The sequence below is a fragment of the Silene latifolia genome, chromosome X, assembly GCF_048544455.1.
Source record: "Silene latifolia isolate original U9 population chromosome X, ASM4854445v1, whole genome shotgun sequence".
NCBI classification, from domain to species: Eukaryota; Viridiplantae; Streptophyta; class Magnoliopsida; order Caryophyllales; family Caryophyllaceae; genus Silene; species Silene latifolia.
This window is the reverse complement of record NC_133537.1, coordinates 231,191,221-231,263,309: the sequence shown is the minus strand read 5'-3', so window position 1 is coordinate 231,263,309 and position 72,089 is coordinate 231,191,221. Positions and strand designations below refer to the sequence as shown.

General features: G+C 37.7%; 1 protein-coding gene across 1 annotated transcript; it reads left to right on the top strand.

Moving 5' to 3' along the window:
- The first annotated feature begins 22,783 nt into the window (after positions 1-22,783).
- On the top strand, positions 22,784-23,215 carry LOC141619542 (uncharacterized). Its single transcript, XM_074436554.1, has one exon. The coding sequence runs from the start codon at positions 22,784-22,786 to the stop codon at positions 23,213-23,215; it is 432 nt and encodes a 143-aa protein (XP_074292655.1).
- The last annotated feature ends 48,874 nt before the right edge of the window (positions 23,216-72,089 follow it).

Below are 72,089 nucleotides of genomic sequence, written 5' to 3'. Positions count from 1 at the left end.
TTCATTTCATTGAACTCAAATCGATTTCTTTTTGTGCCCATTCCCTTTGATGACAAAAATGTGGTAGAACATGGATGATGGATGGATGGATGCATGGTTTCAAGGGTCACCTTGGAATAAACGGTAGCCAAGGAGTTATCACACCACAAGGTACTCTTGACTAGGCCTTAAACCATGGGTCAAAGGATACTAGCATGACACGTCCTAGGGTGGTTTACAAGTATTCTAACAAGCAAAGTCTTAAGAAGAAAAAGCATCTACTATGGCCTATGTACACTTGTCAAGTTTCCCAAGTAGACGGTTTCGCAAAATTTTCTAACATGCAACTACATGCCATGATGCAACTAGCATATAAACATCCTAATGCAAATGATTCTACCAACTAATATGACATATACACTAAATGCAAGTCCTAAGTTCACATTGTTTACCGCATCAATCAAAATAAAGCCACATAGTCATTAAAATAAAGAGGAAAAAGGAGATTGGAAAGATCATACCATGCGGTCTTCAATATCCTCGTGTCTCGGATGTGGCGTAGTCGATCAATGTGAACAAGGATAGAATAAACACAATATATACAACAATATATACATGACTACACTACAAAGGAAATGAACTTGTTTTTTATTTTTCAATTTTTCAAATTTTTATGGTTTTTTCGAAATTTTTCAGTTTTTGGATTTTGGAATAAAAGTTAAGTTAGAATTCCCCACCCCCACACTAATATGGGCATTGTCCTCAATGGCCAAAATGATGGGAAATTATGCAAGCATGATGCATGAATTCTACACTAAATGCAAGCTACACTAATCTACACTACATGATGCATGGTTTTTTTTTATGACGGAGAGCGTAATTTAGATTACCTCCCGTTGCGTATGCATGTACTTCCCCTAACCGAATTAGACATTATTTCTAATGTCCTAAGGTTGGGTGTAGTTCATGCACACACGATGCAATGCATGAAACTAAATTTGTCATTATGGATTTTCAAAAGTGGGAACAATAAAATAAGAACACCTCAATGGGGCCGAGGTGTTAGTCCTCTATGTCGCTAGGACTAATCCAACCATGATCAAGATTGATAAAATACAAGTTAACAAAACATAAAATTCTTTCAAGAAAATTGAAACTTAAAGAGAGGAGATGAGGAAACTTCACTTAAGCTTGTGATGGATGCCTATCGCCCGCTCCACCTAGCTATGAAGGAAATCCTCTAGATATCGGCATCATCTCCCTCTAGATCACTATCCCATATCTCCTTTGATGCATCACTCATATTCGGGTCCATGAACTCGTGCTCTTCACTTTCAAGCTCCACCGTGTCCCCTCCGCAAGAATTGTTGCTCCCCTCCTCTTGTCTCCCGTTTTCCCCTTCATTTGCCCTCTCCGAATTGGGGAAGAGTAAGTCCATTTGTGCCCAAGAGGGAAATGCTCCCTCTTCACTAACCTTTTCCCCTATGAATCATATCGTGGTATTGAGGATAGAGTGCATAGTAATTGTCCACGGTAGCTTCATATTGTCGGTAGTGCAAATCTTGTAGAATTCCCATGACAAAGTCATCACGGGGAAGGATAAAGGGGTTGGGATGGTTATACGGTTGATAAGGAAATGGGTAGGGAGGTACTTTGATCTTCTCATCTTGAGATTGTTGCTCTTGTTGTTGTTGTTGTTGATTTGGAGGTGGTGGTGCTTGTCTTGCTTGAGTTGGGTTTGGAGGGATGAGGTAGGATGGGATTGGTGACAAAGGTCCTCTTCTTGGGGAAATCCGTGGTAGGCCGGTCATTGGTAGATAAATCGGATCACTTCCTTTCGTTATCCACTTGATCCGCTTATCAACCCCCTCAAGGGTTATCCAATGATGATGAATAAGAAGAAGATCTTCATTTATCCTCGTGTTTCCCGAAAGAGGAGAATACTCATTATTCTCATTGAATCTCGGATTAAAATGCTTCGCAAGCCTAGTAATGAGCCCTCCATTTACAATGTGTTTCATCCCATCATCATCACCATTCCTAAACATTGCCCATTTCTCGAGTAGTACTAGAGGCGCATTGAAGTGGTACACACTTCTTCCTTGAATATTGAGGTAAGATTCCATAAACCCAAGGTCAAGTTGATTCACAATCGCCGGATCTCGGCGAGCAAAGAAGGTGCCCGAGAGGAACCGGTAAATGAGTCTCAAGATCGGATTGTGAATATGAAAAGCGAGGCATTCCTTGGTGTGAATGAAATCTCGGCCGGTCATGGCCCTCCACAAAGGTTCAACACTGTATTTCTTTGGCTTCGATGTTCGGGTAGGCGAAACATCGAGACCAAGCACATTTGCGAATTCTACAAGGGTCATCATCCTTGAAACATTTTCCAACCTAAATTCTATGCATATTGTTTTGTTCAAGGTTGTAATCTTCAAAAATCTCAAAAACTCAAGCACAAGGGATCAATAACTTTGCTCATACATGTGGAAAAGGGTCGAGAGATCAAACACTTCAAAAAGAGCTTCCACTTGGTGATAAATCCCAAGTTTCCTCAAAGTAGTATGACATAAAAACTTAGTGGGGAGAATGTTCTTACTAAGAAGCCGGTGGAAGACTAGTCTTTGCACATCATTGATAAATTCGACATTTGAGAAGTCATCAAGTCTTGTAAGATCCACTATTTCTTCATGCTCCCTTCTTAATGTGTTGATATGGGAAGTGGAAGAGCTTCCTCTTACCCTTGGTCTCCTCCCATTCCTAAAAGAAGATCTCCTTGGTGCCATTCCTTGATTATTGAGCTGGGATTTTTGATTTGTTAAAGAATAAAGATGATGCTTGTGGGTTGAGTGTTTCCTTTGAAACCCTAGAAATTTGGGGCTTTTTGCTTTTTGTGGGGTAAAAGAGTGATTGGGATATACTTTGGAGTCATAAGGAGGTGAGTTTTTATAATACAAGTGGAAGGAAGGGTGATGTGTCACAAATTGTGTGGTGGGGTATAATTAAATTAAGAAAAGTCGGGCCAAATAATCGCAGGAAGACGGGCGGATTCGAGCAGAAGACGGTCGGATTCCAGCTTCTCGGGACGGGCGGATTTAAGTGAAGACGCCTGGATTCTAGCACAGTTAACTTTCCAAAAATATGACGCCACAAAGACGGGCGTCCCGACCCCAAGACGCTCGAATTCTCTGAAGACGAGACGGGCATCTTTTCTCAAAGACGGACGGATTCTGAGACAGTGAAATTTCTTGAAATGCACAGGCAAAAATACGGCCGTCTTTCTGCAAAGACGGGCGGATTCTTTAGGACGAGCGTCTTACCTGCTGAGACGCTCGGATTCTTCGACAGTCCTAAAATTTTCAATTTCACAGTTTAGCAGGACGGACGGATTCTTCCCAATATGCTCGGATTCCAGCAGGACGGGCGGATTCCAATGAAGACGCACGGGTTCAAGCTGCGAATTTTCCTTTGATTTCCTTTCCTCTCATAAATACTTCCCCACACTTGAAGATTGGTTCCTTCCTTCTTTCAAAATTTGTTAGTGACCCTCCCTCACTTACTCTCATGAAAAGAGTTTATGTTTATAATTAAAGAAATGCAATAAAATTATAAATACAAGTTAGAGGGTTAGTATATTTACAAGTGGTGGTTTAGGGAGGACTCCACCAAACTCTCCCTTTGATGGTTCTTTCAAGGATGAGAAGGTCCGAGGTAGGTGACCTCGACCTCTCCAATAAATGCTCCCTCATAGTATGGCTTCAACCTTTGACCATTGACTTTGAACTTGGTTCCATCTTCCGCCTTGATTTCAAAATCCCCATATCTTCCAACTTCGGTGATCACGTAAGGACCCATCCATCTAGAGTTCAACTTTCCCTGAAAGAGTCGGTGGCGGGAATTAAATAGAAGGACTTTGTCCCCTTTGTGCAAGGCTTTTTGTTTAATTCTTTTGTCATGGAGCAATTTCGTCTTTTCTTTGTAGATCTTGGCATTCTCATAGGATTGTAGTCAGAATTCCTCCAACTCTTGAATTTGAATCATCCTCTTTTGGCCACTCAATTTGAGATCAAGATTAAGTGCTCGGATTGCCCAAAAAGCTTTGTACTCCAATTCGATTAGCAAATGACATGCTTTTCCATAGACAAGCTTGTAAGGGGAGACTCCTATGGGAGTCTTATAGGCCGTCCTATAAGCCCAAAGAGCATCATCAAGCTTTGTGCTCCAATCTTTTCGGGTCTTATTCACAACTTTCTCAAGGATTTGTTTCATCTCTCTATTTGAAACTTCAACTTGACCGCTTGTTTGAGGATGATATCCCAAGCCGGTTCTATGTTGAACACCATATTTGGTCAAAAGAGATGTAAGTTTCTTCTCATGAAAATGCGTTCCTCCATCACTTATGATTGCTCTAGGAACACTCCAAATCTTGGGAAGATTATCTTCTTGAAGAGCTTGGTGACCGTTTTTGCATCATCATTTGGAGTGGCAATTGCCTCCACCCACTTTGAGACGTAGTCTACGGCCACAAGGATGTACTTATTCCCATTGGATGTCACAAATGAACCTTGGTAGTCGATCCCCCAAACATCGAAGATCTCCACCAATAGAATGCCCCTTTGTGGCATTTCGTTCCTCCAAGAGATATTCCCCGTTCTTTGACAAGCGTCACAATGAATGATGAATTCTCTTGTGTCTTGAAACATTGTAGGCCAATAGAAGCCCGATTGAAGAATTTTTGCAATGGTTCTCCTTGCTCCATGGTGCCCACCGTAGGGTGATGAGTGACACCCTTCCAAGATTCCTTGGACTTCCCATTGAGGGATGCATCTCCGGTATAGCCCATCACTACACTCCTTATCGAGGTTTGGGTCATCCCAAAAGTACCTCTTTACTTCGAATAGGAACCTCTTTCTTTGGTTGTGGTTCAAATTTGGAGGGAGTACCTTTCCAACAATATAGTTAGCATAATCGGCAAACCATGGGGTGATGTGCCTTTCAAGTTGTGTTTGAATGGCCATCAAAATATCGTCGGGAAATGAGTCATTGATCGGGGTTTCCCCATGTTCATCATGAAACCGAATCCTTGACAAGTGATCCGCCACTACATTTTCGGCTCCTTTCTTGTCTCTTATTTCCAAGTCAAATTCTTTAAGAAGCAAAATCCATCTCAACAACATTGGTTTTGCCTCTTTCTTTATCAAGAGATGTCGGAGAGCACGGTGATCCGAGAAGACAATCACCATGGATCCAAGTAAGTAGGAACGGAATTTGTCCAAAGCATAGACGAGGGCAAGAAGCTCTTTCTCGGTGGTATCATAATTCACTTGGGAGGGATCAAGAGTCTTGCTTATATAGTAGATGGCATGAAGAGCTCTTCCTACCCGTTGGCCAAGAACCGCTCCAACGGCGTAGTTACTAGCATCACACATAATCTCGAACGGTAGTTCCCAATTTGGAGGTTGAATGATCGGTGCCGAGATTAGTGCTTCCTTGATTCTATTAAAGGCTTCAACACACTCATCAGTGAAATGGAATTGGGCATCTTTAAGCAAGAGTTGAGTAAGGGGTTTCGCTATTTTTAAAAAGTCTTTTATGAAACGGCGATAGAAACCCGCGTGACCGAGAAAACTTCTCACCCCTTTAACATTCACGGGAGGTGGGAGTTTCTCTATCACCTCAACTTTAGCTTTATCGACCTCGATGCCCTTTTCCGAGATTAAATGACCCAAAAAAATTCCTTCATTGACCATGAAGTGACACTTTTCCCAATTTAAAACAAGACTAACATCTTCACATTTTTGCAATACAAGAGAATGATTATGCAAACATGAGTCAAAGTCCTTTCCATAAACACTAAAATCATCCATAAAAACTTCCATTATGGTCTCTAGGTAGTCGGAGAAGATACTCATCATGCATCTTTGAAAAGTGGCGGGGGCATTACATAAACCAAAAGGCATCGTCCTATATGCAAAAGTACCATAAGGGCATGTGAAGGTGGTCTTATGTTGGTCATTCGGGTGTATAGGGATTTGGAAGAATCCCGAATACCCGTCAAGGTAACAAAAGAATTTGTTGGAGGCTAACCTCTCAAGCATTTGGTCAATGAATGGTAGGGGGAAATGATCCTTTCTTGTTGTGGAGTTTAATTTTCGATAGTCAATACACATACACCAACCGGTGATCTTCCTTGTGGGTATTAGTTCATTCTTTTCATTTGTCACTACCGTGGTACCTCCTTTCTTAGGTACCACTTGAACGGGGCTAACCCACAATAAATCCGATATGGGATATATGATTCCCGCATCAAGTAATTTCATAACCTCTCCTTTGACAACTTCTTGCATGTGGGGGTTCAATCTTCTTTGAGGTTGAATGGTAGGTCTATGGTCCTCCTCTAGATGAATTCTATTCATGCAAAATTTGGGACTTATCCCCTTAAGGTCATCTAGACTGTAACCTATAGCCTTCTCAAGTTTTTTCAACACATCAAGCAATTTTCCCAATTGGTTCTCATCAAGTCTATCATTAACAATCACGGGTTTGGTCTTTGATTCATCAAGGTAAGCATATTTCAAATTTGGGGAAAGGGGTTTTAAAGCAGGAGTTTGTACCTCACTTACCTCCTTTGGAGTTTCATTGAGAATCTGCTCCATCTCCATTAGACATTCCATTCTCATAGCATATTCAACTTGTTCTTCATTCTCATCAATCTCATCACATTCGAATTCTATGATGGATTCCTCTTGCTCTTGAGCTTGTAAGATGTCTTCTAGGATGGATTGCTCATCTTCTATAGGTTGACATGCTTCCACAAGGATGTTATGGACTAATTCGGATTATGCATGAGTAAGTTCTTTGTTAGCTACAGCGGCCTCAAAAAGATCTACCTCCAATTCCCAATACATATTTTTAGCCTCACTTGTTTCCAAGGCTTCCAATGCTTGCATGGGATCTTTGAAGAAAGGTATACTTAAGTGGTCCTCTACAAAACAATCTATAAGGTCCATCTTGCAAAATATCAAACAACTTGAAAACAATTAGAACAAACCTTGAGGAGTTTTACTTCCCCAAGGCAAAGAAAGACACAACTAATAACAATATAAGAAAATCTAAATCAAGTTAACACCGTCCCCGGCAACGGCGCCATTTTTGGTCGGGACTATATCTTTTCGGTTACTTGTCGTTAGGAGAACCTAGACCAAAACACAATTTATAACTTCACCAACAACTCTACAATTAGTAAAGAGGCAAGTAAAGGTCGGATCCCAAGGGACGGGAATTGAGATGAGATTTCTATTGCAACTAGCGGTGTCTTAGAGGTGTCAACATTGGGGTTGATGTATAAGATCACTAAACTAAATAGCAATAAAAGTAAACAAGCAAGATGAATTAAAAGGGATGTAAACAATTGATAAAAAGCACTAGGGTGTCATGGGGTCATAGGGGATTCATGGGAATTGATCATACAAACATGTTCTCAAATTATAAGCAAGCAATTATTGTTGTGATGGATTGAGTTGGTTTATATCTTACAATCCTAGGAAAGTTTGGGCCCCAGAGCCGAATCGATTAGATTGTACAACACCTACAAGTCGACTTAGTCTTCCCTACTCAACAACATGCATGGTCTAATGAGAATCGAGTTGTTTTATGTCTTACAAGTCTCATTGAAAAGATAGGTGATGGGTAAAAAATGCAAGGATTCATAGGCTCGCATTTCATCAAACATAAGATGTGCATGAGTTGAGATCAAAACAAGCAAGCAAATAAACCATGAAAGCATATTAATTTAAGCATGAATCATTCCCCATGTTGGTTTTCCCTAATTACCCATTAACCCTAGCTAAGGAACTACTCACTCATTATCATGTTGAACATGCTAGCAAGGTTGTCAATCATACCAACAAAGTGAAACATGATGAATAAATGAAAGTAATTAACAATAATTAAAAAGGGATAAGAGAATTATACCTACTAATGATTCCAATAATAAAGCAAAGAATAAAAGAAGTACTTGATGCTTGATTGAGAGGTTGTCAATCTCCCAATAATAACCCAAATAATCTTCAATTACCCAAAATAAAGGATGAACAAGAGAGAGATTAAGGAAATAAAACTTGTATTAAAACTTGATTAATTGTTGATTACAATATTAAAGAGAGATTTGAGTGATATTAACTACACTAAAGATTGCTAAGATGAACATGCTCTTCTAATTAGACTAATGGGGTATTTATAGTGGGGATTAGGTGTAGGAATTAGGGTTAACTAAGGGCTTAAATGACGATTAAGTCCCTACTTAAGGAAACGCCGGTATTTTTGGAAGGATGGGCATCTTTCTTGAAGCTTGAAGAAACTAAATTGTCTGCCTGGTAATCTGTGCGTCTTTAGCACGGGACGGGCGGATTCTGGGGTCTCTGCCCGGGCGTCTTGGGGAGAAGACGGGCGTCATCTGGAGTTGCTGCTCGGGCGTGTTGGAGTGAAGACGCACGGATTGTGAAGGTGGAGGACGGGCGTCTTCAGGACAATCCGCACGGATTGCTGTGCAGTTTCATTTCTTCTTCTTTTCTTCCTTTTTCTTCATAAGATCCTTGGGGATTTCCTCGGGGATGCAAGGATCTTTTCTCATCATTGCCCATTTACTATAGTATGTACAAAGGCCTTCTAATCTTGTCTCTCCTTGATGCTTGGTCATTTGAATTCAATCAATTTAGTCTCGTTTTGCCATGAAAATGCAAGGTTTGCACTCCTTTCCTACCAAGGGATCAAAACCTCAAAGAATATGCAAAACAAAGAACTAAAGACAATAAATGACCCAAATATGCACTAAAAAGTATGGGAACAAGGCTAATTCGGGGACTAAATATGCTCTAATTATGGTCACATCAAAGTACAATTAAGTTCCGATGGTAATTACAACACTATCCAACATCCTAAAATAACCAAATTCTAGGCCATATGGCCATTATTACAACATCCAAAATTAAATAGTTCAAGTTTTCAACCGACAACAATGTCAAACAAGTTTGATTCAAAACAAATAGGATTAAGAATAGGACTTTGTTATCTTACCAAGCATCTTCACCCACCGGACTATGGCCCCTTCATTGCTTGCCGGTGAATCCTCCCTTCGAGTACTATGATCCTCACTCCTTGCCTCTCTCGAGGTGTTCGTTGCTGCATCCTCATCCATCACATTAGCATAGCCACCATCATGATCCGTAGGTCCCGATGTCAAACCCGACGCTCCTCCTCCACTCCAAATTCCTTGGTAAACACCGCCTCCTCCTTGATAAACATCACCAAAGAAACTCCCGGTGGTCTATTTAAGTCCCGCCCAAGGACCAAGGAAGTGTCCTTCATTGTGAGGGATTCTAGTACCCCAATCCCAGGGTTGGATAACATAAGCTTTGAAGACACCCGAAGTATTCCCATCCCCGGACCAAAAGCTAGGACGTTGAGTGGGTCTTATACCTTGGTTGTAAGTAAACTCATGCATGTCCCTTAAGACTAGGGAGTGGTTCACCCGCTCAATAAGGTCCGCCATAGGGTATTGGTTATCATAGGCCGGTTGGGGTCGGGCATATTCCCCGGTATGCGATGGCATGTGCATAGAGTTCTTAGGAGGGTCATAAAGTGGCGAAGGCATGTGTATATGGAAAGATGAGGGGCATATGTAGAATGCATAGGGTGATCGTGGGGGCGGTGAAGGCACGGGAATATAGGAGAATGACGGGGCATGTGGAGAAGTCGTTGAAAGGTCATGGGGTAGTGCCGGTGTCCGAGCCCGTTCTACTTCCTCATCACTAAGGGCATAGGTAAGCTCATTCGTAATGATATAAGTCCGGTCCGGAGGGAGAGGTGTGGTCTTCTCGGGTAGGTGAGCGGTCTCAGGCAAACTCCCCGGTGCGGGAAGTTTCATAACCCCACATCCACCTACCACGAATAGCCATTCTTGTCCTTCCTATCCGCAAGCCAAAACATGCCTTTCATGTAAGGGATGTCAAAGTACGACACCTCGGCACCCATAGGCCTATCAATCTCCCCTGGTTCATAGCCCTATAGGTTCTTTTCTAACCTTGTCACTAAAGCACCGCAATTAAAGGAGCACTTGTTGGATTTAGTCATCCTCTCAAAGGCTAAGCTCACCATGGTCACGGGACTAAAGTAGAAGCGTCTTTCATAGTAGGGGTTGAGGCATGAGCTCAAAAGTAATACTTCCGTGGAATTTAGCTTGTCAGGATCTTTCCTCCCATAAAGGATATTGGTCAAAGTATGGAGAAAGATCTTTAGGATGTGGTGCCCAACATCATTTATTTTCATTGTACTAACATCGGTGTGTTGGTTTACCTTATAGAGGTTGATGCATTTGGTGGCTTTCATCTCCTTTTCTACCTTGTCAATGGTGAAGTCGGTCCTCTTTCCCACACCTAAACGCTCCGCAAAGACATCACTCGATAGGTTGAAGGAGGTGTTTTTTAGTCGGAAACTCACGGAGTGATATCTCTTGTTGTACACAAAAGAGCTCAAAAATTCCAGGGTGAGGTTGCGGTAACTTATCTCCGCTAAGTTATATAAGCCCTTCATTCCAAGTACCCTAAAAATATCGTGTACCTCCTCTTCTATTCCCAAGGCTACCAAAGCATCTTCCGCCACACATTTAGTTGCATTTATACGTCTTTAGGCATAGGCTAGGAAGGCATTTTTATGAGGCTCACTTTCAAATGCTATTCCCGGGTATCCCGGGAGAGTAAAAGCGGGTGGTGCTTCCGATTGGGGTTGGGATTGGGGTTGGCGGTTGTTCTTTCCACGGGTGTTTCTTGGGTTCCTTGACATGCTACTAAATGAAACCACGCAAGAAGATATAGAATAGGAAAGGTAAGAATTCGAAACCAACTTTGGATATGAATGAAAATTTTCTCCAACTTCTCAAATTGATAAATGGCAGTTTAAAAGAAATTTTATCATATTTCCCTTTGTACTTCAACCAAACAAAAAAATTTCTCATGTTACAAATTTTCCGGAAATTGGAATTCTTGTAAAATAATGCAGCTTAAAAACATAACTTTAACCACATGCATTACTCTTACTTATCATCTAATTTTGCTCAAGCTCGACTCAACGATGAAATACTATACTAAACTCCTAGCATAATGGTTATTTGACTCGAAAATCTTGAAAATATTAAGACGGAAAATTCCAAGATAAGAGGGTACATGCTATTACAAACCAAGTTTAATTTTGTAACACCCCCATACTCCAAGTGCCTTACCAGGACCACTTGAGGCATGGGAATGCAACCATCTCGGTTACCCGAGGTAATGTATATCAAATAGACAATAACGAAACGTACTTAATTAAATAAATGAGTTAAACTGATTACAATCCAAAACCAAAACTGTAAAACCAATACAAATGTTCCAAAACCAAACAACTTAAAGGAAACTAAGTCATGACACAGCGGAAGACTCTAGTGACTCATGTGATGACTCCATCCCAGCTATCCCTCGTGCAAGCCATCTCATACCTGCTCAATAACTGCTCACCATCCCCGAATGGATCACCATAGTTTTTAAAACATTTAAACGGGGTCAGTACTGATTACACAAAACCATACAACAAAAGCAATACAACAATCCAATCCAACCAAACCAATCTCCATCATATCACGACACACCTGACTACACACTAAAGTGTGTAGTCCTGCCAGAATACTCATCGCAACAAGTATTCCACACCGCCAGTGGGGGACCGCAACTGTTTCCACCTAAGCCCCGCTCATCTCTTCCGAGCGATAACCCAAGTTCCTAAATGTGCACATCCCTTCTGCGGCGGGTTCCACAGAACGCGAATCAAGGGCGTGAAGCCACTCCCGCAAGTGACTCCACTCAGCCAAGGACGTACCTCGCAAACCATAGACAATTATACAACAACCACATTATACAATCAACAATCATCAATTCCAAATCCGATATGATATAAATTAGCAACAACGATCAATCATTAACAATTCCATGTAAACAATACTGAGTAGGGAAACCCTACCTGGAATAACAATTATAAGACTGTCACAGCATCTAATCAGTAATGTTCCTCTACGAATCCTCCTCCTATAACATATATTCACATAATTATCACCTAATCAATATAATCCTCTCAAAACCCCCAAATCTACCCAATTAGGGTTTTAAACAAACTTATCAAAAAATTATAAAAAATTATACAAGAAGCTTACCCTCGACACGACGAACTCAACGGCGTAAAGACCAAGACAAACCGACGATCCTAGCCTTGGGATTTGCCAATAACACGATCAAAGCGAACTACGTAACTTCTTTCCTTTTGAAAGGTCTTAGAAAGGTGAAAAAGTGATTAAAGAGAATGACGGAAATCTTTTATACTAATCACGTGTTATTAACAAAACCCTGCTAAAATAACCCGTAAGACCGACTTACTCGATAGAGTAAGTGACTTACTTGATCGAGTGACCCTTACTCGATCGAGTGTCACACGTACTCGATCGAGTACCCATCAGGCATACTACTGTTCTGCGTAAAAATATGCATACTCGACAGAGTAAGCCCCACTCGATAGAGTACCCATGGACATAGAAAACCGTAGTATTACAGTCTTCCCTCCTTAGAAAGAACTTCGTCCCCGAAGTTCAACCCATACACAAAAACAAAACATATTATCTCAACTCCGACACAACAACATAACCAAAACTCAACACAAAACTCCCAACCAAAACTCAAACCGACTGAAAGCAACTACTAACTGTACCAAAACTAACATAAAACCACACTAAAACTTTAAGCGACCATCTCCTACCCCCTAAAAGAAACATGGTTACGTCCCTGTAACCACACATACCTGATCAAAAAGAGACGGATACCACTCCCTTATAGACTCTTCCGCCTCCCAAGTAGCTTCCTCAACCTCATGGTTAAACCAAAGAACCTTAAGCAACACTGTTTCCCCATTCCTAGTTTTTCGAACCTTGCGATCAAGAATCTGTTTTGGCACCTCAAGATAAGACAAAGACTCATGCAACTCTATGTTCTCCACCTCTAACACATGTGAAGGATCGCTCACTTACTTCTGTAAATAAGACACATGAAACACATTATGTACTCTATCCAAAGCTGTTGGCAATGCTAACCGATAAGCAACCTCACCCACGCGATCCAAAATCTCATATGGTCCGATAAACTTCTGGCTCAGCTTCCCTTTCTTACCAAACCTCATGACCCGACGCATAAGAGACACTTTCAAAAGAACCTTGTCCCCAACCTGAAACTCTATGTCATGACGATGTAAATCTGGATAACTCTTTTGTCGATCCTGGACCGCTTTTATCTTTTGCCTGATGAGTTGAACCTGTTCTATCATCTCCTGTACCATCTGTGGTCCTAAAACCACTACCTCAGCTCTATCATCCCAGCAAATCGGACTCCTGCACCTCTTCCCATACAAAGCCTTAAACGGTGCCATCCCAATACTCGTGTGATAGATGTTGTTATAAGAAAACTCAATAAGATCCAATCTATCCTCCCAGCTACCACCAAACTCCATCGCACAAGCTCGCAGAATATCCTCCAAAGTCTTGATAGTCCTCTCTGTCTATCCATTTGTCACAGGATGAAAATCAGTACTCATCTTCAAAGTAGTTCCCATCAACTCCTTCAACTCTCTCCAAAACCGTGATATGAACCTCACATCCCTATCTAACACTATATCCTTATGAACCCCATGCAAACGAACCACATGCTTCCTATATGCCAAAGCTAACTGTATCCTGGTCTAAGTATCTTTCATCGGGACAAAGTGAGCTGACTTGGTCAAATGATCAACTATTACCCATATCATGTTGTTACCCTGTTGACTTCTCGGCAAACCCACTATAAAATCCATAGAGATAGACTCCCATTTCCACTCAGGTACCTCAAGAGATTGAATCTTACCTTGTGGTCATCGATGCTCTCCCTTAATCCTCTGTCATGTCAAACATCGAGCCATAAACTCAGTTGTTTCCTTCTTCATCCCAGGGCACCAGAAAGTCTTCTTTAAATCTTTATACAACTTGTCACCGTCTGGATGTACTGAATATGGTGTGCAATGAGCCTCTATCATGATCACCTTCTTCAATTCCGCATCATTAGGAACACACCATCTGCCATCAAATCTCACACTGCTATCTGTATGAATAGAAAATCGAGACACTGTCCCTTTCTCTACTCCAGCTCTCCACTCCTCTATCTTAGGATCCAAAACCTGTTTCCTGCGAATGTCATCATAAAGATCTGGCTCCACTGTCAAGTCCCCTCTAGAATCCCCTTTCTGTATCATATGTATCCCTATCTTCCCCACCTCATCTCTCAACCTCATTAAAGCCATAGCTGTGCATAGAGAATGCACACTCTTCCTGTTCAGCGCATTAGCGACCACGTTTGCCTTCCCTTCATGGTATATAATATCCATGTCATAGTCCCCTATCAGCTCCATCCACTTCCTATGTCACATGTTCAACTCCTTTTGAGTGAATATGTACTTGAGACTCTTGTGATCTGAAAACACCTTAAAGGTCGCCCCATAAAGATAGTGCCTCCAAATCTTGGGAGCAAAAACAACTGCACCCAACTCCAGATCATGTGTCGGATAGTTCTCCTCATAAGGCTTCACTTGCCTAGTAGCATAGGCAAATACTTTCCCATTCTGCATCAACACACATCCCAAGCCATTCTTTGAAGCATCTGTATATACCTCAAAGTTCTCACACCCTTCAAGTAATGCTAAGACTGGAGCTGTGGTCAAACGCTCCTTTAATGTTTGGGACGCCGTCTCACAACTTTTACCCCAATGAAACTTGTTCTCTTTCCTCATCAACGATGTTATAGGCCTGGCTATCTTGGAAAAGTCTTTCACAAACCGACGGTAGTACCTTGCCAAACCCAAGAAACTCCTGATCTCTACCACATTCTCTGGTGCTTCCCACCGAGTGACTGCCTCAATTTTTACCGGTTCCACAACTACACCCTTCGTTGAAATCACATGCCCCAGAAAGGAAACCTCCTCGAGCCAGAACTCACACTTTGACAACTTTGCATATAGCTGATTGTCACGCAAAGTCTGCAACACTAACCACAAGTGCTCCTCATGCTCCTCCTTAGTCTTAGAATAAACTAAGATATCATCGATGAAGACTACCACAAATCGATTCAAAAACTTACTGAAGACCCGGTTCATCAAATCCATAAACACTACAGGTGCATTAGATAACCCAAACGACATCACAAAATACTAATAGTGACCATACCTCGATGTAAAAGCTGTCTTCGGTATGTCCTTATCCTGAATCTTCACCTGATGGTAACCCGACCTCAAATCAATCTTAGAAAAGATTGCTGCCTCGTTCAATTGGTCAAACAAATCATCTATCCTTGGCAAAGGATACTTGTTCTTCGCTGTAACTCTGTTCAACTCTCTATAGTCGATGCATAACCTCAAACTCCCATCTTTCTTTTTCACAAACAGAACTGGTGCTCCCCACGGTGATACACTAGGTCTAATGTATCCCTTATCAATAAAATCATCTAGTTGTTTCTTCAGCTCCTCCAACTCCTTAGGATCCATGTGGTACATGACCTTAGAGATAGGTCCCGTCCCTGGTTTCAACTCCACACTGAAATCTATCTCCCTCTTTAGTGGTAAACCTGGTATCTCCTCCGGAAAAACATCTGGAAACTCTCCCACCACTAGTATCTGATCAACTGTCGAACTCACCATACTATGGTCTCTCACATGGCATAAGATCAACGGATACCCCTTCCTTAGATAAGACTTCAATGTCACCGCGTTAATCAACTTGACTTTGGGTTTGACAACAAGCCCACGATAAGACACACTAACTCCCTTAGGACCTCTCAAAGAGACTCTCTTTTGGTGATAGTCTATTTTAGCTTTATACTTACCCAACCAATCCATGCCAACTATTATCTCAAAACCCTCCATAAGAAACTCTAACAAGTCCACTGGTAGGTCAACCAGCCAACTATCATAGACACGCCCTTGTATAGCCTCCCACACGATACAAACTCACCCGACAGTATAAAAACTTCCTCTTTTACAGACTCAAACTCTCTCAAACCCAAAAGCTTAGCATGACCCCACGATACAAAAGATTGTGACGCCCCCGAATCAAACAAAACAAAGGTAAAGACACCATTAACAAGAAAATTACCCGTGATTACGTGAGCATCATCCTCAGCTTCTTTCTTCTTCATCATGAAAAGCTTGCCACTAGTCTTTTGTCCACCTCCCTGGACAGTACTGGCTGAAGTAGACGGCTTAGCAGCCGACCCCTGGTTTTGTTCATCGCTGGCCTCTGATATGAATTACCGCCAGTGCGGTTAGCCCCACCGTTGTTGTTGTTCTGACCACCCTGATTATTCCACGACCCAGCCGGCCTGTTACTCGCATAACTCTGAGACGGACCCTGAGAGAAACTCCCCTGTGATGGTCTCTGGAAACCCCTGCCCACAGCACTAGTACACTCATGTCTCTTGTGGCCCATACCGCCACAGTTAAAGCAAGATAACCACCAACTGCTACTACCACCACCGCGGCCACGCCTATAAGAAGCTCCACCACTAAACCCCGACCCCAAAGAGTAAGCCTTCACCTGGTTATGGTTGCCCCTCTTGTAACTAGACTGACCACCACCCTCGCTCTCAGCCTTCCTCTTCTCAGAACCTCTCTCCCTATTCTCCCTAGCCATCTCTATCAACCTCTCAGCTCTTCCGGCATGCTCAGATACCTCCTTAACATCAGTAAGGACTCCTACAGGCAGCTTCTGCATGATTTTGGGTGTCATACCCTTCTCAAACCTCAATGCCAAGTTCTCCTAACTCAGCCCCATATCCTCTGCGTACCTAGACTTTTCATTGAACTTGTGATAGTACTCAGCCACTATCATATCCGGAGCCATCTTGAAATCATCAAACTCCTCCCTCAACTTACTACGGACATGTTCCGACAAAAACTCTCGTCGCATAGCTCTCTTGAAATCACTCCAAGGTATAGTTGACAACCCCTGTTTCACATATAGGTCCAAGGCACTCTCCCTAACCTTGTCCCACCACTCTCCGGCCGCATCTGTCAAGTAGAACGCAGCTTATTCCACTCTAAAGTCCTCAGGGCAATGAACCACATTAAGTATATTCTCCATCTCTCTATGCCAATTATCAAGCAAGATTGGCGCACCTGTACCCATGTACTCTTTTGGGTTAAACCGAGCGATGTTGATACTCATTTTAGCAAAATCCACCCCCGCATCCTTATCCTTCCCAAACATCTTTAAAGCATCAGTGAGCGCGTCCTGGTGCTCTAGCATCTTAACTATCTCATCAATGCTCATATTCTCAGCCCTGGCATGCAATGCATTTCTCTTTGGCGACATCTTTGCACTATATAAGAGAAAAGGTAAACATGAACACACATCCCACAACTCAAACACGTATATGACCTCTGCAGAACCTACTCGATCGAGCAACACAATCTACTCGATCGAGTTGAGGCCACTCGATCGAGTTGCCCACTTACTCGATCGAGTGACTCGACTCCAGAACCTGACCAGAAAGCCTCACAAACCTCAATCAATCGAGCCACGTACTTACTCGATTGAGTTGCACCTGCTCAATCGAGTCCACCTACTTACTCGATCGAGTGCCCAAAAACAGTGCACTGTCCAGAAAAGATATCCACCCTACTCGATCGAGTCACACCCACTCGATCGAGTTACTCACCTACTCGATCGAGTGCCCCTCACTCGATCGAGTCATGCTGACTCTTACACTACCTGCATGCTCAATCGCACACTTTCCAACCAACTATATATATATATATGTACAAAACGACAAACATACTATATATATACAATAAACGACATCCTACTTCACATGTTTCTAACAAGCCACGTTATAAATCATTCATCATACATTTCCCTTATTCAATCAACATATATACTCATGTTACTCATCACCTTTCACCACAGCATTTCCGCATTCTGCACATGCATTCATCCACCAATTCACACAACACACTTCTATATAGATATGAAACATACGTAGGTAAACACATAATGATCCCAAGATACACCCTATAGTGACCGGTTCAAAGTTGTAAGGCGAGATCGCGACTTTAGGACATCTCCCGAGTCATTGCATTAGCTCTTAACAACTCCTACCCAGGTTCATTTTATTTTGACTCCCTAAGTTCATTGGGTTCATTAGTTACAGGTTCAAAAATCGTCTCTCTGATACCACTTTGTAACACCCTCATACTCCAAGTGCCTTACTAGAACCACTTAAGGCATGAGAATGCTACCATCTCGCTTACGCGAGGCAATGTATATTAAATAGACAATAACGAAACGTACTTAATTAAGTAAATGAGTTAAACTGATTACAATCTAAAACCAAAACTATAAAACCAATACAAATGTTCCAAAACCAAATAACTTAAAGGAAACTAAGTTCATGACACAGCGGAAGACTCTAGTGACTCATGTGATGACTCCATCACAGCTATCCCTCGTGCAAGTCATCTCATACCTGCTCAATAACTGCTCACCATCCCCGAATGAAGCACCACAATTTTTAAAACATTTAAACGGGGTCAGTACTGATTACATAAAACCATACAACAAAAGCAATACAACAATCCAATCCAACCAAACTAATCTCCATCATATCACCACACACCTGACTACACACTAAAGTGTGTAGTCCTGCCAGAATACTCATCGCAACAAGTATTCCACACCGCCAGTGGGGGACCGCAGCCGTTCCCACCTAAGCCCCGCTCATCTCATCCGAGCGATAACCCAAGTTCCTAAATGTGCACATCCCTTCTGTGGAGGGTTTCACAGAAGGCGAATGAAGGGCGTGAAGCCACTCCCTCAAGTGACTCCACTCAGCCGAGGACGCACCTCGCAAACCACAGACAATTATACAACAACCACATTATACAATGAACAATCACCAATTCCAAATCTGATATGATATAAATTAACAACAACGATCAATCATCAACAATGCCATGTAAACAATACTGAGTAGGGAAGCCCTACCTGAAATAGCAATCACAAGACCATCACAGCAGCTAATCAGTAATGTTCCTCTACGAATCCTCCTCGTACAACATATATTCACATAATTATCACCTAATCAATATAATCCTCCCAAAACCCCCATATCTACCCAATTAGGGTTTTAAAGAAACTTATCAAAACATTATAAAAAACTATACAAGAAGCTTACCCTCTGTAGATACCTCATTTCTGCACCTCCCACAAACCACCCGGTGATGATTGGGCCGCATGTTTGGTACGCGGAACGAATTGTGACAGTTCGTAAGTTTATCGTCAAGTGATTGCTCAAATATTAATATCTACCTCTTAGTTGTCATCTACGTCCCGATACAGTCGTTTTGACAGTAATTAGAGTATATTCAAAGTCTGGGCCTAAAACCGTCTCCATTTTCTGATAACCGTTAAATCCCGAGTCAGAATATTCTGGAATGTTCCGGATATTTCTAATCCATATTTCATAAATTTTATCTTTTAGTAAGCAATTTCCCGTAATATTCACATAAGATATTAAGGAAAACCGGATTATTTCCGTCCTACCATAACTCAAACACGGAAATCTTTCTTCAAAGCAGAGGAAACCACTTGGGAACGAGACGCAGCAGTCCGCGCCTCTTCCAAGAGACGCAGTGGGCTGCGCGCCTCTTCCGTGCCCTTTCTCGCATGTTTCTCGTATCTTTTTTCATATCTTTCCGAGATTCACTTCCAAAGAGTCTCCGAAACCCTAATTCCTTCACGTGATTAGTATAAATAGGAGCCTTCGCTCCTCATATTTCTCACGCGAGTGTCCGCCCTTCTCTTCTCCCTTTGCATTCTAGACTTTGTTCTTACTTTTGGCGTCTACGTGCTTGAACTTTCGACCACGTAAGCTCGGATCCTTCTGAGTACCAGCCTCCCCGTTTGCATGACCGACCAATTTGACCAACTACACATCAATCAACTTAATTAATCAATCGTTTTCCTCTTACGAGGGCACTTTCTTTGCATTCGCGTCGAGCATCACTAATCGATATCTTAGTCCTTCTCGTTTCGTCAACATGTAAGTCTGAGGGTGTATAATCTCTTTTATTTATTGTATTTATTTATTGTATAATCAATTGTAAGGTTTTTGTCGAAAATACCATTAAAACCGATTTCTAAAACCATGCTTTAAAACCTCTTTTTTACGGATTTCCAGTAGATAACCGTCGAGAAAGGACGCAGCAACTGCTGCGCCTCTTCGAAGGAGCGCAGATTCTCGCCGCGCCTCTTCGTGAGGCCGCTGCAGCAGATTCGCTTCCTTTCTTCTTCGTTCATCCTCTGTTATTCGTCCAAATTCTCTTATTTGTTTTGTTTTCTTTAATTCTTCATCATCATAACATATAGTTCACATGTGTATTGTAATCATCATCATTAACATGTTTTAATCGTCAAAAATCCGACTTAAATCCCGAATAATCCGATATTTGTGGGTTTCCGTCATTAAATTCAATTCCGGGTTGTAGAGATTCAATTCGTCAATATTGGGTTTCTGGAATTCGCATTTGATATAGTTTTCATCTATTTATTCACACATTCATCACATATTCGTCATTAATCCATCGTATTTAACCTAATTAATCGATTTAATTTGTTTGACTCATTAATATTTTTCACTTCTGTCATTATTCCATCATGTAATTAATTCGTTCAAATCCGTCTTATTCATGTTTTATTGCTTTTATGACCCATTCATATGTTAAATAACATGCTAATCACTTTCATCCGAGTAAATATCATTAATCAATCATTAAATTCACCAATTAACATTAACGGCTTGCAATTACGGCTTCACGGCCTGGGCCGAGCCAAGGAGCAGACGCGTCTGTCTCGCCGCGCCTATTCCAAAGGATTTAAGCTCACGCTGCTTTGTTCTGGTGAGTTCGTCCCTGAACTCCATTTCTGCCTTGACCTAGTTTAATTAGCCAATGTATAATCAACTATTATTCGTATTATCACCTTCTGATTTGTTCGTAATTCTTTCTTTCATTCTTTTTTTCTTAAATTATCCGTTTTAAGGGTATTTTCGACATAAATCACCTAATCCAATGTAATTAATGTAATTTTCATTATTGTGATTCATAATTATTGTATTTCTTTTATCGCTTGTATGTTTTCACATGTAATTGAACCTTAAATTCCAACTTTGACCCAATTGCATGCTAATTCCGTGTCAACCGACTTAGTATTAATTCTCACATGCTAGGATTAAAACTTGGATGTTGCATTGCATGCATATAGACGACGATATATCAAGTGCGAATAACTTCCCTAATCATTAGTAGAGGCCGCTATCGAGGCGGGAGGGATTTGGTGTTCGATCAAAAGAGCTTCCTAATACGTACCCTCACCCCTTACTCAAGATATCTGTGAACACCCGTGTTCATTGGCATCCATGAGAGTCATTCTAGACATAGAATGCTAAGGGTAACGATTGCTTAGTGTTCATGTCACTACTTTGTGTCTTGACATGACACGAGGTATTCGAACGGTTCCAATTTCCCATAAAAATTGGTGGCGACTCCACAAAAATGCAAACGCTTGTTTCCCTAGCGCCCCCGTGGCCCCCGCTGTCCACACCCTCGACACGACGAACTCAACGGCGTAAAGAACAAGACAAAACGACGATCCTAGCCTTGGGATTTGCCAATAACGCGATCAAAGCGAACTACCTAACTTCTTTCCTTTTGAAAGGTCTTAGAAAGGTGAAAAAGTGATTAAAGAGAATGACGGAAACCTTATATACTAATCACGCGTTATTAACAAAACCCGGCTAAAATAACCCGTAAGACCGACTTACTCGATCGAGTAAGTCAAGTCGATCGAGTGTCACACGTACTCGATCGAGTATCCATCAGGCAGACTACTGTTTTGCATAAAAACATACACAGTCAACAGAGTATGCCCCACTCGATAGAGTACCCATAGACATAGAACTCCGTAGTATTACAAATTTATTAAGAAGCAATTAAGACAACAATTGACTTGACAAGGAAACTTTCATATACTAAATTCCAACTTTCATATATAGGATCAGAAGCCTAGGGGCAAGGAAACTTTCATATACAGGCAGGGTAGTCCTCATTAACTCAGTGTTGAACACCCTCTACACTTATTGGGCTACTGTCTTCATTATCCCTAAGGGTGTAATATGAAGAATTGAGGCAATTTTCAGAAACTATTTTTGGTATAGTAGCTCTGAATATGATAGAGTTCCTCTGGTAGGGTTGGATATTGTCACACTTCCAAAAAATGAAGGAGAACTTGGCATTAAAAGGGCAGAGCTATGGAATATTGCCACTGTTTCTAAATTGGTAGATTTGATTTATTACAAGTCTGATAGATTAGGGATAAAATAGGTTAACCAGATATATATCAAACAACACGAATGGCATGACTACCTGCCACCTGCTAATACTGCCTGGAGTTGGAAAAATATCTGTAAGGTAAAGGATATTATGAAGGATGGCTATGAAGGATGGCTATGTTCATAATATTTGTTGTCCTAACCCTTAAGGATAGTCAGTAAGGAGAGGCTATGATTGGCTCAGACTTAAGAAACCCAGACCATCCTGGTATAAACTGGTTTGGAACAGTTGGAATGTTCCTAAGCATTCTCTTATTTCATGGATAATTATGAATAAGGATGTGAACACTAGACCTAACCTGTACAAAATTGGATACAGCAGTGATGACAGGTGCTGCATCTGTGAGGGGGACTCTGAAACCTTGGAGCACCTCTTCTTTCGCTGTTCTTACATCGGGTCTGTCATTGGCCTGATTTCAGACTGGTGTGGCCTGATACACACCGATATCAATTCAATGACAGGAAATAATACTACCACTGGCTCAAGAGTGCAGAAACAGGTGTATGTCCTTGTCTTGAATGCTTACTATTATCAAGTGTGGGCTCAAAGAAATAATGCCACAATGAATGCCATACTGCTCATGACTGCTAGGGTGTTCAAGCTTATCAAAGGGGACGTTAAGCATCATGTTAAACACAAGTATAAACCAGTTGTGGACTTTCGAGATGAGGCTTGGTTAAAATTGTTAGATTTGATGTAAGTTTGGGCCCTTTTGTTGGAGTGAAACATATTAGTTTTGATGTATGGTTGCTAGGTTTTTAATTATTTTATTTATTGATATATAATAAAACTCACATTTTACCAAAAATAAAATTGACTTGACAAAATTAAAAATCCGGGTAAGTATAACACCCATTTTCGACACATTACGGTCCTTAAGACGGAAAAATTTTCGATGTAAAGCTTCGCAAAGTATCATAAGTTGGAGATTTAAGGTAACCATGAGTAAGTAAAACATGTAGTGAGCATACAAATCAAAATTGTAACATGGTTAGAGCCAAATTTTCAAGAATTTGTCAGAATTTTAAGACGAAAATTTTCTATTTTACACATGGTATAACAATAACCATTAAATTCATAGCTTAGCAACATACTTGAACCATATTTAAGACTTATATTAAAACTTGTTCATGGGTACTAGGCAAATCTCGAAAATTTACAAAATTTTAAGACGAAATTTGTTTCGTTTTAAGACAATATACCATATTACTAACAAAGATGCTAGTCTTATAAGGCAAATAAACCAAGTTTTGCACATGAAAATCAAAATTTAGGGATGACCTCCCTATATTTCAAAAATTTAAGACGGGGTTTTAAGACGAAATATTCACATACAAAACAAGATCCATAAATAACAACAAATGTTAAGCCGTTGTTGTTCAATTAAACCAACAACAAGCACCAAAATCAATTTATAGGCCTAAGAATACCATTTTCGTGTTCCTCCATTTATGAGCAAAATCGACATTAAAATTTGATATTTAGCAACAACAATGGTGTAGAAAGCTATTTACTATCATGAATTAAACAAAAACATGCAAATAATTGACAAATCTTGGACAAATTAATGTAGATCTAAACAAATTAAGATGGAGAAAACAAGAGGAAAGATGGACTATTTACATTGCTAATTAAGACGAGATTTTAGACGGAAAATGAAGAAGAAAACTTAATCCAAATCACAAATCACAAAAATGAAGTTTTGGAACTGATTTTAGAGGAATTTTGATGTTGGAGTTATGAGGTGAAAAAAAAGATAAGAAGGAGATAAAAGTGAGGAGATGGGGTTAAACCCGTGTAATTTTTCAGCTCGAGCGTCCACTCAGTCGAGTGGCGAGTCCACTCGATCGAGTGAAATCTCACTCGGTCGAGTGGCCGAGTTTACTCGGTCTAGTGCCCCATTTTCCAGAAAGTTTCCAATTTCTGGAAGTTGGTCCACTCGGTCGAGTGCCAAGGTCCATCGATCGAGTGCACTGTACTCTGCCTAGTGTTGACTCGCACCCGTTAGAGTGATTGCCTATGTTTGGAAATTTCGAGTCGAATTAGAACGATGAAGTCCCCGCAACATGAAAAGATGGTTCGGGAGTCCACCGGCTATCGGTGACTCATTCGAGTTAGTCTATATGCCACCCTAGTTACCGCCTTTGATACACTACTGTAGTACTAGTAGTTACTCAACCAACGTCCATTACTAACCATACGCTATCGATAACACTAGTAGGCATTTAATTAGCACGCAGTGTAAATTCTATGAGCGAGATCATTATCCGTATACCAACCAAAGTTAAACATTCCCAAACATGCTACTCACATCAATTTAAGCATACGACTTTCATACACATTCACACACCATTAGAAACAACTATATCATGCAGGAAACTTAATGCCAATCACATATTCGTGCAACCATACAATGTTCCACATAGCGTTTACCCATAAACTGTTCCACATAGCGGGTCCCAAAGAATCTGGGTATTGCAGTTATGGTTGTGATTAGTGTCACATGATTAGAGCATTTGCATTATAACATGTGTAGTGGTTAACTGCATCGTTAAGGAGATGGCTATGATATGTTGGGTTGCATATTGTGTATTGGTTATTGTCGTATATGTTGAGGATGTGTTGTTGTTAAGGAGACGTAAGACGGTTATGAGACCGTCTTACGCTTGAGTCGCCTCTTGGTGTAATACCCAGGATATTCAAGGACTCTGTTGACCGACCCGGTTGACCAAGACAGGCAATAGGGATGAATGGGTGAGGGATCAGGCTTATAACATGAGCTTTATAGGATTGCTTACTCGACCTAGCAGAGGCTACTCGGCCGATTATCACCTATACTCAACCGAGTAGAGCCTACTCGGTCGAGTACTCCAGTACTCGACCGAGTATGGCTGCTGTCGACGCGTTAATATAAAACGCAAGTTCGCGAGATTCATTTCATTTTCCATTTCTTCGACAGTTTCTCTTTCTCTAACCCTAGCCTACCTCCCTATCCTATCACCCCATCTCTTCACACTCCCATGTATATAGCCTAAACCTCCACCATGGGAAGGACGGGATTCGTTTAGGAAGGATGGCGTGCGTGATTGTCGTCTATGTCACCGTCGAGGCGCGTGGTTAGGTAAGTTTCTGTCTTGTGTCTCTTTCGGGTAGTTCATTGAGGTTAGTTGTGTAATAGTAAGTGGTTATCGTTGTAGGATACGTATTGGAGTCCTGCTTGGTTGTATATGGATGTCTTTCATGGCTTATGACGAGGTAGGGTTTCCCTACTCAGTACTGCTAATTGATTGAGATTGTGATTGTTTTGTAATTATTGTTATCTGTTGATCATCGGAGTATGGGTGTTGGTGTGACGGTGTTGGTGTGGAGATGTTGTGGCAGCTGTGATGTTGTGTGTGTGGTGATTGTGGTGGAGTCACTTGTGGGAGTGGCTTCACACCCTAGTTCGCCCTCCGTGGAACCCGCCACAGGAGGGGATGTGCACATTAAGGGACATGGATGATTAGTCGCTCGTTGATGAGCTGGACTAGGTGGGATGGGCTGCGGTCACCCACTGGCGGCGAAGATTACCTGTTGCGATGGGTAATCTGGCACGGCTACACACGACCATGTGTAGTCGGTTAGTGTGCGAGATCGGGAGACTGGGTTAAAGGATGATCAGCTGGTTACATTGTTTATTTGTTTTACTTTTGATTAGTCAGTACTGACCCCGTGTTGTTTTGTGGTATCTGCGGTGATCCATTCGGGGATGGTGAGAAGTTGGCTTAGCAGGTACTGTTGCTTGTGGCTGCTAGGATTGGAGGGATCGAGTCATCAAGCTACCGGTCTAGAAGTGTTGTAACACGAGTGTAGTAGTTGTCATCTTTGTAGAGGGATGTATATAGAGTTATGTTGTACCAGATACATTAATGCTTATAAATTTTCTTTTGTTGTCCTATTTGATCTACTTCCTCGGGAAACCGAGATGGTGGCACCCTCAGACACGGGGATGGTCCTTGGTAAGGCATTCTGGTGTACGGAGGTGTTACACTTGGAGCTTCCCACTCCAGGAAGGATATGCACATTAATGACTTGAGTACGGAGGGACTCGTGTGGTTGAGGCACGATGTCTGGTAGGGGATCCGGTTGGCTTCCGAGCCCGGTACCACGGACGTGTTCCGAGTACCTATTCGTGAGATGTGATGTCATGGGCGTTTCTTTGGCATCGGCATGGTTGTGGGTAGGTGGCCGTGTCCTAGTACTGGTGTGGATATCGTATAGTCATATTTTGTTCATATCCTTAGCATATTGCATTCTTACATATTATGTCGTGTCCGATGTCTATTTATTGAAACTGGCGTGTTTGCGTGTCTGTGTAATTGTCATCTATTTTGGGGGTGGCTTGTATTGATACATATGATATTTTCGATCATATGGGGAGCAGGTTGAGTACAAGTTGTTTTGATGTAACGTTGGAGACGGGATGAGCTTTGGACTTGGAGCCGAGTGTCACTTCATTAGAAGAGTATAATAATCATGAGTTGTATCATTTATTTATTTATTCCTTCTTCGTTATGTAATTCATTAAATACTTTATTTATATTAAATGTTTCTTAATTGTAACTCCGAATCACCGCCTCGGGAAACCGAGATGGTAACATCCTCCATTTATCTTGGCCGGGTAAGAAGAGGGTGTTACAATATATTTGTTATGGGTCAATGATTGTTTTTAAGCTCGAAATTTCTTATCTTATTGTAAGATGCGGATTGAGATAAGCAAGTTGTGGTGGTAGTAAATTAGCCTAGGGCCGTGTGATGTGGTAGATTCTGGTGTCGAAATTTTTGCGATTGCATTATCATATGAACTACCTTGTGAATTTATTTACCGATTGAATCTATATATGAGTAAGGATATATTAAAATAGTCAATTAATTGTTTTAAGTGTGTGGATGATCATATATAATGTGAATTAGAATTTTCGGTCTAGTGATATGCGGAATGTGTTGTCCTAAGTCGATATATGAGTTTATGATTACTACTATATTTTAAATATATCTTGAATTACAAATGATAAGTAGCATAGGTGTAATTAATATGGTTATAATTTATCTGAGAGGATAGGATATGAAGATGGTTGATAGTAGTGGAAGATTTAGCATGAAGGATAATTGAATGTTTGTGATATGTAATATTTAGTATCTAAAATTTATTGATTGGATTATGGCTATTAGCATGCCACTATTCTTGTGCGTAGTTTAATTACTTCGTTGATAATAAGGTAACATGGGAATCGTGCTAATTGTATGAAGATAATATGAATTAAGTTAAAGCAAAGTTGCGAAGTTACATGCAAATTGTCTGAACTTGGAATTTCTGTCATATGTCTAGTAATATGTAAGTTGTATTATGTTCAGTAACGAGACATTATGAATATGATATGTTATGTAATATAAAGCATTGATATAAGCATGCGGGTTATGAGAGAAGTTGATGGGTATAATAATTGCTAGAGCATAGATATTAAGTTGATGTGTTATATAATTACTTTATTGTTAAGTATGTAAATTAGTTATTGAATAAGTATAATCGAACTAGTAAATTCTCTTATCTGTATGTTAATGTTGTTGTTAATTCTGTGAGACTTAAATTTTTTCTTAGTTGTCTTTTGCATCCTATTGTTATGACTCTCTTGATTGTGTACTGGCATTCTAAATTAATGATCATGTTTAATAACTATATGTCTGATTTCAGTATCTACGAGTTAAATTGAGTTCTAAATATAACAGTGCCATTAGAGTCTTTGTAAGATTTATTTTGAAGATTAAGATGTGTAAATTTATGTTGCTAACAATGTTTTATGTAATAAGTACTTGTCCTTACACTGCAATATGAATAATATGACTTTTAAAGGTGTAGCCATGGAATGTCTTTGTGGATTAAAACGTCTTTAAATAATGGTGGAGTATAAAGAACAATGAGTAATAGGTTGAAAGAGTCAAATGAATAAAATGAATTTGTAATGATACAATAGAGAGATAAGAACTAGATTTCCAAATTATTTGAAGAAGTTGTATTGGAATTAGTTACTTTAAGTATATTTGATGTGTTGGCATGTATTAGGAAGGAGTAGTTATGATTATTATGTGATCATGTTGGGAATGTGTGAAAATTATGACGATTGTAAGCTTGATTGATTTCTCATATTTTTAACCTCATTTGTATTGGTTGTCGTTTTAGATGCACTTAATATATATGAAAGAATTTTTAATATGTTGTAGCCACGTTTGTTAACTTTCAATTGACGTTGATTTCATATTTAAATGATTTACAGTTTAAGAGAAATAAATATTTTAGTGAGCAGTGGTCAAATTATTACTGCGCACTAATAGTTTCGACCCATAATCTTCTAAAATCATCCACTAAATATGTACTTAGTATTTTTCCTTAATTCCAACTCTATTGCTTTCCTAACACGTTGAAGTTTTAATATCGATAAATATCATTAAATCTCATTGTGTGGTTATTTAGTTATGATTTTTGAAAGTTGACCATGATTCATGATGAAATGTTGTTCGGATTATGAACTGACCAATAGAAATGTGAAGATCACTGTAAATTTGTTATTTAAACTTTTGACATAATTTCAACTCTCATACTTCCATTATTTTCTATATTATATAAAAACATAAATAACTCATAAGACGGTTAAGTGATTATTTAATGGTGATTTTGTTTATTGTTTTTTAATTTTGCAGCATGTTTTGTAGTACTTGCAAATGTATGTTCTACTAACAAGCCTCTATTAAAAATTAAAATTTTGGTTTTGGATTCTTTATTTCTAAGTGCTACGTTTATGTAATATACAATACCTTTATATTTGTAGGAGAGGTGTCCGGACTATTAAACTAGATAGTGTGCAACTACATGAACCGTACATGTGAGGATTAAATTTTTTTTTTCAAAACTAAGAATAAAAGGTCGTTACTAGCATGAACTCTGCAATAAGTATATTTAGTTATATAGTGTGATGTATTTGTAAGAAACCACATTATATTGGTTAGTGTATGTTGTGTAATCTCTATGTTTTAAAGAGTTAATTGATCTAGCCGCGTATAACTTGTTGTTACCTAATATGAGTTTCAAGAGGATAGTAAAATATTGAATTGGTTGATTATGTATTGGTTGTGCAGTCGGAGTAATACCCTTAATATATGATAATATGAATTTACTTATTAGCTTATGGGATCTTATGATTTAAAATGGTGGGGTAACATGTGTTATAACACAAGTGACAAGATTGTTAATGAGTAAGATATAATACTAGAATTGTTGTAAATCGTAACTATGTAATAGGATATGCAATTAATACTATTATTATTATTTGAGGTGTGTGAATAACGTGCTAGCTGTTACTAATTTATTACTATTTTATGTGTACCGAAAATTTTGTTCGATTGGATTGAAAGGTGATTGTGTTTTTCCACGGATAACTAGTGTCTCTATCGATAGGCTACATTATTGGTGAGATTGAATAATAATGGATTGACTGCGATGTGATTAGGTTAGTGTACATTATGGAGATGTAATTATAATAGAACGATCGTAATGGGCGAAATTTGTTAGTTACTTTAAAAGTAATACGCTAGTCAATGGAATTCGGTTGTGTGTAGTAATACTTGTTGACATAGAGTTTGGTTGTTCATGTGTTATGATAGTGCAATGTGTCAAAATTGTTAAATGTGATTGACGTGATGTGTTTATCTTCCTCAAAATTAATTAGAAGTTGAATTATGATTTGTGGTTATGGATGTATGTAGCGGTATTAATAAGTTTAATATACCAATTCCAGGGTTTAGTTTTGTACGTATAACTTATAATTTAAGTACAAGTTTAGTTTATAAAGTGTGTTGTGATTTATGTTAATATGAGTAATTTGTTTTTACCAATTGTGCTAAATGAACGATTGTGCTAAGTTTTATTATAATCTATGAGCTCGGAGAGTTTGACTTGGTTAGTATTGAAATAATACGGTGTAGTGTCTTTATTAGTGACCAACGTTACGGGGATGTAACCTTAATTTTAAGGGGGTACGATTGTAAAATCTCGATAGTTGTTGCATTTTGATAACATTTTTGATAATAAAGAAGTCTTTGTTGATTTATAATTGTTCTCTTAATGTTCTCCATTTTAGATATCTATATTTGACTTTATCTGTATTATATGAAGTTGTTGTATTTATGTGTGTCTCGAACTTCGAGGACGAAGTTCCTGTTTGGGGGATAGACTGTAGTAGTACCTTTTAGTTTTTCTCTTTTCTTATGTGATGTGTAGTTGGTAACAAGTATGTTGACAGCGTGTAAGTGTTGTATTTAGTGGTGTACCTTTATATGTGGGTGATCTTCGGGAGGAAATTCTTTTTAAGGAGGGAAGACTGTAATACCCCGTATTTTAAGGCTTGGTCAATGGTTAGTCAACGGTGGAAATTTCAAATCTTTTATAAATTATATTCATTAAACTATGAGATTAGGATATGAGACGGGAATAAATAATATAATAAAAGTAAGTCGGGAATGGTTATAATAGGCATGTGAAATACTAAGCAAAGGGAGGTGTTTTCTATTAAAGTAGTATATAATAACAAGGTAATTAATAATATAGTAATAAGACATATTATATATAAAAGACTATTTCCTAGTAAATTCCTAATAATACAACCTACCATGTAATGCCCCATATTTTATAAATTATACAATTATATCGTATTCTACTAGTTATGTTATAAGACAGAATAATAAATAATAATAATAATAATAATAATAATAATAATAATAATAATAATAATAATAATAATAATAATAATAATAATAATAATAATAATAATAATAATAATAATAATAATAATAATAATAATAATAATAATAATAATAATAATAATAATAATAATAATAATAATAATAATAATAATAATAATAATAATAAGATTTGGGATCGTATGAGAACAACCCTTTAGGTGAGAACGGTGAGAACACTTTTTAACCATTAGATTTAACTCCACTAAATCTAATCTAAGGGTTGTGATTAACTCTATTATACAACCACCTATCACACCCAATCCATTGACCGACATTGACCCGCCGGAAAAGTCAACGCCACCGGTCAATGGCGGTGAACAACGGTAGTTTGGCCGCCGGTCAAGGAAGGTCAACGGTCAATGGCGGTGGCTGGCAATGGCTGGCGGTGGCCGGCGGCCACTAGTCAAAGATGATAAACCATTAAGTGAAACTTCAAAAAGGTTGTTAGTTAGGCTTGAACCCAAGACCTCTTGGTTGAGATGCGCTTGCTATTACCACTGCACCACAAGCATCTTGTTGCTATTTTTGTATCTCTTTTGAATGTAACACCCCCATTTATTTAGGAGCCTTTACCAAGACTTTCCCAATAAATAGGACTGTTACCATCTCGGTTGCGCGAGGTAAATGATACAAATTAAAACAAACCAAAGTACTTTAATAACTTTAACTGAAATAATGGTTTTATTACATTGCCAACCGATTAAATTTAAATCTTAATATTACAATTTACTACACAGCGGAAATTACATAAATAAAGTTATATAAGTCAACTAAGTGATCTAGACAGCAACTATGGTCCAAGTCGAGCTCACGTCCCAATGCTCCCAAGTCGCCTAACCTTTAGTACACATCCAATCTGCTCCCCATTATGGTTCATCACGGTGTTCACGAATACCTTTTTGTCAACCACGAGGTTGAGTAGGATAATCACACAACATTAAATATAGAAACTTAATAGATGTAAACACATGGAATAAATACCACCACCAATTCCCATCATATCCACACTAGTCGTCCCGGACCGTGACCAAGGCTCCACCACACCGTCGTCCCGCCAACTCCTGGCCCGGGGATAAACACAAATGTCGTCCCAGTCCAAGACTGAGGATACCTCATAACTCATTGTCGTCCCAGTCCGAGACTGAGGATAATCTCATAACAATATTGTGTCCCACAATATAAACACAAATGTCGTCTCAGTCCGAGACTGAGGATAACCGATAAAATAGTATGCTAATACGAATAATCCAATCCAATAAAACAATAATAATTTACGCATCCATTCAAACCCACAAAAGAAAACGAGTTGAGTAGTTATCCTACCTGGCAAGCAAATACACCAATTACGCACTCCAACCAACAAATAAAGTTCCTCAATAAAACCGTCACCTAACACAAATAATAATTCACAATTACTAACTAAACAAATTATAAAATAATTAAACTAGTTATATTAATTATATCATTACGTAATTATTAATTTAAAACCCGACTTTTATAATTATAATAAAAACCAAACCCAAGTAACTACCCACGTATAAATACCCAAAACCACGTACAACCTCCCTTTAGCTCGTGTAAACCCGTCACAAACACTCACACCTATAACCCGTTTAAAATACCAAAACCCGACACCACTAAGCTCCACCACCAGACCCCACCGAGAGCACCCACTGCCGACAACCCAGACACACCACAACCACCAGCTACAACCGCCCCAATCCGCCACAACCTCGCGCCCTAACAACAACTACAAACACTCACTCACACACCCATAAACCCGACACCATCCTATACCCAAACCATACCACCTCTGGCCACCACCGTCATCACCACTGACCAACGGTGGTTCCAGGGGTGGTCCTACATCCCCATGACCCGACGAAAACACCCCAACATCAACCCAATACCGACAGCAACACAACACGCAGTCCCTCCCCTGTTTTGCGTTTTTCAGACCACCACCACCACAACCCGCCACCTTTAACAACCAATAAACCTCCACCCTGGTCAACCCAAACACCAGGACCCAACCCCACCTTACCCAGGTCAAGGCGAACCCGAAGAAGGGTCCTATTAGGGTCGAAGTCCCCTACTACCCTGTTTTCAACCCACCTGCCACAGCCCTCGAAACCCGCCTGCCACCGCCACCCTAGGCCTTACCTCGACACCACCAACACACCCAATCCAACCCTTGCAACCCCATGTACCACCTCCCAAAGTGTCGTCCGATTCTCGTCGAGGTTTGGGTGGATTTCTAAGCGCCATAAGATCGTCGACATTCAAACTTAATAAGAAAATAAAACGAGATTAGAATTTTACCTTAATTAATTATCACTGCTAATTCCGTCACCAATACTTTCTTAATCTCCCTCTTGTGAATTATTTTCAGATTTAATGAATAATAAAGACTATTGCTTGAGGTTTCATCTATTTATATTGGTAGGCTAAGGTTATAAGGAACCAATTAGGAAATATAAAATATATTTATTATTATTATTATTATTAGTAATTAGCCGATCCCGACAATTAATCAACCCATTTACGCAACATATATAGTCGACCCATAGCACATGACCCAACTCCAATTCCGTCTTTCTTTATTATTTTATTTATTTAATTACCGTCTCATAACAAATATTATTATTATAAATACAATTACTATTATTATTATAACATAATAATCGTTCACTATTACCATATAAATTATCGTATATTATTATTACCCAATTACCATTCCGACCCATTACTCTATTATTCTATTATTTTATTATATCATTCCATCTTATTCACAATTATTAATTATAACCGTCACAATCAATTATTCGAATCACGTAAATTAGTTATATAAATTCCACTAAACTACGGGGTATTACAGTCTTCCCCCCTTAAAATGAACTTCGTCCCGAAGTTCGCCCATAACTACTACAACAACACGTATAAACATCTACACAACTGAGCACCATCCAACTTATAGTAACATAACTATCCGTTTACGATCATTTACGATTATCAACTACATCAATCTTATCACAATATGTCACAATAATAACTCGGAAGATTTGTAGTATCACATCCCTTCCCCCTAAAAATAAACTTCATCCTCGAAGTTTGGGATATCAAACAACAGGAATAAACAAACCATTTGTTGTAACATCACAAAACCTGTAATACACCTTGTAACAAAAACTTGTGAATAGACAACAACAATATGTGTAAAACAACTACCATTATTATCATATAATCGATTAATGGGTAAATAAATAACAACAATCTGTGAATTAATAACTCTTTTTTTTATTACTTGTGCGTTTATTTCTCACTAACGAAGTCTAACTTAAACATGGATGCAATTAATGTAATTATATACTGTATATAGATTCAGGGCAACACATTCCGCATATCACTAGACATGTCATTCACTTCACAAAATTTACAATATCCAATGCCAAGGTGAGATAGATAAGAAACAACTCTTTAGAAATTTTAGCATAACTCACATTTTCAAAGATAAGAAAACATGTTACAACTTCTAAAAATCATAAATAATTAATAACATAATTACTTATTAATAACTTATACTTTTTAGAAAATAAAAAGAGTTAATAAAGCATAAGAAAAAGAATCAATTCAAAAACTCAAAAAGTCAATTTATAATGCATTTTACAAATTGTTTGGTCGAAACAGAAATTTTACAGCAACTTGTCAGAAACTTAGGTCAACTTGTAAAAATCACTATTAATTGTCAAAAATTTACCTTGCAACATGGCTTATCAAATTAGAAACTTACATGAGTCTATTAAATAATAAAGTTGGAATTATAACAAATCATTATGTAGTTTTTAAATGGCAAATTTTACAAAAACATGGCGGGAAAACATAACTGTACAGGAACATTCCGACCGCTGTCCACTAAAATATTTATTTTTCCTAAACCGTATATTATTTAAGATGAGACCAGTGACATATGAAAGCTAACTCACAAGGGTATCACTCATGAAAATATCATACACGGATTTTAAACAGGCAGTAAATGACAGCCAAAACAATCAAGGGTAAAATTTCGAGAAATCAACCAAAATCGCATTCTTCACAATTTCATGCAATTCCTTCAACACTTCACATATTAATCATACTCACACCTCCCACATATATGCCAACATACTTTCCCCATATCAACATGCATATAACAATGATTAAAAGAAATCATATCACATCCCTTCATCGTAAAAGCAAGGTTACGTCCCGTAAACGCAATCATGAAAATAATATGCAAACAAGGCAACAAAACTCCTAAGAGAAATAATCTATATGCATTTAAATTACCCCACAATATAATATCTCTCAAGGTAACCGGTTCAAAACTGTAAGGGCCAGATCAAGGACGTCTCCCTAACCTAATAAGGGGCTTCTAAACAGTTTCTACCCGGGTTCATTTTATTAGACACATCCTAAGTTCATTAGAGTTCATTGGTTAGGCCTGAAGATCGTTTTGCTCTGATACCACTTTGTAACACCCCCATTTATTTAGGAGCCTTTAGCAAGACTTTCCCAATAAATAGGACTGTTACCATCTCGGCTGCCTGAGGTAAATGATACAAATTAAAACAAACCAAAGTACTTTAATAACTTTAACTGAAATAATGGTTTTATTACATTGCCAACCGATTAAATTTAAATCTTAATATTACAATTTACTACACAGCGGAAATTACATAAATAAAGTTATATAAGTCAACTAAGTGATCTAGACAGCAACTATGGTCCAAGTCGAGCTCACGTCCCAATGCTCCCAAGTCAGCTAACCTTTAGTACCTGTCAAATCTGCTCCCCATTATGGTTCATCACAGGTGTTCACGAATACACTGTCAACCACGAGGTTGAGTAGGATAATCACACAACATTAAATATAGAAACTTAATAGATGTAAACACATGGAATAAATACCACCACCAATTCCCATCATATCCACACTAGTCGTCCCGGTCCGTGACCGAGGCTCCACCACACCGTCGTCCCGCCAACTCCTGGCCCGGGGATAAACACAAATGTCGTCCCAGTCCGAGACTGAGGATACCTCATAACTCATTGTCGTCCCAGTCCGACACTGAGGATAATCTCATAACAATATTGTGTCCCACAATATAAACACAAATGTCGTCTAAGTCCGAGACTGAGGATAACCGATAAAATAGTATGCCAATACGAATAATCCAATCCAATAAACAATAATAATTTACTCATCCATTCAAACCCACAAAACAAAACGAGTTGAGTAGTTATCCTACCTGGCAAGCAAATACTCCAATTACGCACTCCAACCAACAAATAAAGTTCCTCAATAAAACCGTCACCTAACACAAATAATAATTCACAATTACTAACTAAACAAATTATAAAATAATTAAACTAGTTATATTAATTATATCATTACGTAATTATTAATTTAAAACCCGACTTTTATAATTATAATAAAAACCAAACCCAAGTAACTACACACGTATAAATACCCAAAACCACGTACAACCTCCCTTTAGCTCGTGTAAACCCGTCACAAACACTCACACCTATAACCCGTTTAAAATACCAAAACCCGACACCACTAAGCTCCACCACCAGACCCCACCGAGAGCACCCACTGCCGACAACCCAAACACACCACAACCACCAGCTACAACCGCCCCAATCCGCCACAACCTCGCGCCCTAACAACAACTAGAAACACTCACTCACACACCCATAAACCCGACACCATCCTATACCCAAACCATACCACCTCTGGCCACCACCGTCATCACCACTGACCAACGATGGTTCCAGGGGTGGTCCTACATCCCCATGACCCGACGAAAACACCCCAGCATCAACCCAATACCGACAGCAACACAACACGTAGTCCCTCCCCTGTTTTGCGTTTTTCAGACCACCACCACCACAACCCGCCACCTTTAACAACCAATAAACCTCCACCCTGGTCAACCCAAACACCAGGACCCAACCCCACCTTACCCAGGTCAAGGCGAACCCGAATAAGGGTCCTATTAGGGTCGAAGTCCCCTACTACCCTGTTTTCAACCCACCTGCCACAGCCCTCGAAACCCGCCTGCCACCGCCACCCTAGGCCTTACCTGACACCACCAACACACCCAATCCAACCCTTGCAACCCCATGTACCACCTCCCAAAGTGTCGTCTGATTCTGTCGAGGTTTGGGTCAGTTTCTAAGCGCCATAAGATCGTCTGACATTCAGCTTAATAAGAAAATAAAACGAGATTAGAATTTTACCTTAATTAATTATCACTGCTAATTCCGTCACCAATACTTTCTTAATCTCCCTCTTGTGAATTATTTTCAGATTTGATGAATAATAAAGACTATTGCTTGAGGTTTCATCTATTTATATTGGTAGGCTAAGGTTATAAGGAACCAATTAGGAAATATAAAATATATTTATTATTATTATTATTAGTAATTAGCCGATCCCGACAATTAATCAACCCATTTACGCAACATATATAGTCGACCCATAGCACATGACCCAACTCCAATTCCGTCTTTCTTTATTATTTTATTTATTTAATTACCGTCTCATAACAAATATTATTATTATAAATACAATTACTATTATTATTATAACATAATAATCATTCACTATTACTATATAAATTATCGTATATTATTATTACCCAATTACCATTCCGACCCATTACTCTATTATTCTATTATTTTATTATATCATTCCATCTTATTCACAATTATTAATTATAACCGTCACAATCAATTATTCGAATTACGTAAATTAGTTATATAAATTTCACTAAACTACGGGGTATTACATTGATATATGTATATATGTTAAGACATGAGATAAAATAATATGTACCTATAATAATTATTAAATGTACTTCTAACCTATATACAATGTACATTCAGTATAAAATCAATGTAATGCTTAGTTAGTTAAATATATTTGATAAAGATTGAACAAAATATCATATGTACTTATGATAATTTGTACTTATTATTTACATATTTATTATAAAATTTACATTTGTTATAGGTCATATTATTTTAATGAAAAATGTACGTACAATATATTTATGTCGAAGGTACATTTTATTACCATTGAAGCTACATAATATTTTTTTTGTATGACATGTCATGTATATTTCAATTACTTTTCAAATACATATCATTAATTCGTTATGTGCATCTTATATATATATATATATATATATATATAGAAGGGTTCTAGTAAGTCCATGATATATATTGAGTCCCTAAGTCCTCATAAAAGCCTTTGGATGAGGGAAATGGAGGGATGAGATTACATCTCATTTAAGGGCCACCAATCTCCCTCCCTAATCTCCCTCCCTAATTATGTATAACTCCTTCTAATTATGTACAACTTCAAACAAATTACTAATGTACAACTTCTCTCATTCCCTCATTATCTCTCTTTTTTTTCTCTCACAAAACAAAATCCAACAAAAAAAACCAAAAAAAAAACCATCAAAAACCAAAACAAAAATTGTAAAACTGCCTCCCTTACGACCACCACACCCGACCACACTTGCCACGAACCACAACCGCCACACCTGCCAACCGCCACCCCTTCACGCCGTCACCACCGGACCCACCAACACCCGCAGCAGACCACCAGCTCCCGAGCCCACTACTCCTCCACTACCCGCAGCAGACCACCAGTTCCCGCCCTACTCCCCCGTCCTTATTCCCTCATTATTCCGCCACCACCACTGCCGCCTACCTCCACCGCATCAATGCCATCCTCCTCTGTCAGATCTACACCACCCCAACACACCACCACCATCCCACGACAAAACCCCCACCACCACATTCCCGCCGCCACCATTCACGCCTCACCTCCGTCCCAGATTCACTTTGTTCTTCATTTTTTGTTCTTCATTCCCGCCTCACCTCCGTCCCAGATTCACCATTCACGCCTCACCACATTCCCGCCACAAATGCGTTTTTGTTCTTCATTTTTCAAATTCACTTTTTTCTTTGTGTGTTTTTGTTATTTGTTATTTTTTTATTTGGTTATTTTTGTTATTTTGGTTTTTGTTATTTTTGTTTTTGTTTTTGTTTTCAGATTCAGATATTTGTTTTTGTTATATTTTTTTATTTTGTTATTTGGTTGTTATTGTTATTTGATTTTTTTTTTCAGATTTACCTTTTTTATTTATGTATATAATTTGTTATTGTCATGGGTCATTCATACTATTAACGTCTAAAGTTATACATTGTATAAATTGGAGTTACACAAATTTTGGACTAAAGTTATACATATTTTCTATTAAAGTTATACACTGCGTGCATTAAAGTTATACACACGATATATAAATTTTTCATTGTTAATTTTTTTTGATGAATCATGATTTTGTTATTTGTTTTTTATTTGTTATTGTTATTTGGTTTTTTTTATATTTGGTATTTTTGTTAGATTTACGAGTTTTTTTGTTAGATTAACGGGTTTTTTGTTATTGTGGGTTTTTTTTGTTTTTTGTTATTATGGGGTTTTTTTTTGTTATTGTTATTTGGTTATTTTTTTATTATTAGTTTTCAGATCTTGTTTTCTTCTTCTCAACTTTCATCACTTTTTTTATTTTGAATTTTCAAAACTATATGTAAATACAACTAAAGTTATACTAACTGCTAATAAAGTTACACTACTTACGACTAAAGTTATACACTTCAAACATTAAAGTTATGCGAACTTGGACTACATGACTAGTTACACTACTTGTGATGAAAGTTGCACTAATTATGACTAAAGTTATATTGTGTTGGTTTTAAATCTGAATTTATATTCCTAAAGTTATACAATTTTGGACTAAAGTTATACAAATTTGTACTAAAGTTATACATAAAATGACTGAAGTTATACTATTATGGACTAAACTTATACAAATTTGTACTAAAGTTATACATAAAATGACTGAAGTTATACTATTATGGACTAAAGTTATACAATTTTTGACTAAAGTTGCACCCTTTAAATATTAAAGTTACAATATTTAGGATAAAAGTTATATCATTATGGGTTAAAGTTATACAAATATGGACTAAATGTAATATAACTTTTGTCCAAATGTATAACTTTAGTCCATTTTTGTATAACTTTAGTCCATTTTTGTATAACTTTAGTCCTTATTTGTACAAATATGGACTAAATGTAATATAACTTTTGTCCAAATGTATAACTTTAGTCCATTTTTGTATAACTTTAGTCCATTTTTGTATTACTTTAGTCCTTATTTGTATAACTTTAGTCCTTATTTGTATAACTTTAGTTTATTTTTGTATAACTTTAGTCCTTATTTGTATAACTTTAGTCCTTATTTGTATAACTTTAGTCCGTTTTTGTATAACTTTAGTCCTTATTTGTATAACTTTAGGTCATTTTTGTATAAATTTAGTCCATTTTTGTATAACTTTAGTGTTTCTTTAGTCCTTATTTGTATAACTTTAGTCCATATTTGTATAACTTTAGTCAATTCTTGTATAACTTTAGTCCTTATTTGTATAACTTCAGTCCATATTTGTATAACTTTGATCAATTCTTGTATAACTTTAGTCCTTATTTGTATAACTTTAGTCCATATTTGTATAACTTTAGTCAATTTTTGTATAACTTTAGTCCTTATTTGTATAACGTTTGTCCATAACTGTGTATACTTTAGTCATTATATCATTTTTATATAAAAATGTGAAATTAAAGATTAAAAATCAACAAATTATAAGAATTTTTATATAGTTAAGATGAAAATAACAAATTTTATGAAAAATATTTTAGTAGATCTTAGATGAAAAAAAGTATATCACCAAAATCTGAAAAAAAAAAAGAAAAAGAAAAAAAAAGTGACGAAAAAACCTAGACGCAAAATCTAGAAAAAAAAAAGCGAGTTTATAGAATTTACCGACGGCGGTGGTGGAGGTTGGTGGTGGGTGGCGGTGGAGGTGGGCGGTGGGTGGTGTCGGGTGGGATAGTGGTCGGTGGTGGTGAATGAGGAAGAGATGAATGAATGATTTATTTGGGTTTTTTGATTTATTTGGATTTTTTGGGTTTTTTGATTTATTTGGATTTTTTGGGTTTTATTTATTTATTTGGATTTTTGGGTTTTTTATTTATTTGGATTTTTGGGTTTTTTTTTATTTATTTGGGGTTTTTTTTTGAGAGTTTGAGAGAAGAGAGAAATGAAATGTGTAAGATGAGAGAGAAATTGATGAGTGGAAAACAAATATATAGTAAATTAGCGATTAATTAGAGTGGATTAGTGAAGGAGGCGAGAGATGGTGAGATTACCTATTAAACACACTTTTTTGGGGTTGATCTTGGTATTCCATTTTCACCATCCAATGGCCCTTAATAGAACTTATGGACTCAATACATATACATGACCTTAGTTGATCTATTTTTTCTCTCTCTCTCTCTCTCTATATATATATATATATATATATATATATATATATATATATATATATATATATATATATATATATATATATATATATATATATATATATATATATATATATATAGGCGTACATTGACCATATGATATAGGTACATCTTATAATAACTATGGGTACATATCAAAGTATTTATGTTTATTTAAATTATTTATCAATCACGTTTCAACAAATCATCAAGTACCTTTAATTTGTTTAGGAGGTACATTAAATATATCTACAATAGGTACATTTATTAACGATTATAGATTCATATCATGTTTATTTTAATTAATTATCTTGCACGGATGAATAAATCATTTACATTTTATGTATATAAGATGTACATTAAATTTATAATATAGGTCCATATAATACTTATTAAAGGTACATATCATGTTTATTTTAATTAGTTATCAATTATGACTCGATTTTTTATTATGTACATTTTATTTATACACATTAAATATATATTATAGATACATATAATAAATATTAAAGTTACATACCATGTATATCTTAATTAGTTACAAGGCATGTTTTAATAATTATTCAAGTACATTTTAATAATATAGAAGGGACATGAAATATATAATAAATGTACATTTTAATAATTATAGCTACATATCATATTTACTAACAATTGTTTATTAACTTTATTTCACTTACTCATCGGAGACACATTATATATATTGGAGGTACATTAAATATAAAGTATAGATACAAAGAATATTTAACATAAGTACATAAAATATGTTGTTCAATTTTTATCAAGTACACTTAACTAACTCATCATGTACATTGATTTTATACTGAATGTACATTAAATATAAACTGGAAGTACATTTAATAGTTATTAGAGGTACATATTATTTTAACTCAGGTCTTAACAAAGATATATATTAAAAGAGATACAAAAATAACAACAAGATGTATGTGTCACAGTGGTAAAATAAGTGCATTTCAACCAAGAGGTCGTGGGTTCAATCCCCATCAACAACATTTTGAAGTTTGAATATAATAATAATAATAGCGACGAGGACAAAGCAGTGCCCTTTGGTGCCTATCGGGTTGACTTTTCCGATGATGTCGATGACCCAGGTCGAGAAAGGCCAGGGTGATGTCATGGTGTATAAAAGGGATGGTGGTACGTCTTGTATGTTGGCGAAGATTTGGCAATTGTGGCAATGTTTGACGTAGTTTCTGCAATCGGCTTCCATGGTGGTCCAATAGTAGCCTAACCGCATGATTCTTCGAGCTAGCATCATTGCGCTCATGTGAGGGCAGCATTCTCTGTCGTGAACCTCTCCCCTGACTTTTTTTGGCTTTGTGGTGATCAATGCAAAGGAGAAGGATCCCTTGGGGAGTTCTTTTATATAGTTGTTCTTGGTTTATCACGAATTATGATGTAAGTAAACGGATGGTTCTTTGTCCTCTTGTATCAGAGTTAGGAGGGAATTCATTTTTGATTTTGTAGTTGAGGATGGCTTGGTACCATGGTTCGACATGGTTTTCCTCATCGTTGTTGATGGCGCAGATGTGAGCTGGCTTGCTCCTTCTCTCGATACATAGGGGCATCGATGTCATGTCATCTAGTATGTTAACGAGCGCAACAAGTTTTACTAGGGCATCTGCAAATTGATTTTCCACTCTTGGCAAGTGGAAGTAGTCGACTTGGTCGAAGAATTCGGCCTCTTGATTAATTTTTGCGGTGGGGTGCTAAGCTGTCGCTTCGGATTTTCCATGATCCGGACACCTGATTGATGATGAGTGAGGAATCGTCGTGGACCCTCAATTTCTTGATGCCAAGTGTTATGGCTGCTTGTAGGCCGATGAGGCATGCTTCGTATTCGACGGCATTTTTGGTGATGGTGATGTCGAGCTTGACTGAGATCGTAACATGTTCCCCTTCCGGTGATATTAGAACGATTCCTACCCCGAGGCCTCTCAGGTTTGATGCACCATCGAAGTATAGGTCCCATGCGTCGGTGTCGGCACAAAGGATGTCTTTGTCAGGAAGTGACCATGTGTCGGTCGTCGGCTCCTCGTTGACGGGATTTTCTGCTAGGAAATCGGCGACTGCCCTTCCCTTGATAACCTTAAGGGGTACGAATTTGAGGTCAAATTCGGATAGCATGAGTGTCCATCTAGATAGCCTTCCGTTTAGTACGGGTTTTTCGAAAATGTATTTGACCGGGTCCATTTTGGCGTAGATGTGAACCGTGTAGCTGAGCATGTAATATCGCAGCTTCTTTGTTGACCAGACCAGGGCAAGGCATGTCTTTTCCAGTGGGGTGTACCTTATTTCCTACTCGATGAACTTTTTGCTGATGTAGTAGATGGCTCATTCTTCGCCGTCGACTGTTTGTGTTAGCATTGCTCCCATGGCTGTGTCGGTGACAGTCAGGTATATGGATAAGGGAATTCCTTGCTGAGGTGACATGAGGCTTGGATAAGATTTCCTTTATCCTGTCGAAGGGTTCTTGAAGATTGGTTCATAAATCATAGTGAGCTTGGCTACGAAGCGGCTGATGTATTGGACTTGTCCGAGAAATCCCCGAATCTCCTTCTCGTTCTTAGGCCGAGGCATTTGCTGAAGAGCTTTGATTTTGGTAGGATCAATTTCGATACCCCTTTTGCTGACGACGTGTCCCAAGAGTTTTCCGGAGGTGATCCCGAATGCACACTTCTGAGGATTTAGTCTCATGTTGTATTTCCGAAGACGAGCGAAGAATTTCCGATGGGCGCTAATGTGGCCGTCCCGCTCTTTTGACTTAAAGATCATGTCATCGACATATACCTCCACCTCCTTGTGCATCATGTCATGTAGGAGAGTGGTGGCGGTTCTTTGATGGGTTTCTCCGGCATTGATTAGACCGAAGGGCATGACGGTGTAGCAGTATTGATGAACGTTGTCGTCACACGCTCTCAAACACATTTATAATCTCAACAAACTACTAGATAGTGGTTAAGTCGAGAAGGATCCACGGGATGGTGTGCTTTGGATTCTAAGTCTATCTATCTCAATTTATGCTAGTGTCACAATTGATTTGGGTTTGTAGTGTTGTTCTAAACTAATGAAAGCAATAAAGTAAAACAAGCAATAAATTAAAAGATGTAAACAGTTGATAAATGGTACGAGGGTGTCATGGGTTTATAGGGGAATCATGGTGAGAATCATACAAACATGTTTACATATGCAAACAATTATTGTTGTAGTGGAATCGAGTTAGTTTATGTCTTACGATCCCTAGGAAGATTTGGGTCCCAGAGCCGAGTCGGTCAAGAGTGTACAATACCTACAAGTCGACTTACATTATTCCTATTCACTTCTATGCATGGTCTAACCAGACTCGAGTTAGTTTATGTCTTACAAGTCTTGTTGAAGAGATAAGACATGGGTAAAAAAATGCAAGGTTTCATAGTCTAGCATTTCATCAATCATAGCATGTGCATAGGTTAACACTACAACAAGCAAGAAATCTTATGATAACATATTAGATTTAAGTATGAATCACCCCCAGGTTATAGCTCCCCTAATCCCCCGTTAATCCTAGCTAAGAGACTACTCACTACTCATCATGATTATTATACTAGCAATGGTGTCAAATATCACAATACAAGTAAACATGATGATTAAGCAAGATAACAAACAAGAGATTAACAAGTAAATAAAGAGAGATTAAGAGTGTTACCAACTTGAAGAGTAAAGATGAACATAACTAAAGAAGAATCCTTGAATAAAGATGAAGACTTGTCACTTAATCTTCAAATACATACCCAACAGATCCAAATGTAAGCAACTTGAATTGAACAAAGGAAATGGAAGAACAATAGAAGAAACCCTTTGATTAATGGTGGAGAGTTGTCAATTCCCCAATACAAACTCAAGAATTCTTCAAGTATAAAGCTAAATCTATGATTGTTTGAGAAATAGTTGAAGAATGACTAAGTTGTAATTTGTGGAAAGATTAAGTGCTAATCTATTCTAATCTACTCCTAATGAAAGCTTTACCTCTACTAAGAGGGCTTTTGCCTATACTAAGAGGACTTAAATCTTCAATTATTACAAAAGAGGTATTTATAGTAGTACAAGGATTACGTTAACTAAGGGCTTAAATGACGATTAGACCCTTTTAGAAGGAGATTAGAGCCTTGCAAGTCTCGGGAAAAGCCCCACGTCTTGTGCAGAGAGAGATGCTCATCCAGTCCTCGGGCCGCTCGGATTTGCTGCTGAGTTGTGTTGGAGCTTGTGTCCTCCACAAATTAGTGTGATAACATTTATAAATCTCTTACAGGTTCACAAGGGTATACTTCGTATTTTAATCAGTTGATTAACGATTACCTAATAGTGGTTGGCTTGCTAGAAAGTTTGACGTTATTATCATACAGATGGCGGTGATCAACTGGTCCCTAAAGGTCACACCTATAGGATGTGATTGAGAGATGTGGTTATGGAAATGTAATCACATTGATGCCTTATATGACTAAAAAGTTAGTCAATGTGTTGATGAGACAGTTATTTATTGAAGATTAAATAATATTAGTTGAGACGAATTAACTGTCAATTCGTAAAATTGAATATAATAAGTTATATTTAATTAATGTATATAATGTTAGCTTGGACGAATTAATATGTTAATTCGTACTTAAATGTAATCGGTTATATTTAATCAACAAGATGAATGTGTCATAGTGGCAATAGTGAGGGTACTCAAACCAAGAGGTTATGGATCGATCCTCACTAGATGACAATTTATATTTAACACATTTTATACATTTTTGGAATAACCGAAAATAAGGAAATTATACTCCTTATTATTTCGGTATTATGGGCCAAGAATTAAGTAGAAAAATCTACCCCATTCACTAATTTTTACACGGTTAAAGGGTGAAGGAAGGGGAATTTTTCTAACCTAATTTATTTTCCCATTCTTTCCTCTCATCTAAAAAAACACAAAAACGATAAACCTTAGTTAAATTTACTGTAATTTGGGGATCGATTCTAGCAACAAGTTAAGGGCATTATTCATATCGTCTTGGGTGCAACTAATAGGCGAATATCATTGCGATATTGTTCTTAGGCCGAATTTGCTAGGACCAAGGTTGATTCTTCGTCTCTTTACCCTTTTGTTTATGTAATTTAATTTTATGACTAGCATTCATCATGATATATTCGTTATAGTCCTTAAATTCAAAGGGATGCATACTGATAAATCCCACAAGTGGTATCAGAACCAAGGCCACGAATTTTATTTTGATGATTTTCATAAAATTGGATGTAAACATATATTAGGGTTTCGAAAAACAAAACAAAAAAAAAACAAAAAAATTTACACGGCTGAATTTTTTGCCGAATAAATTTTTTTTTTCGCCGTGTTTTTGTTCTTGTTTTTGATGCGATATTTCCATTTTGATTTTTCATATTGTTGTTTTAATCAGTTAGAATGATTATATGAAGAATTGGTAGATGCTTTGATTTAATTCGGATTAAATTAAATTGTAAATGGAATCGTCATGTTGATGATATAAAAATTTGTTTTTACTATATAGTTTTGGCATATACAGTTAATCATGTTTCATTAATTCATGTGCTAATCTCGTTCTAATAGCATCTATAAACGATTTTTGTTCATCTTAATGTTTTTATTTAGGGCATAATGCCGAATTAAAAAACTTGGGGCTGTTTTAATTTTTCAGCCGAGACACAAAAGGGAAAATAGGGTTTCTGTTATTTTGTTGTTTCGTTTTTTTCAGCCAGAATAAAAAAAAAAAAAAAATGTACTGTTCACGTCTCGGTTACTGTTCACGTACAGAATTAAAAAAAAAATTGTTTTTTTTTCGGTTTTAGCTGTAAAACCGAGAAAAGGTCTTTTTATTGGGTTGTTTCGGTTTTTACCGAGATAATTTTTAAAGAATTTTTTTTTTGTTTGATTTTGGCCAATTAATTATTGTGAAGCGGTTCCTAATTAAAAGATACCTAATTATTTTAAAGCAGTTTAAAATATTAATGGATTAAATTCATATTACAAGTTTAATATGAATTAAGATTAAAATTAATGTGATTAATTGAGGAATTGTCACTTCATTTAATCAATTAAATAGGTGGTTTGGATAAAATTAATCCACATAATTAAAGAATTATGTCTTGCATATTTATTTATTTTAGTTGATGCTTTACTTTTGTTGAATGAATCGTTGAATGAATTTATTTACGTATTTTTGCAATCGGTTGTAATTTGTAATACTTAGTGTGACCTTAGTTAATTATGTTTTCGTAATGAAGGAAACATAATTTTTATGTAATTATGAGATCTCGAATCTCCTTTATTTTTCTTTAGTTTTTGGGTTTTGAAATTAGAATGTAATAAATAGGTTTATTATGTAAATTTATTTATTGTAATTTTCAAAGAAGACTAAAGATGGAGATTGGAGCTCACTCCCGCTACATGGATCAAGATGGAACATCGAGACAAGCTTCTCGGGTCCAAGGATGGATTCCAAATTTGTATTTAATGTTCATTTTGATAGGATAGGCCACACTAGGACCTTTTATTGTTTTTACGTTTTTCATTCCAATTGTTTTTCATTCACATGGTAGTTTATGCATCATTTTCCGCCTAAAACCAAACCACCTATTACTAAAATGCATGAAAATTGACACATATAGGTTGTATGTTAGTTTTCATAGACATACAGATGTCATATGTTTATTAAGCCATCACCTTAGTTTATTCATTCTCGCATGCTAGATATTAGTTCACTTAAAATGAATTAAAATAAAGTTGATGGGATCTTCCTCTAAAACGGAAATTGAGATTAGTCTTTATAAGGGCAAACAACTATGAATCCCTTCTTCGTCGGTAGGCATAATATGCCCCCTTCTACGTTGGGTAAGTAGTTTGTGTTGACTTAGTTTATCTCAACATTATAGTTTACAGAAATTTATCGACCAATAATTCTAACGGTAGAATTAGCTAAAAGGTTAGCCTATCAATTTACAGATAATTGAGTCTTGGGATCATTTATATAATTCTTGAGGAAGGTCAATTGTATAAATGTTTTGAGTCTTCGCGTTATGACAATAGTTCATTAGACTTAAATTAAAATCGATGCATATGCTTATTATTTATTCTTCTTTTCGCAGTGTAGAACACGTTTACATTACTGTTACAACAAATGGCTAGAAATAACGAAAACCCAATGCCTAGTGTCACACTTGGACGCGAGTCCTGGCTGAAAGTTTTTATGGACAACATGAATCAGTACACGCGACTGAAAAATGATGGGTCCAACTTTGCGGGATCGGGAGGCAAAGACTACGGAATGCTTGCCATTTGACGGTAAGCTCAAGTACTTAATCGAGCCAATACCGGTAAACCCAGGCCCCAATGCGGGAGTTAACGAGTCACTTGCTTATAGTGATTTCGTTATGGAAGCGGGTGCGATAAAGAACATACTCATCTTTGCAATGGAAACCAATTTGCGGAGACGCTTCATTGCCCAAGGTGCGAACAAGATTTTCACCACGCTCACTAACGAGTTCTCAAAAGCACCGAGGATCGTTACTTATGAGCATACCTGTCGCTTCTTTGATGCGAAACTCCAATAGGGCCAACCGGTTAGCCCACACATTCTTAACATGATTGAGAATGTCTGACACGTCTGTCGCGTACCTGTCAAAAATAAAACCTAACGGTCTCAACTAAAAATGTAGTGGAGGCAGTCGAGTATCGAATCCTCAGGGAGGTAATGCAACTACAGCTATCTATTTCTAATCCTATGGTAACAATGGGGGTTGATTGAATTTTTGGTTCTAAACTACGGAGTAAAAGGAAGAGAAATAAAGCAGAGAGCAGTAAAGGCAATAAAACGATTTAAAACTATCAATAAGAGAGGGACATGTCGGGAATTCGGTTCACTACGGTAGTACAACAACTTAGCAAAGAAATGACTCATTTAACTAATGCGAGACGGATATTAGAAGGTCCTTTCGGTCCACTTCCCACCCTAAAATACCACTAACTTAACTTTCGTCCTCATTAGGGTAGTCTACTGTTTATAGCAGGCCTATTTAGTCCAATCTTTCGATCCAGGATTAATTGTAGCCAGATTAATGGGTGACATAGAAGCGTGCACTCAACTAGGTCGAGAATTACAGTTATATTGCTATAGTGACAGGGTCTCTTAGTCAATTCGTCTAATTCATTCACTACGTCGTCATTTCTCTACCGCAGATCCCCTAATCCCAACATGAAGGGGTTTAGCTACTCATATTCGTAATTAATCTAACAGCAGACAAGATTCCAGCAGAAGACATAATGAAATAATAATAAAGCGCAATAATAATAAAACTAGGGCAGAAGAATAAATAAGAGCGACAAGAAATTAATGCAACGAAAGGTTAATTATTATTAAGGGAAGAGAGAATTACAATCCAAGCAAATTCCGGCGTAAAGAACTCGTAATCCGAGTGAAGCAAATCCGAAAACGAAAGTAACAGTAGGTTTCTAATGTCAAACTTAGAGAGTAAAAGAGATAGTAAAAAAAAAGGAGTAAGTAAGAGATGCCTCATTAACCTAGTAAACATAGGTTAAATAGGAAACAAAACAATGTTTAGCGAAAATTAAACACACGGACTGAAATAAAGCCCACGCCCGTGAAAAACCTCTCGATCGAGTAGATTAGACTACTCGATCGATCATCATCTCAGCAGAAATCCCTCGATCGACCAGCAGGGCACTCGATCGAGGACTTGGTCATGTGCATACTACTCGATCGAGGAAGGAACCTCTCGATCGAGCCTCAGGGAGCCTAGGAACCCTTCGATCGACCTCCAAACAGCTCGATAGACCACTTGGATCTTCAATTCAGCTTACGTCTTCACTCAAATACCTCGTAATGCGTGCAACGACACTTCCAAGTGCAACATCTCACTCTGGGACAATCCCGTCTCCTCTAAATGCATGCAAAAAGGACGGAAAAGAGCATGGTTCCACCACTTTCGCGATCATTCCTATAAAAAGGACAAAATACACCAAAGTAGCCGATTCGGGGCAAAATACTATAAAAATAGTAGAGAAATGCATAGAAATGCGTGCTGAAATAGGCTAAAAAGACTATACATTAGGCACGTATCAATGTCGAGAAGTTGGAGGCACTTGATTGCAAAATCAGTGAGAGCATTGTCATTGACCGAATGCTTCATTCTCTTCACGATGGTTTTGCCCTTTTCAGGGCGAACTACTACATGAATGACTTGAAAAATAGTACTCATGAGCTACACTCCCTTCTCGTACAGACCGAGAAGGATATGAAATTGAGTGGGAGCATGAAGCAGGATGTTCTCACGATTTCCAACAAGGGTAAAGGTAAGGGCAAAGCTCCAGGCGACCTAACTTTAGGTAAGCCTAAATTCAAGAAGCCAGGAAATGGTAAGAGTGGGCCCGGTGAGACTAGTGGCTCACAGGGCAAGGCAAAGAGCAAGGGCGGTGACATTGAGTGCCACTATTATTACAAGACTGGACATTGGAGGAGGAACTGTCCCGTCTACCGTGAGGACATCAAAGCAGGCCGCGTCGTTCCTGTTGGTATGTCATCTTATATTCATATGATTGAGATTAACCATGCAAGTTTCGGAACTTGGGTACTTGATACTGGTTGTGGTTCTCATCTGTGTAATCATTTGTAGGGCCTAAGAAACATCACACCTCTCGGAAAGGGTGATGTGGACGCATGAGTCGGGAATGGAGCCGAGTTCTGCTTGTCTCGAAGGGAACATATGTAATCCAACTCCCTAGTGGTTTTGAGTTATTTTTAAATAACTGTTACTATGTACCCAGTTTGTCTAAGAACATTATTTCAGTTTCCGTACTTGATAAAGACGGATTTTCATTTTTAATAAAGGATAATAGCTGTATTTTCTCTCTCAATGAAATGATTTATGGCAAAGCGGTTTCCATGAATGGAATTTACATCTTAGATCAAATCACGGAAGTATTACACGTGAATAATAAGAAATTAAAGGTTGGTGACAAAGATCAAACCAATATATGGCATTGTCGAATGGGACACATAAATGAGAAACGCGTAAAGAAACTCGTCGATAATGGGACCATTCCCACATTCCAATTTTGTACATATGGCACGTGTGAATCATGTCTCATTGGCAAAATGACTCGAATTTCCTTCAAAGGTGTTGGAATGCGCGCTAGTGACCTATTAGGACTCATACATACTGATGTTTGTGGACCTATGTCAATTACCTCTAGAGATGGCTATAGATATTTTATCACTTTCACGGACGATTTGAGTAGATACGGATATGTCTACTTAATGAAGCATAAAAGTGAGTCCTTTGAGAAATTCAAGGAATACCAGAATAGGGTTGAAAACCAACTGGGTAGAAAGGTTAAAGCACTCCGTTCAGATCGAGGTGGCGAATATCTTTCAAATGAGTTTGATCAACACCTTAAAGACTGTGGAATCGTTCTACAGTTAACTCCACCTGGAACACCTCAATTAAATGGTGTATCCAAACGGAGAAATTGAACCTTACTTGATATGGTTCGATCCATGATGAGTCACACGGTAGTGCCTAATTCATTATGAGGTTTTGCTCTTTTGTCAGCTGCTCTTATACTTAACCGAAGTCCGACTAAAGCTATCGACAAGACTCCATATGAAATATGGAAGGGAACGGTACCTAACTTGTCCTTTATTCAGGTTTGGGGCTGCGAGGCTTATGTCAAGTGGAGACACGAGGATAAGCTCGGCCCGCGATCGGTCAAGACATACTTTATAGGTTATCCAAAATGAACATTTGGTCATTACTTCTATTCGCCTACCGAACATCGAGTTTTTGTTGCGGCTAGTGCGACGTTCTTAGAGAAAGTATTTCTCGAGAACAAGACGAGTAATAGAACCTTCGAGCTGTCGGACATTCCAGAACCAACAACCGAGGAACGGATGGAGGAAGTGGTTACACCAACTGATGACACGGTTAATATTCCTGAGGAACCTAGGAGGTCGGGTAGAGTCTCATCCTCCGGACAGATACATTGGTATGGTCGAGGAGAATGACGTTTTACTCCTAGAGAGTAATGAACCTGCTACCTATAAAGGTGCTATGGCCTGTTCCAACTCAAAGATATGGCTCGAAGCCATGAAATCCGAGATGGACTCCATGTATGAGAATGACGTATGGGATCTAGTTGATTTACCTAATAAGGTAAAACCTCTAAAGTGCAAATGGCTTTACAAAATAAAGCGTTCTGTAGACGCGCAACCAGATACCTATAAGGCACGACTAGTGGCAAAAGGTTTCACTCAAGTGCACGGATTGCATTATGATGAAAGTTTTGCACCTGTAGTTATGCTACGTTCCATTCGGATAATCTTAGCGATTGCCGCTTTTCGTGATTATGAAATTTGGCAAATGGATGTGAAAACCGCCTTCTTAAACGGTTATTTGGAGGAAGAGTTGTACATGGTGCAACCCGAGGGTTTCATAGATCCTGAACATCCTAAGAAAGTATGCAAGCTTAAGCGTTCCATTTATGGACTTAAGCAAGCTTCTCGGAGTTGGAATCATCGTTTCGACCAGGTGATAAAAGAGTATGGTTTCACTCGATCGGTCGAAGAACCATGCTTATATATCAAGTCGAGTGGGAGCAAGATTGTATTCTTGAAATTGTATGTCGATGACATACTCCTGATTGGGAATGACATTCCTTTCCTATCTTCGGTTAAAGAATGGTTGGCGAACCATTTCCAGATGAAAGATCTGGGTGAGGCACAACGCATTTTGGGAATCCGTATCTACCGAGATAGATCACGACGGACGTTATCACTTAGTCAGGAGTCTTATTTGGATAAGATTCTTGAGAAGTTCAGCATGACCAACTCCAAGAAGGGGAAACTTCCAATGACGTCTGGGACGCAGTTGAGCAAGTCTCAGTCACCCACGACGCCTGAAGGGATTGAGCGCATGAGTCGTGTTCCTTATGCATCTGCAATAGGATCAATCATATATGCCATGATATGACGAGTCGGTACCAGAAGAATCCAGGTGAAACACACTAGATAGCTGTTAAAAATATCCTCAAGTACCTACGGAGGACTAAGGATAGGGTATTGACTTATGGAAGCGATACTAAGCTATGCGCAATCGGTTACGCAGATGCTAGCTTCCAAATGGATCGAGATGATTCAAAATCTCAGTCCGGATTCGTCTTCACTCTTAATGGTGCTGCGGTCAGCTGGAAGAGTTCCAAACAGAGTGTTGTAGCAGATTCTACCACTGAATTCGAGTATTATGCCGCTTCGGAAGCAGCTAAGAAAGCGATATGGATGCGTCAATTCTTACAAGGACTTACGATAGTTCCTAGTTCGAATGACCCGATCACCATCTATTGTGAAAATAGAGGTGCCATCTTCCAGGCTAAGGAGCCAAAGTCTAGCAACAAATCTAGACATGTACATCGGAAAGCTCACCAGATCCGTGATTACGTGGAGCAAGAAGATATAGTGATTGACAAGATTGCGACGGATGATAACATCGCGGACCCTCTCACTAAACCGTTGAATTTTGATAAGCATGAAGGACACGTTATTTCCATGGGAATTAAACGTGTTCCTGAGTTGTAGTAGTTGATTATGAATTTGATACATTATCTTTTTCATATACTATTTATAACTTCATCATTTTATTATAATATTTTGTTTTTCATGTGGATTGTACTGACAACTTTGAACGCCACAAAGTAAACTGAATTACATTATATTTTATTTGGTCCGTAATCGCCTACAAGAGCTGATAACTCTGGCTATTATATTGTGCAATCGATTGATGGTGGGTTCAACGAGCCATAAGTCAAACTGTTGACTGATCGATCACAAATGCGAGATTATAACGATACCTTGTAGGACAAATTTTTGTGACAACGTAATGGAGTCCTAAATGTTTAAAAACATTCGGTGCCAGGTCGTGGATAGGACATCCATTGTGTTCCTAGAGTCGATTCTTTTGACTATCGACTGTCTCTTGAGATTAAGGCAGTTTTTGGGTGACTTTGGTTTCTTTCTCACGGTCTGCCATAAATGGAGGCTAAGTAGATTTTTTCTGGGTCATTTCATACTGTGCTTACATCAGCAGGATTCGAGTTGAGGAAAATATCCAACCTTTATCAGGTATAGTTATTTCTCAGGGCCACTCGAGGAGTTGTAACTGAAATGCATGGCCATGCTCGAATGATGATTTGTTTATCAGTTAAGTTACTCTCTAGTCGGGGAAACCACTCTTGATAATGATCGCTTGTAAAATACGACCTTTGTGAATACGGATTTTGGAAATTGTTTTACATTGAGTGGGAGAAATTTTAGGATATGAGAATCGGTTATCGCACATACACTTGTGAGGACAAGTGGGAGTTTGTTGGAGCTTGTGTCCTCCACAAATTAGTGTGATAACATTTGTAAATCTCTTACAGGTTCACAAGGGTATACTTCGTATTTTAATTAGTTGATTAACAATTACCTAATAACGGTTGGCTTGCTAGAAAGTTTGACGTTATTATCATACAGATGGCGGTGATCAACTGGTCCCTAAAGATCACACCAATAGGATGTGTTTGAGAGATGTGGTTGTGGAAATGTAATCACATTGATGCCTTATATGACTAAAAAGTTAGTCAATGTGTTGATGAGACAATTATTTAATAAAGATTAAATAATATTAGTTGAGACGAATTAACTGTCAATTCGTAAAATTGAATATAATAAGTTATATTCAATTAATGTATATAATGTTAGCTTGGACGAATTAATATGTTAATTCGTACTTAAATGTAATCGGTTATATTTAATCAACAAGATGAATGTGTCATAGTGGTAATAGTGAGGGTACTCAAACCAAGAGGTTATGGGATCGATCCTCACTAGATGACAATTTATATTTAACACATTTTATACATTTTTGGAATAACCGAAAATAAGGAAATTATACTCCTTATTATTTCGTTATAATCGGCCAAGAATTAAGTAGAAAAATCTACCCCATTCACTAATTTTTACACGGTTAAAGGGTGAAGGAAGGGGAATTTTTCTAACCTAATTTATTTTCCCATTCTTGCCTCTCATCTAAAAAAAAACAAAAACGATAAACCCTAATTAAATTTACTGTAATTTGGGGATCGATTCTAGCAACAAGTTAAGGGCATTTCTCATATTGTCTTGGGTGCAACTAATAGGCGAATATCATTGCGATATTTTTCTTAGGCCGAATTTGCTAGGACCGAAGGTTGATTCTTCATCTCTTTACCCTTTTGTTTATGTAATTTAATTTTATGACTAGCATTCATCATGATATATTCGTTATAGTCCTTAAATTCAAAGGGATGCATACAGATAAATCCCACAAGTTGCCCGGAGCTTGAGCCGCTCGGATTGTGATCCCAGCATGGTTTCTCCTTCTTTGACTGCCTCAAGATCCGTGGCGATCGTTGAGGGGTCGTGGGGGTCTTCATCATTGCCCCTTTTCTTCGCTTTATTGACTTAGGTCTTTGGTATTAATCTCCTCTTTGATGCTTGGTCGTTAGATATTGTCTATTTAGTTCCGTTTTACTCCATTTAGGCAAGGTTAGTGCTCTTCTCCTACAAAGGACATCAAACCTCATAGAATACGCATAGAAGGAGGCTAAAGACAAGAAACGACCCTAATACATACTAAAAAGCATAGGATCTAGGCTAGTTAGGAGACTAAATGTGCGTAAATAGGAGTCACATTAAATATCCCCAAACCGAACCTTTGCTCGTCCCGAGTAAAGAGGTGTCTAAAACTATGACCTTTATTTATACTAATCTAATAATGTAGCCGATGTGAAACAATTAGCGGGTCTCACTCCGCCCCTTCAACTCACAACAAGACATCAATGAGGTAAGATGCCTTCTTGCAAGACAAGGTAGGGCTTGCCAAAATGGCGATACATCCAAGCATTAAGCACACAAAACAAGTAATGGATGCATCTACAAAAGAATAGCCACTTTACTCATCTAAGTGGCGGAAATCATCTAAAAGGCAAGCAATCGAAGGATACACATTCCATCATATATATTGGTTCTCCTAGTTACTAAGTCCAAGAGGATACAAACAAGTCACCTCCAAGTTGTGTTAAACTATGTTACCTTTGTCCACAATTGCTAAATACTTTTGTCAAGAGCCAAGCTATGGTGTTAGAAAATACTGTAGGATCGCGGAATTCCCCCTCTTGCCTAGACAAGAAGAAGGGTCATCCCCTCTCCACTATGCAACAAAATAAGATCAATGGATTAAAGGGATCAAGATTTTTTTAGTTTCACATTTGTAGTTTGCTTTTTGATTTGTTTTTCCCCCCAATTTCTTGTGGCATTTGTCATTTGAAGGATAATTCTTGCCAGTTTTTGTGTTTGGCATTTTGATACTTGCCAATTCTTTTCAATTTGCATTCTTTTTGAACATTTTCAAGGTAACCCCATTTGTAGCAAGGGTACTTCTATTAAAGCATAAGAGTCTATTTTTGCTCCTCTTTTCATTTGACGCAATTTGCAAACATTTGATTTCGATTTGGTACTTGAACTCAACTTGATGTTTTTGTGCCCATTCCTTTTTTGTTGACAAAATATGATGATATAAGTGTAAGAATGGTTGCATGGTTTCAAAGGTCACCTTGGAATAAACGGTAGCCAAGGAGTTATGACACCACAAGGTACTCTTGACTAGGTCTTAGTCCATGGGTCAAAAGATACTAGTATGACACATCCTTGGGTGTCTTGAGGGTATTCTAGCAAACAAAGTCTCAACGAGAAAAATTAACTACAAGGGCCTTATATACACTTGTCAAGCTTCCCAAATAGGCATTTTCACAAAATTTTCTGACCATACAAACTACATGCCATGATGCAACTATCATATATACAATCTAATGTTTATGCTTCTATCAACTATTATGCCATATAATCTAGATGCAACTCTTAACAACAAATAGGTACACAAACCGCAACAACAAAATGCACAACATCCTCCTTAACATGTAAGCCCATCCTCCTCATATGAATAATGAAAAGAAATGGAAGGGAAATAGGGATTAGAACGATCATACCAAGCGGTCTTCACACTCCCTTGACAATGCCTCAAATGTAGTGTTGTATCTATGTGAGAAAAGAACAAAAACAAAAGTATATACAATTCTACACTACAAACTTAGAGAACATGTTTTTGGTTTTTGAAAATTTTCAAATTTTTATGGATTATGTTTTTATGAAATTAAAGAACATATTTTTGGGATTTTTTGAAATATTTCAATTTTTATAAGTTTTTGGAATATAAATTTCCATCCCCCACTTTATTTTGGACATTGTCCTCAATGTACATGTAGGAGTAGGAATGAAAAACAAATACAAGTTTTTGGATTTTTAAAGTTCTATGGAAATTGAAGAACAAATGCAATGATATGATATGAATTAATGCATGCTCTATTTAAATGCAATTCTATATGACATATATAAAAAATGAATGCAATCTAAACTACACTAAACGATGCATGTTCTCACCTATGATCAAACCTCCCCAAACCGATTTAAGCAATATTTCTAGCGTAGGAAAAATGAGGTTTGGTCATTAGTGACTATACAAGAATACAAATTTAACTATATGCAACTAACTATATGAATCATGTGATATATAATACAATGCAAAATATTTAAAACGCAATTCAACTATACAAGAGAGAGAGAGAGAGAGAGAGAGAGAGAGAGAGAGAGAGAGATCATACAAATGGGGGTGGCGCTGCTAGCCATCTCACTCGTCATCATCATCATTGTTATGGCCTCCATGTCCACTATATCCTCCTTGGTCATAGCCTCCTCCTTGGCTATAGAATCCCCCACTTTGGCCTCCAAAGTTCCCTCCTTGGTTGACATAGTTAGGGAACAAGAGATGCGGTTGAGCCCAAGATGGATGAGGGCCTCTAGGGTTGATGTACCCTTATTGAGCCATGTTGTAGTAGGAGGGGTATTGGGCCAAGTAGTTGTCAACCCTCCCGTCGTGCACTCTAAGATCAACATTTTTCATGAGCTTCATCAATTCACTTATGGATGGAGCTCTCGGATCTTAAGGAGTGAATGGTACATGTGGTGTGGGGTAGGGTGGAATGGGTACATAGGATGGTGGTGCATCACCCCATTCCGGCAACTCACGAGGTCGGTGAGGTACTTCTTCCCTCGATGGTGGGTGGTCAAGGATGTCAATGGGAAGGAGGTAGCTTGGCCTTGGCGAGTATCAGCTCAAGCGGGGCTCGGTGGGTGGTATATTCCAACCCATGAGAACAAGTGGTGTGCACCCATTAGTGAACCACTCTACACTTCCGGCATCATTGTATATACACCACCGGTGGTGGTAGAAGATAGTATGCTCATCAATCAAAGTGCTTCCCTCGAGCTTTTCATATCTTCCATCAAGGTTGAACCCGGGGCAAAGTTCATGTGCCAAAATTGTCACTAGGTCTCCCATCACAAAGGTTTTGATTGGAGAATTCCCCTTTTCAAAGTCATTATTAAATCTTGTGGTCATCTCAAGGGGGGTGTTAAAGTTGTAAGGCCGCGTCCCTTGTACATTCAAGTAAGACTCTAGGAAGGTCAAGTCGAGAAGGGTGCCCTTGTCTTGCTCTAGCCTTCCGTTTATAGTTCCGGCCACAAACCTCTCACTAATCCTTATCACCGGATGTTGGATTACAAATGTATAGCATTGTTTGTAAGAACTAAATTCTCTCCCGGAAATAGCCCTCTAAAGGTGGTTAACAATGAAGTTGGAGGGCTTGTCAGTGTTACTCCTTGGTACCTCAAGACCAAAGATCCTTGCAAAGTGGTCTAAGGTGATTCTATGATCCATATTACAAAGACGGAATTCCTAACCGACATTCTTTTATCGAGTGGTGAAAACACGGAGGCTACACAAAAACTCTAGTGTGTGGCTCAAGTAAGTGTCCTCATGGGCATATAACAACTTCTCGAGACCTAAACCATTGAAGAATTCCTCTATTTGGTGCCTTATACCAAGTGTTTCTAACACCTCAAGATCAATGAATTGAGTGGGTTCATAGGCCTTACCTAGCAATTGCTCAAATCGTTGACAGTGTTCATTCCTGACAAAATAGACCTCCGGGAAATGCTCAAGTTGTTCAACCTCCAGTATCATCTCGTTTTCTTGTCTCCTTGCCTCCCGTGAGGCGGTTGAAGAAGCACCCTTTCGGCTCTTAGGTGGGGCCTCGGCGGCTTTCTTGCTCTTGCTCCTTAAAATCATTCTTGCTTGATGTGATTGGTAGGGATTTTAATTCAAAAACCTTGGATTTGTTGAATGTGATGGGATTTTGGTGATGGAGATTGTAAGGAGGATGATGAGATATGGTGGTGATATTGATAAGATAAGGGAATAGGGATGGTGGCGGGCGTTTATATCAAAGAAAAGGTGCTGGGATGAGCGGGCTAGGGGCTGGGTTCGGGCATCCAGTGAAGGAGCCCTGCAATTTTCTGTTCTGACCCGGGTGTCTTGGAGTCGGGCCGAGCAACTTATGGGCTGGATCGGGCGTCCTAATGAAAAACCGCACAGATTCTCATTCATTGAAATTCTTGCCTTTGAGCTGGAGCTCAGGTCAAGCAACCTGGTGTCTGTCCGGGCGACTCATGAGTTGAGTTGGGCATCTTGTGCAAAGCTCGGGCAGATTTCAGTTCCAGCAAGCTTTTCTCTATTTCTTCCAGGCACGGGCCGAGCGGCTTGCTTCTGGGACGGGCGTCCTGGCATGTAATCGTGGATTTTGAAGGCTGTACGTCAAGCCATTCCCTTGCACCCTTTTGTGATTTATTCTTATCTTTCCTTTTCCTAAAAAATGGCTCATAGAGTAGATAAGAACTCTCCCTCGCATCTCTCAAGTATGGACTAAAAGAAATATGTACAATGCAACAATTATGGTACAATGTAAAGATCAGAGAGGATATATAACAAGCGGTGGTTTGAGATAGGACTCCACCAAACTAAATTGAAATGACGAATTTCATTGTCCATAGAGCTCAATGCTCTCAAAAGTTGGCCAAATGCTTGTGAATGGTCCTCAAGTAAGCATGAGTAAGTTTTGAACCATTTTATAATAGAGTAGGGCCAATCCATGAGGGATCTCCCATTGAACTCCTTCCCCTTCTTCTTTGCTTTGTCATGATGGCCTTCCCGGCTCTTAAAACTAGCAAACTTGAAATTCTTGTCATAGGGGGTTTTCCGATTGCTCATATTTCTTCCAAAGTTGATGACACAAATGCTTGGGCTATTCGATCCTTCAAGGATAGAAGGTGAACTTTCATGGTATTGATGATGGTTTATCTTGGGAGTTGGGATAGTGGGTGATAAGTTTCCACATGTAGGCTCCTTCTTATCTTTGTCTTTGAGCTTCTCCACTAAGTAATTTTTGTATGACGATTTGACTTTCGTGAGAAGGTCCATAATGTCATCTCCAACTATCATGAGCTCCATAGTGGGTGTGAGAAGGTCCTCATGTTCAATAAGGAAGAGGCATTCTTCCTCTTCATCGAAACAATCTTCAAACTTCTCAAGGACTGGTTCCTCAAGCAAGCTAATACCATGACTCCATTCATCTTTTTAGTCCATCTTTTCCTCATCATCTTCTTCCATAGATGTGTCATCATCGCTTTCTCCATATGAATCATAAATAGGGGCTTCACTTCTTCTCAATAATTCTTCTTCCACCAACTCGATGTTCACATCAAAAGTCACACCCTCAAGTCTTGAGCCATCATAGCTAAGAAAAGGACACAATTACAACCAACGAAACTACACAAAAATGGTAAGAACGACGTTGAGGAACAAGTTCCTCAAGGTTAAAGCAAAATTAAAATAGAGAAACAAACAAAAACTTAATCACAAAACACCGTCCCCGGCAAAAGCGCCATTTTGATGAACGTTGTCGTCACACGCTCTCAAACACATTTATAATCTCAAAAAACTACTAGATAGTGGTTAAGTCGAGGTCGATCCACGGGACGGTGTGTTTTGGGTTCTATGTCTATCTATCTCAATTTATTCTAGTGTCACAATTGATTTGGGTTTGTATTTGTGTTCTAAACTAATGAAAGCAATAAAGTAAAACAAGCAATAAATTAAAAGAAGTAAACACTTGATAAAAGGTACTAGGGTGTCATGGGTTTATAGGGGAATCATAGTGAGAATCATACAAACATGTTTACTTAGATGCAAGCAATTATTGTTGTAGTGGAATCGAGTTAGTTTATGTCTTACGATCCTTAGGAGGATTTGGGTCCCGGAGTCGAGTCGGTCAAAACATTACAACACCTACAAGTCGACTTACTTTCTTCCTATTCACTTCTATGCATGGTCTAACAAGACTCGAGTTAGTTTATGTCTTACAAGTCTTGCTGAAGAGATAAGAGATGGGTAAAAAAATGCAAGGTTTCATAGTCTAGCATTTCATCAAGCATAACATGTGCATAGGTTAACACTACAACAAATAAGCAATCTTATAATAACATATTAGATTAAGTATGAATCTACCCCCATGTTATAGCTCCCCTAATCCCCTACTAATCCTAGCTAAGAGACTACTCACTACTCATCATGATTATTATGCTAGCAATGGTATGAAACATCACAACACAAGTGAACATGATGATTAAGCAAGATAACAAACAAGAGATTAGCAAGTAAATAAAGAGGGATTAAGAGTGTTACCAACTTGGAGAGTACTGATAAACACAAATAAAGAAGAAACCTTCAATAAAGATGAAGATTGTCACTTAATCTTCAAGTACATACCCAAGAGATCCAAATGTAAGCAACTTGAATTGAACAAAGGAAACGGAAGAACAATAGAAGAAACCCTTTGATTAATGGTGGAGAGTTGTCAATTCCCCAATACAAACCCAAGAATTCTTCAAGTACAAAGCTAAATCTATGATTGTTTGAGAAATAGTTGAGGACAGATTAAATTGCAATTTGTGGAAAGATTAAGTGCTAATCTATTCTAATCTACTCCTAATGAAAGCTTTGCCTCTACTAAGAGGGCTTTTGCCTATACTAAGAGGACTTAAATCTCCTGATTATTACAAAAGAAGTATTTATAGTAGTACAAGGATTAGGTTAACTAAGGGCTTAAATGACGATTAGACCCTTTTAGAAGGACATTAGAGCCTTGCAAGTCTCAGGAGGAGCCCCACGTCTTGCGCAGAGAGAGACGCTCGTCCTATGCTCGGGCCCCTGGGATTTGCTGCTGAGTCGCCCGGATTGTGCTTGAGTCGCTCGGATTATGAGCTGAGTCGCCCAGATTGAGCTTGAGCCGCTCGGATTGTGATCCCAGCATGGTTTCTCCTTCTTTGTCTGCCTCAAGATCCATGGGGATCGTTGAGGGGTCAGAGGGGTCTTAATCATTGCCCCTTTTCTTTGCTTTATTGACTTAGGTCTTTGGTATTAATCTCCTCTTTGATGCTTGGTCGTTAGATATTGTCAATTTAGTTCCGTTTTACTCCATTTAGGCAAGGTTAGTACTCTTCTCCTACAAAGGACATCAAACCTCATAGAATACGCATAGAAGGAGGCTACAGACGAGAAACGATCCTAATACATACTAAAAAGCATAGGAACTAGGCTAGTTAGGGGACTAAATGTGCGTAAATAGGAGTCATATCAAGTTGGTACCCCCACTGTGTTGTGAATGCGGTCTTGTGTTGGAGTATGTGTCCTCAAAAATAGTGCGATCACATTATTGAAACTTGTGATAAGAATACGTAAAGGGATGATTCATTTATATAAGTCAACTGATAACCATTAATCGGTAATGATTGGCTGACTAGAGTTTGACATTACTGTTGTTTGACGGTGGTGATCAGTTCATCCCTTAAGGTCACACCTAAATGACGATTCCCTTAATAGATAAATTAATTAATTGTATATTGATACAGATTGATTAATTCCTTAAAAATTGAACAATTTATATATCTGAGTAAGAATATATATATATATATATATATATATATATATATATATGTATATATATATATATATATATATATATATATATATATATATATATATATATTATTGTAATTGGATTAAATAAGATTCGTTTTAGTTATTAAAATGTTATATTACTAAAACATTGTCTATGAAACAATTAAATTAAGAATGATTGGTTAATTATAATTACAATATGTTATAGATTATATTAACATGACCCATTTTATATACTTGTGATTATGAATTACTAGTCAATTGTCATATATAATTAAATTAATATAGGTAATGATATTTAATTGTTAAATATGCATTAATATAATTAATAACATGCTACATGTTACATGTTACACATTATATGACAAAATGACAATTAACAAAAATAAAATGGATTCCATATTACATAAAGGGACCGGTTTTTAGAGGTAATTAGGGTAAAATGATTAATTATTTTTTAATTGTTAAAATCACAATGATTACCATCTAAGCATAGACTACACCCTAGTTCATTTTGAGAAGAACAATTGCAAAAGTGGAAGGGCATGCACTGGCTCCCTTGGCCACTCCCTCTCACCGGTTTTCCACCCCCACAATAAAAATAAGAATTGTTCTTATTCTTATATTATTCATTCATTCTTATATTTTGTTTTTTACAACAACTTCTCTTACATTCTCTTTTCTCTCTAAAAATAAGTTTTAGAATATACACTTGTTAAACATCAAATATTTATTTAGATTACTAAAGTAGTAATAAGAAATAATATTAGATTAATTTTAAGGCTTCCAATAATCATATCTAGTTAATATATTAATAGATTTAAGGGATAGTCTTGGCGCAATCAAGAGGAGAATCTCTACATTGGAATTTTGGAGGATCATCCATAAACTTGTAGCTCAAGAACAAGTGTAGGAAGGTGTCCTCACTTGTGCCCTAAACCGATTTCTACAATGTAAGGAATATTGTTCTTACTTTTCTCTTTAATTTATGTTATGCATGCACTAGATCATCATCTAAAAGAATTAGTAATTTAGACCTAAAATTAAATAAGTTTAATTAGAGGATTAAGAATCCCTTTCAAGTGGTATCAGAGCATAGGTCGTTGCATGCATAATCGGTTTATAGTTTTTCCGAGTTAAATGTAAAACATATAAAACTAGATATTTTGTGATTTATAAAATAAAGTTACGACAAATTTTTACATGTTGTATATTCTGGTCCTAAAATATATTTAGGTCATTTTGATGATTTATGGTAATTTTTGCTCATTTTAATGATTTTTAGTGATTTTATTACATTTTAATGAATAAAGTGGTATTTAAAATGCTAAAAATAGTTAGACTTAGTTTCTGACCTTAATATTTTTATATGACCTCACATGCATATTTTAATTATTGTATGTACAATTTCGTATAAATTTGATTTATTTTGCATGATTTATGATTTTTATGTGATAAAAATGGAATAAATTGAAGTAAAATGGTTAAAAATAGTTAAACTTCAAAACAGATCAAGAAATTTTAATATGTTGTCACATGCACATTTTACTCGATGTGTGTAAAATTTAAGATGAACACGATTCATTTTACATGGCATGAGAAAATTATTTTAAATTGAATGTACATCCCACATAACAGATCTAAAGTTGGAACATTGATTAGATTAATTTTCATATGCTTTAGATGTTTTATTTGATAAAACTGATAAATCGCAACTATATTTTCTGAAATAAATTCGAAAATTTTAACCTTGATTTTTGATATTATGAGTGTCATGGAAATATTTCAGAATGTTTAAAAATTTAAAATTCAAAATTCAAAATTATTGTAATTTAATTTCCACTTATTTCATAAAAGTTATGATTTTAAGATCTATTATGAGCATAAATGTTAAATCAAGTCGAATTATTGTCAAAAATTGAGTGATGACTAATTTCTTTTGAGTCCTAAAAGGTTAGGATAATTAACTTGGACTAAAATTTGATTTTAGTATTATTTTACGTTTTTAATAAGTTAAAGATCGCTAATATCCATAAAACCGGATTATATTACGATATAAATTTAAATAGGGCGATTTGGCATATAATTTGGCATGTTAATTACATATTATAATTCTGCATTTTTATTTAATGAATGTCATATTTCATTTATATAATTTTGAATTATGTAATTTTATCTTAGTATGGCCTTAGTTTTAATTAATATTACCCGTAATGAAAGGGAATATTGATTCGGTTATAATTTAATGTGATCTCCCATCATTTTTATTTTTATTATATTTTATTTTAAAAATGTATAATAGGAATTTCAATGTACATTTTATTATTTAATTATTTGTAATTCCGGAGTTCCCAAAAGACGGTGCCATTCGGAAAGGAGTTCCGATCGAGACGGTGTTTATCCGTGAGAGGCGTGTCACGTGAAGATTCAAGGGACCAAAGGAGTTGGTTTCCGAATTTGTAATAGAATATAAAATTTTATATTTTAGGAAAGGTCATACTAGGAAATTTATTTTTTCTTTATTTGCTTGCTTTATATGTTTGCAAGCATTACCAAATCGACATAACTTCACATGCATATTTTATTGTCTTATCGACTATTGTCAATTATAATTATCGAGTATTCATCGACTTAGTTCACTTAAAGATGATAGATAATAAATCAACAAAACCTCTCACATATTTAAAATTGAGATTAGCCTTACCAAATAGTAGGACTCATGAATCCCTTTGACATTTGGGGTTGATTCGGTTTCCCGGGGTACTTTCATTTTTCATTGGGTAAGTGGGTAATAAAACGTTATTACACGCGAAATTTGGTTGGTCTCAACGGGATATAAAGACTAGTCTTAAGTTCCGGGCTAGAGATGGAGTTTATGAAGTTCATCGACCGAGAGTTCTAAGGTAGAATCAATTAAAGAGTTAATTCACCAAATTTATGCAAGTAAGGGATATAACGGTTTCCCGTGCCAATGTTTGTGTGAAGATGGATCTCGGAATCATTTATATAATTTAGGTGCGAGGTCATTATATAAATGCATATTTTTAAACCTTGTTAAAATTGTTTACAAGTAGAATGATAAATGTTAATTATTTCCTTCATTTCCTTTTGTAGTCAATTTGATTAATTTGCAATGACAACTCCGATTTCATCCGCTTCAACTAGTGGAACCGCTCCACCACTCACTAATACTTCTTGGCTCTGATCCTTTATGGATCGATGTAAACTTGAAAAGAATGGTACTAACTTTGCCGATTGGGACGCGCAACTCCGCTTGGCCGTGGAAGGTGACGACAAGATTCGTTACCTTATTGAAACCGCTCCCGCTACACCTACTACTAGGTCATCCGCCGTGGTTAGGGAGGCCTATGAGGCTTACCTAAAAGAATCGTCCGCAATCAAGAACGTCTTTATCTTATCTATGGAAGCCGATCTCCAAAGGAGTGCTATAAAGATAGGCACCGCCTATGAGATCTATACCAAGCTTGTGACCATGTTTTCACAAGCTCCTAGGATCATCAAATACGAGGCGGCCTCCGCATTCTTTGAGCTCAACTCCAAAGAGGGTCAAAAGGTTAGCCCTTATGTGCTCAAGTTGATTGAGCATGTTGAGATGCTCAAATTGCAATGGGTTGAAATTCCCGAGCAACTCATTATTGACCGAGTGCTTCATTACTTGAACCGCATCAAAGCATATGTTCAGTTTAGGGTAAACTACAATATGCAAAACATGAGACCTCTCTCCATGAATTGCACAACTTGCTTGTATAAGCCGAGAGAGACATGGGTCTAAATGTGAGTACGACCAAGGATGTGCTCAATATTAATAATAAGAGCAAAGGGAAATTCAAGAAGAGTGCTTGCAAGGGTAAGAAGCCGACTCCCAACAAGGGCAAAGGGAAAGCTATTGGGAATAGCTCATCCAAGTCCAAAAAGGGTGCTTCTTCTGAGGATAAGTGCCACTATTGTTGTGGTACGGGCCATTGGAAGCATAATTGCCCGAAGTATCTAGGAGATGTCAAAGCTGGACGTGTGACTCCAGTAGGTAATAAAATCCCTAATCTATTGTGTTATTGATATAAATCCCAACTTTGATATTTAGATACAAGTTGTGATTCTCACCCCCTTTTAATGTAATCTAGGACATGTGAGCAAAGACAAAGGCAAGGACAAGCAAGCTTGAGGAAGATCTTCAACAAGGGATGCTATGGTAGCCATCCATAGTAGAAGACCTAGGGTAGATTGGCTTTTATTTTTTATTGTCTTCTTAGTATTATTGTACTTTGACTTTTTGTTTTAGAACTCGTTTTGATTTCCGTGTTCGACATGGAAGTTTGTTTTATTTCCATTTTGCAAACAACGGTTGTATGGATTTTAATGACTTGGCTTTCAACCGAAGTCCTTTGGTTTATGGAATTTATTTGTTCTAAAAACTTGTCATTATACACTTTTTACATCAAAAACATAAATTGTTTTGACTTAAATTGATCATAAAAGAATTACAACGATTGAATCATTGTAATGAGTTCATAAACTATGAATTTGATTCCCCCTTATGCTTTTATGACTAAATATCACATCTTATTTGATATAAGAACGATTGTAAAGTCAAATAGAGTTATTTGAACTCATAGTAGGGAATTTAATAAACCAATTGGCTACACCACTTATAACTAAGACTTGTAACCACTTATAAGACTCCATACGAGTTATGGGAGGGCTTAAGACCCTTAAATTGTATAAGACATGGATATGAGTTCAGTCCTTTACCTTATAAGGACTAGTCTATCTTGAAACTAGATTACAATGTCTTTACAAGAGGGTCATTAATTAAGGTTATAATATGCGATATTTTCTTCCACGTGGCAAACAATGACGCGACACGAAAACACGACACGAACCCGACACGAAATTAACGGGTTTGAGTTGAGACTTAATAACCCATTTATGTAAGTGAGTCGACACGAACACGACACGATATTTAATTGGGTTGGGTTAGAGTTGACCTCTCTAAACACGAACCCGACACGAATGACCTGTTTACTAAATTAATCCTAATTTTTCTTGATCCTCCATCACATAAATATACTTAAACTTTCAAAATATGGACGTGACACGAAAACACGACACGAACCCGACACGAAATTAATGGGTTAGGGTTGAGGCCTTATGACCCATTTATGTAAGTGGGTCGACACGAACACGACACGATAGTTAATTGGGTCGGGTTTCGGTTGGAGGGATTGTGACCCGTTTACATGTGACACGAATACGAACCCGACACGACCCGATCTATTTGCCGGGTCTATTCACAAGTATAAGTATGAAATTATTGTTGCCTATAAAGCTATTGTAATACCCCGTATTTTGATAATAATTTATGTAATTTAATATTTAGTTAAAGACATTTCTAATAATAATTACGAGTAAGACGTTAATTAAATAATAAATTAATAATTCAAGTCTGGAATTGGGCTTAGCTAATAGTAGAGTATTAGGCAGTGTGATATAATTAGGGGACGGGTTTTATAGGCTTAATAATTAAGAAATCGGATTTTGAATCGGGGATTAATAATAAATAATATGGAAATAATAATTATATTAATAATTATCATAATAATAATAATAATGTTATGGCAATAATAAGATAATTGGTGGAAATTCTAGTTATGGTAAGACTGGTAATATATGATGATAATAATAATAATATAATTTATAATGGTAATTCCTATAATAATTAGAATAAGGTAATTATAATAAGTTTCCTAATTGACCGCACATACTCTTTAATCTTACACTATAAATACCATGATAAATCTGAAAATAATTCATAAAAGAAGAAGGAAGAGATCTAAAAGAAAGAAGAGAAGAATTAAGGAAGAGAAAAGCAAAGGAATTAATTTTATTATCGCTTCAAGGTAATTCTTTAAGACCGTCTTATGTATATACTTTGCGATATTATAACTTGTTATCTAGACCACCATAGATCAGGATGTAAGTATCGTTGTGACCGTGGATGACCAAGGATCACCGTTGACCTTATTTGACCACTGTTGAGAGGGCGGTTTCAGGCGGGTTTTCGAGGGTAGTTGAAGAGGGTATACAATATGTGGTTATACGGATTTTGACCCACAAGACTCGTCTAATTGAACCTGGGCTAGGATGGGTTAAGACCAGGGTGAGCGTCGACCACCGTTGTGGTGCCGTGGTGGTCGTAGGTGGCGGTTTGGGGTGGTTGATGGCTGGAAAACGCGAAAACAGGGGATATGGGGTTTGGGATGTTGCTGTCGGGTTTGTGTCGTGGTGTAGAGTGAGAAAGGGGAAAGGCGGGGCTGCTGGTGGCAGTAGGTCGCCAGGTTTCTGGCGGCGGGGCCACAGGCTGTTGTAGTGGTGGTAGAAAGGGTGTTGGGTGTTTGTTGTGTTGTTCGTGTCAGGTTTCAGGGGCTCATCTAGGGCGTCAATTTGAAGGCTGTAGGGGGCGGTTGGGATGGTGGTTGGAGGTCGTCTAGGGACGTGGTGGTGCAGGCTACTAGTGGTTGGTAACGTGGTGTCCCTAGGTGGCGGGTAAGGCGTGTATGGGGGCTGCAAAAGGGGGTGTGTGTGAGTGTTGGACACGGTTTTGCATACGGGAGTGTTGGGGTGTTTCACGTGGTTTAGTAGGTTTGGGTATTAGTTTATGGGTTAGAATCGTTTATTTTAAGACGGGTTTATTTGGGGGTTGACTCGGGTTTGTACGTAATTGAGTCGGGTTTTTAATATCGTGGACCTTTAATTATAATAATAATTAATTAATTTAAATAATGAATATAATTTATAATTTATAATAATTATTAAATAATAGTAGAAGGTAATAATTAAATAGTGGTAAATATATTATATATTTTGATTAAGTGACGGTTGTGAAGAATTATAATCGGATCGGATTGCTTTATTTATTGGATTTCTTGAGCTGCTTAATTGGAATCGCTTATCAGGTAGGGATAAATCCTACTCAACCTTTACTTGATAATGTTGTTGGATAAATTATTAGTTGTGAAGTATATGTCATTGGTTTATATTGTGGTTGTTGGTTATCTCATGTCGTAAATGTTGGATACCTCAGTAATGGGATGGTGAATACCTCAACTTCGGCTGGGATGGTGAATACCTCAACTTCGGTTGGGATGGTGGATACTGCAACTTCGGTTGGAATGATGTAAAGTGAGCACGTTCTGAGGGGGTTGTGCAATGCAAAAAGGAAATTGGATTGTTATCGTATGTTTTTGTTGTTAGTATTTATTCTTACTCAACCTCGCGGTTGACTGTGTATTCGTGAACACCTGCGGTGAACTGTTTTATGGGGAGCAGATTTGACAGGTACTAACGATTAGCTGACTCGGGAGCATTGGGATGAGAGCTTGACTTGGACCATAGTTGATGTCTAGATGACATAGAATAATTTTATCACTTTATTTATTTCCGCTGCGAGTTGTAATTATTTTATATTAAATTTTAGTTGGTTAAGTTGTAATAAACATGTAATCGTTAAAGTTTTAATTAAAGTACTTTGGTTTGTTGTACTTTGTTATTAACTACCTCGGGAAATCGAGATGGTAACATTCCTATTTATTTGAGAATGTCTAGCTAAAGGCTCCTAAATAAATGAGGGTGTTACAAAGTGGTATCAGAGCAAAACGATCCTCAGGCCTAAACCAATGAACAATAATGAACTTAAGATGTGTCTAAATAAAATGAACCCCGGGTAGAAACTGTTAGAAGCCCCTCTTAATGCGGTTAACAAGGATCCCTTAATTCGTACCATGGCCCTCTCAGTTTTGAACCGGGAACCCTGAGAGAATACTTGAGAGTGTGGGGTAATTTAAAAGGAATATTTCTTATTTTGTCTTGAAAGTTTTGTTGCCTTGTTTGAATGTTGTTTCATTAATGATTGCGGTTACGTGGACGTAACTTTGCTTTTACGGTGAAGGGATGCGATATGGTTTTCTTTTTAAGTATTTTATAAGTATGTTGATATAGGGAATGTATGTTGGCATGTATGTGAGAAGTGAGAGTATGATTAACATGTGAAGTATTAAGGAAATTGTGTGGAATTGTGAAAAATGTGATTTTGGTTGATTTCTCGTAATTTTACCCTTGATTGTTTTGAGTGCCATTTACTGCCTATTTAAAATCCTCGTACGAAAAATTTTATGAGTAATAGCCTTGTGAG

Coding starts and splice junctions, on each gene's coding strand:
- LOC141619542 (XM_074436554.1), top strand. CDS start 22,784: ATGAATAAGGATGTGAACACTAGACCTAACCTGTACAAAATTGGATAC.